Below are 72,089 nucleotides of genomic sequence, written 5' to 3'. Positions count from 1 at the left end.
GGGTCCTAATAAGTCAGACGGGTTATGACCCATGAATGGAATTATGTTCTTTAACTAGTTTACTACCCCAAACAAATTACCAATTCCTAAATTATTACCACTTTCAGTCAAACGTCTGTCCTGACCAAATGGTTTGTTAAATATTTGGCTCAAAAGCCTTGCCCGAGTGACCCTACAATAAGAGGATAACTAGGGACATCAAAAAAAAACTAGTACAGTACCCGGTAGAGAGCATACCCCTGCCAGGTTGAACAATTTACGTTTTACATCCACTGATAGAATCTGGATTGGGACCTGAACCAAAATCTCATCGGCTTGTTCTTGTCACTTACCCAAGTTGTCATAATTCGTCCACACGTTTTTGAAATATCATGTTATTTATCATATCAGGCTGGAGCAAATGAAAACTTTTCCCTTAGAAGGAACTTCAATGCAGGAGGAGGCCATTCGGCCCATCAACGTTTGCGCTATTATTACCAAGTTGTATGGTTGTTTGTCCGTGCTCTATCCTTTTAACTCTGGATAGGTGTACCCCTGGGTATACCCATGCATACAGAATGGGTACACCTGGAGGTACACCTATCCCAGGTTAAATGCTGAGCATTAAGCAAGGAAGCAGCACATACCATTTTTCAAGTCTTTGGTGTGACTGCCAGACTTAGAGGGGATGTTCTAACGATCAGGGTTGTGCATCTCGTGCAAGGTTTAACACAATACTTCTTTTGTAACATACTTCCTATATATGTTTTATATATTACTCACCCAGTACAACGTAATGATGACGCATCAGCATATGAAGATGCATCCCCATAGACCCGCAGTTTCATCTGTATTACTGATATTATGTCATACACACTTTGAAATACAATACATGCACAAACCGAGTACTTGGACACATGATTTCCACTTGACAATTTACCGCACGATACTATTAACACAAACATAGGGGCAACACCCCTGGTGCTCACCTGGTAGAATAAACAGGAAAACTGCACTGACTAAAGGTATTTTAAACCAATTTCAATGGTTGCTAAAAGACAGGGCAACATGTAGAATCATACTATCATAATCATAAGACTTTAAATAAACAAACAAACAAAATACTTATTTTGTGAGGCAATATCCCCCCCCCCCCCCCTCCCCAAAAAAGGGGACCAAAAAAACAACAACTACCACGGTCCCCGAAAAGGCCAACCCCCACTTTGCGGGGAAAAATGGCCTCTAAACGGTGGGTTTTTTTTTTTTTTTCCCCCACCCACCCACCCTCCCACCCCGTGTACCTCTTCAGACCGCAATTTTTGCAATGCCTTGAACAAACTTTGGTACATCACGGGTGATGAAGGTTGTGGTCACGTTTCATCGAAATCGTGTGTGTAGTTTCAGAGCAGAAAGCGAATATCTATTTTGGGGAGGGGGGGGGGGGGTCAAACCTGGATCCACTTTGACCCCCGGTACACCCCCTTACACCACTATTTTCTTAATGCTGTGAACAAACTTTAGTCACAACACAACAAATATAATTTGTGCAAAGTTTGGTCACAATCCCATCAGCGGTTTCGGGGAAGAAGTTGCAAGTGTTTACGGACTGACGGACGGATGACATCGCATAAGCTCCCCGGAACTACGTTTGACAGACACATGAAAGCCCGCTTGGAGTTTGCAAAAAAGCACCTAAAGGTCTCTCAGACTGTGAGAAACAAGCTTCTGTGGCCTTTCATGTGTCTTTCACCGAGGAGAGGCTTCCGTCTGGCCACTCTGCCATAAAGCCCAGATCGGTGGAGTGTTGCAGTGAAGGTTGTCCTTCTGGAAGTTTCTCCCATCTCCACACAGGATCTCTGGAGCTCAGCCAGAGTGACCATCGGGGTCTTGTTCACCTCTCTTACCAAGGTCCTTCTCCCCCGATTGCTCAGTTTGGCCGGGCGCCCAGCTCTCGGAAGAGTCCTGGTTGTTCCAAACTTCTTACATTTAAGAATTATGGAGGCCACTGTGCTCTTGGGAACCTTCAATGCAGCAGAATTTTTTTTGTAGGCTTCCCAAAATCTGTGCCTCGACACAATCCTGTCTCTGAACTCTGCAGGGAGTTCCTTCGACCTCATGGCTTGGTTTTTGCTCTGATATGCATTGTCAGCTGTGAGACCTTATATAGACAGGTGTGTGCCTTTCCAAATCATGTCCAATCAATTGAATTTACCACAGGTGGACTCCAATCAAGGTGTAGAAACATCTCAAAGATGATCAAGAGAAATGGGAGGCATCTGAGCTAAATTTCAAGTGTCATAGCAAAGGGTCTGAATACTTATGTAAATGTGATATTTCAGTTTTTTCTTTTTAATAAATTTGCAAAACTTTCTAAAATTCTGTTTTCTCTTTGTCATTATGGGGTATTGAGTGTAGATTGATGAGGGAAAAAATGAATTTAAACGATTTCAGCATAAGGCTGCAACATAACAAAATGTGAAAAAAGTGAAGGGGTCTGAATACTTTCTGAATAAATAAAAAAACACCTTTAGAGGCCATTTTCCCCGCAAGCGGGGGTTGGCCTTTTTTTTCGGGGACCGTGGTTGTTGTTGTTTTTTTGGTCCCCTTTTTGAAGCAATGTTTTACGGCCGGATGCCCTTCCTGCCGCCAACCCTGTTTGTCGCCTTTTTACGACACACAGGGAATTACCAGTGAACTGGTACTCAATTAGCCGACCTCGGAAGGATGACAGGCTGAGTCAACCCCCCTGGCGTTAATTCAGCGATCGACCGGGATTACGAACCCAGGATGCTAGGATCCTAAGCTGGCACCCTAGCCGCTAGCCCAACACCAGGAATAGGGAATCGCACTGCATATATGTATATATATATATATATATTTATAAACAGGAATCAAATTCGTGTGTGGGGCTAAGTGTGGAAAATTCTGACAATGCGGGACTCGAACCACGGACCGCCATCGCTTTCGCGGCGACAGCCCACTGCGCTATTGAGCCAGCCGTAATCTCCTCAGGATTTTACACACTTAACACTGCGAGCTTTATAATGGGCAATGGCCGATGTCTTACGTTATATTTAGTGCTGTGCCAATTAGGAAATTTGAGTATAACCGATAACCGATGAGAAAAAAAATCTGCCGATTATACTACCGATTCCGATTATAAAATAATTAAATAATGACGTCATTTGGCACATTAAGTGTTTATCGTGCTTGATAGGTATCATGCCCCGATTGATGTATTGACGTTATTGAATGGCTGTGACTCGATACATTTTAAATCCCTTTTCTAATTGATTGGTTCATCGAACAGAACAGCATTCTGTTATTTTAAAAACGAACAATGAGGTACCGTGTGCAGTAATCTTCATTCCGATGAAGCAGCATTCACAAGGAAGGAAGGAAGGAAGGAAGGAAGGAAGGAAGTGTGGTCATTCGATAAGTTATTGACGGATATAAAATGAAGCGTTTCCTGCTGGTCTAATCGTGTGAAAAGCAACTTTAACACAAAATATGAAAATGGAGGAACAGGGAATCCCCGGGTTACAAAGTGAATTCCGTTCCGAGCAATTATTAATAAATTAAATAAATAAATCACCTGTTCACTCAGTGTTATGAATGGTGTTATCAGCGCATGAATGTAGTACTCACCTGGTGATTTCACAAAGTTAGCGTGAGAAGAACCAAAACGAGGAAAATTCGCCATCCATGGAACTTATACCACAGGGTATCCCACCAGCACAGCTACATCTGGGGCTCTTTATGGCTCCGTTTAAATCACGAATGGAGTTGATGAGAGAACCCGTGGAGAAATGCATGTTATGGGCACTAGAATGGGCGCAGACAAGACTATATATATACTGGCAGAAGTACCCGGCATTGCCGGGCGGGGGAGGGGTGGGGGAAGGGGAGGGGAGGGGAACGGGTGGGAGGGGAGGAGAGGGGGGGAGGGGAGAAGAGGGGGGAGGGGGGAGGGGAGGGGGTGGGGGAGGGGAGAAGAGGGGGGAGGGGGGAGGGGGGAAGGGGGAGGGGGGAAGGGGGAGGGGGGGAGGGGGGGGGAAGGGGGAGGGGGAAGGGGGAGGGGGAGGGGGGAAGGGGTAGGGGGAGGGGGAGGGGGAAGGGGTAGGGGGAGGGGGAGGGGGAAAAGGGAGGGGAAAAGGGAGGGGGAGGGGGAAAGGGAGGGGGAGGGGGAAAGGGAGGGGGAGGGGGAAAGGGAGGGGGAGGGGGAAAAGGGAGGGGGAGGGGGAAAGGGAGGGGGAGGGGGAAAAGGGAGGGGGAAAAGGGAGGGGGAGGGGGAAACGGGAGGGGGAGGGGGAAAAGGGAGGGGGAGGGGGAGGGTGAGGGGAGAAGGGGAGGGGGTAGGGTGGAGGGGGAAGGGAGGGGAGGGGGAAGGGGGAGGGAAGGGGAGGGCCAGTCAACAATGACGTTGCAGTTCTCATGGTCGGAGAGCAGCACAACAATCGCGACATCGTCCTGCATCTTCACAACAGCACGAAGTGGATTTTGGAGACTCACCGATCCTGTGACGCCCTCCAGTACCGGCGTTGCCGGGCGGGGGAAGGGAGACCCGTACATTACACACATTACAACATTACACACACACAAACTGTGTTTTATGTTCAATGGCCTGGTGGCGGGGATGGAACATCACGTGATCGCTCTGAGCAAATCAGCGTGCTGCTCTGCCACCAGGTCAGATTCCGTGTATAATATTCCTCGCTGAAATGCGCTGAGGTAAATATGAATAAAAAATATGGATCTCGTCAAATATTTTTAGGTCGGCCATGTCTATGCCAAATATCAAGTACATGAGCCTCTCCGTTTCGGAGTCTATCGGAAACATTACACACACACAAACTGTGTTTTATATATATATATATATATATATATATATATATATATATACATATATATATATATATATATATATATATATATATATATATATATATATATACACATATACATTCAAGAAGACATTCTCTCAGGTCTATCTGAAAGGTTTAAAAAAAAAGAAAAAAAAAAGAAGAAAAAAAACGACATCTGTCAGCAAGTGGAATATTGTGAACACTGTTGGCAGGAATCACTGATGGAATGATGTGAGGCAGCAATCACAACAATTGTGTAAAAGATGGAAATGTTCAACAATGGAAAATATAACAGTGTTCTGCACGGGCTGTGATTATTTAACCCAGGAATGTACTGAGTATTCCGATAATGTTGGATTTTGGCAGCCCCTTGCAAGCTCCTTCTTATACTTAGGCATAAAATTAGCATTCCACAACCGGTCAACTGGTATGGTTTAGGAACTGGAATCCAATTGCAAGGCCGAGTGGATTCCAGGGAGTCGTTAAAAAGCAGAGACTCTCAGATCTAGGAATTCAAGTTGTTTGAGTGTTGAAATAATGACGCAATCTTTTTGGATTACAATGTCACCAGACATCAGATGCGTATGTTTGTTTGAGGGGAAAGCCTTGGGGTTCACACTGAACCACCCTGGCCTCCAAAAATTCGGATCAAATAATATTGATCTGAGTTAGTTAAACCACCACATCAGGACTCATCCACCTCTAGCATCCTCTTCGATGCATTGGACAACCCCTCAGGTAAATGGCAATACCCATACACGGATGTATTTACCATCACGTGATCTCATTGATACTTTAAAAAATATTATCCAGTGATTTTGCGATAAAAGTTTAAAAAGAAATTGATGAGCTAAGCATATCATGCGAATCTTTTGCTTTTTGTTTCTAATAATTTCAATGCCACTGGGAGATACCTTGGGGGTCTTTACAAAGTCACACCTGCCTGTAACTATTCGGAGGAGTCCTGCGATAGTGGGCTCACATTGTATCGTGATGCGTTTGCCAGGTAGTCATTCATTCTCACTTTTAAACACGTGGAATAATGCTGTGTGCAGGGAAGCCACTCGTTCTAATGGAGCCATTGCATGCAGGGGAAGGATATGAGGTCACCGGATGTAGACCTATATTGGATACGCCATGCACGTCTGTCCATGTGTGTAGTTGGAGAGCGTTTCGGCATCATGGGAGTACCAAAGAAAAGCTGCATCAGCACTACAGCTGGTAAGTGTAAATAGAACCACCTTTAGAGGCCATTTTTCCCCGCAGAGCAGGCGTTGGCCTTTTTTGGGCACCTTGGTCCCCCCCCTTTTTTGAAGCAATGTTTTACGGCCGGATGCCATTCCTGCATTAGTCGACTCTTGCGACACACAGGGAATTACCAGCGAACTGGTACTCAATTTGCCGACCTCAGAAGGATGAACAGGTCTGAGTCAACCCCCCTGGTGTTAATTCAGCGATCGACCGGGATTCGAACCCAGGATCATAGCATCCCAAGCCGGCACCCTAACCGCTAAGCCAACACTAGGCTTAGCTGGTAAGTGCAAATGATCAACACTATTATTTTTTTATCACATTCTCTTGACAATAACTTTATATCTTAAAGATCATCATTCGATGATCCAGAGATTGATGACCAATGACCCCACCAAATCCTTGCAATACTGTAATTGCTCTAGCAAGTCCCAATTGGACCTTATCTTTGAACGCAGTTTAAATCCGAAAATATGTTCATGCAATGATCGACAAATTCCTGACAACCTATATCACCTACAAATGAAGATTCCAGAATAATCTGTTGACCATAGACTTTTGATGCAAAAAAGTGAAAGGAGGAATAAGGAAAGAAAAGAAAAACACCTTACTCGTGAGATCTCAGGTGTTCAACCAAATTTCATCATCGAGGATTTTAGTCATGGAAAATCTCATCACATACTGTGTATAATAAGTGCACAATACAATAGTGTACAATTTTTCACCTCCAGATCCACTTTTTTTGAAATACCGACTTCTTTCCTGGAAGTTCTAGCAGTGTCCATGTGTTTTATACCTCTCCCAACTCCCCCCCCCCCCCCCTTTTCCCATGCCTCCTCCCCCCAAGCCCTCTCCCTCCCACAGATCTCCCGATGTCCCTGTTCTCTGCTGTTGTACTTGTGTGCTTCCCTCTCTCTCCCCATCTTGTCTCCCGCTCCCTTTATTGTACGTTTTGTGTGTCGGTTTTTTTTTTTTGTGTGATTAATGTTAGCTCTTACACGAGCCTCGATCTTGCATACAGAAAAACAAAAACAAACAAACATGCGTTCTGCAGAATTGTCTGGACAAATAACATCAGTTGCTACTTAAGAGTATTTCTTCCAGATGACCCACAGGCATTACCGTTCCATTTAACAGCATCACGTTCACCATCTGCAGAACCCTCCGCTTTTGAACTCAACTCATTCAAACTATGGGACCACATGCTCACTGAGTTGTGTTTTCATGTGTGATGGTTTGCTGAAGAGGTCAATTTCAGTAGTACCATACTTTTTAACAGTAGGGGGTAGTGGTGGTGGAGACGATGTTTTCCCATCTGGTCTTTATCGGATAATCAGAGAACTCACGATAAGTCGCAAAAACTTCCGTTGCTAAGAGGAAGCACTACCACCACCACCACCACCACCACCACCATTCCCGCCCTACTGCTAAAATATACAGCAGAGTGCAGAAACATCCACCAAGCAGCCATGGGAATCAAACCCACCAGTGAGGGAAGTGCTACGTGTCTGTTTACCCGCTGCTCAGCAAGGCTTCGAGGGGGTATAACGGAAGGTCGAGGGGTTTGACCCACCATCAATTGGAACCTGGAAGCTGTTAAACCGTTAGGATCATAAGGATATGCAGCGCAGGGAGGCACAGATTGTCTTGAGCCTTTCCGTGCCATGTCTGCTCACCGAGTCCAATTGCATGGCACACGCTACCAGCGCATCGTTGGACCAATCATGGGAAAGATACCAGATGATTGTGGAAACAACTAATGAGGCTAAGGGTTGTGATCGCTTTTGAGTCTCAATGCATCGTCCAGGCGTCATGTTTTTTTCATTCACGTGGGATTGGATCAGTTGTGCCTTTAACGGCAACATTGTAGTGCCATAGGAGGTTGCCATGAGCCATTTAAGTCAAACATGAAGTGTATACTGGCATCACACATCAACAGAGCAGACAGGGCAGAGAGATTACTTCGTCCTATCTGATGGTTCTTAGTGAGCCATCTGGGGTTTTTTTTACTGACAATGGGATCGTGAAATTGTAATTCATCTGACCCGAGGTAATACAGGATACTGCTGCCTTTGGTTGGATTTCAATCCACTTTGGAATGGAATTATATTGTCCTTACTACTTGGTACACTCAAGCATTTTACATTAAAATACGAGAAGGGCACTCAGTAGAGAGCATACCCCCGCCAGGCTGAACAGTCTACATTTTCTATCCACTGATAGGTCATATCTGGATTGGGACCTGAACCAAAATCTAATCGGCTTGTTCTTGTCACTTACCCAACTCATCCACCAAGTTTTGTCATAATCCGTCCACAACTTTTTGTGATATCGTGTTGTTTTGGCCAATATCACTCAATGGTAAAGAATCATTAAAAAAAAAAATTCTCTGATCCGGATCCGGATTCGAATCTTCACGAAAATCTAATCGATTCATCCTTGTCACACACCCAACCAGTCCACCATGTTTCGTCTGAATCCGTCCACAACTTTTTGAGACATCTTGATTTTTTAAAATCGTTTTTGCCCCATGGTGAAGAATCACTCAAAAAATTCTCGGATCCAAATACGGATCTTCACCAAATATATTTATAACAGCACTCAGCCCAAACAATTCTTAACATTGACTTCCGGGTTCGGTTGCGAGAGGACGCTGGCGTTGCATATTCGCCGCTTCTCCGACTGGATGGATGTACAGGGTCTGCTTCTACTTTTCTGACCTGACATCTCACACCTGTCCTGCCTTTTCACACCCGCACGTGCCGCGTGTTCTCCGGCTGGATAACGGAATCTGCTTTTGATGGTACGGAATACGGAATCGAAAGGCCCGCTCCCGTTGTTTGTGGCCGTGGCCTTGTTTGCCGGTGGCCTTGTGGTCTTGGTGGCCTTGTGGCCTTGTTTGCCGCTGTGGTCTTGATTAGCGGCTGCAGTCGTTTGCCGCTGCGTTTGCCGCTGCGTTTGCCGCTGCGTTTGCCGCTTTGCCTCCTCGACCTTGGCCTCGTACTCGTCCCTTCGCTCCTGCCTGGCATGGCTCTGAAGTACTCCGCCGCAAGGCTTCTTCTGCTCAATACCCGCTCCACCCCATCATGCATCTCTGCCATCAAATCAAATGGACTCCTCCGACGACCCAGGTACATTCACCGTGGCTCCGGTCGCAAGTTTGTTTATTTGCAATCAGGTCACTCCATCCCCGTCTTCTGGTCGGCTCAGCGCACTCTCACTCTTCGTCCCAGCGCACCTGGTCACAGCAACCCACACGATCGCACCTCTTGCCTACGAACCCTGGCTAAATCACCTGAATTCATCCCTGCTGTTCAAAACAACATCAAGCTCACCCTGTTCAACACCCGGTCCCTCAACAATAAATGCCTCATCCTGAACGAATACATCCTGGATAACAAACTGGACTTTCTCTGTCTCACCGAAACCTGGCAACAACCTCTGGACTACTACACACTCAACCTCACCACACCCAATGGATATTCCTACGTCAATAAACCACGCTCGGAGGGCCGAGGTGGTGGAATTGCCGTTATCCACCGTCAAGACATCAAGACCAACCTCATCTCCATCTCATCTGCTCCATCATTTGAACACCTGGCTTTAAAACTCTCTGGTCACACGCAGTCAGTCATGGCTGTCGTCTACCGCCCTCCCAAACCACACCCATCATTCCTGTCTGACTTCTCCTACTTTCTGACGCAGCTATGTTCCCTCTCCCCCTCAATCCTCCTCCTTGGTGATTTCAATATCCACATGGACTCCACTGACTCCACAATAACCACTGACTTCACTGATTTACTCACCTGCTTTAACCTCACTCAACATGTCGACTTTCCTACCCATATCCGTGGTCACATTTTGGACCTTGTCTGCTCCACTGGATTAAATTTGCACCATCTCTATGGCTTCGACCTCACCCTCTCTGACCACTTAGCCATCACTCTGACCATCAACATCCCCGCCCCAACACCAAGGCATTATCGCACAATCAACTTCCGTAAGCTAAACGCTCTTTCACCTACCTCATTCTCATCCACCCTCTCTGAAAAAATGTCCACTTCTCCCTTCATTGACCTCCACACCCCTTCCGACCTCACTGACTACTACAACCACACTCTCTCCTCCTGCCTTGACCAGCTTGCGCCTGTAAAAACCAAAACAGTTTCTTTCACCCATTCTGCTCCCTGGTTTACCCCTGAACTCCACCTGATGAAAACTCGTGCTCGCCAACTTGAAAGACTCCGCAATAAAACGGGTCTCACAGTTCACTCCCAAGCCTACAAGGACCACATACAACACTACAAAGATGCCCTCTCCCGCGCCCGCTCTGCCTACTACTCTCAAATTATCCACTCTGGCTCCGGAAACCCAAAAGCACTCTTCTCGACAATAAACAAACTCCTCCGCCCCCTGAACACCACCACCCAGTCATTCACAGTAGACAACTGCATCTCCTTCCTCTCTTTCTTCCAACGCAAAATTGACAACATCTACAACAGCTTGACCACCGCCGCACCCGCTCCCCCTCCAACCACCTGCCCCCCCTTGTCCTGCCATCCCCTGTCTCGGTTCTCCCCAATCTCTCCTACTGACCTCTCTGAACTCCTCATAGGAATGAAAACTGCCACCTGCACTCTTGACCCCATCCCCTCCAGCTTTGTCAAAGCCTCCCTCCCTGCTCTCTCTCCACTTATCATTGCAACAATAAACTCCTCCCTGTCTACAGGCATCGTCCCACCTTCCCTCAAAATTGCTGCTGTTACCCCCATTCTAAAAAAAACCTGGTCTAAACCCTGACACCCTAAACAACTTCAGACCCATCTCCAACCTACCCTTTCTGTCAAAAGTTTTGGAACGCGCTGTAGCCACTCAACTCAAACATCATCTCTCTGCCAATAACTTGTATGAAACATTCCAATCCGGATTCCGCTCCAACCACAGTACTGAAACTGCTCTCCTCAAAATCACCAACGACCTTCTCCTCTCCTCTGACGCTGGCAACCTCAACATTCTCGTCCTCCTCGACCTCAGCGCTGCCTTTGACACCATCGATCACACTATCCTCCTCACCCGACTTGAATCCACCTTTAACGTCACCGGCACTGCCCTCTCTTGGATTAAATCATACCTCTCTGACAGATGCCAGTTCATCTCCATCAATAACTGCAAATCCCCCACTGCTCCCCTCCCCCAAGGTGTCCCCCAAGGTTCAGTTCTTGGCCCCCTCCTCTTCATCCTTTACCTGTCCCCGCTCGGTCACTTAATCCGCCGTCATGGTCTCCAATTCCACTGCTTCGCCGATGACATCCAGCTTTTCATCTCCACCAAGTCCGTCTCCACCGACACCCACTCTATCCTGACAAACTGCATCACTGAAATAAAATCCTGGCTTCAAATCAACTTCCTCAAGCTTAACTGTGATAAATCTGAAATAATCATCATTGGCCCAAAAACGCTCACAAAATCCACCCATAACTTTGCCCTCAACATCGACGGTATCCCAGTATCCACCTCCCCTCACATCCGGAATCTTGGCGTCATCTTTGACCAAACCCTTTCCTTCGACAAATACACTAAACAGATCACAAAGTCAGCCTTCTTTCACCTGAAAAACATTGCCCGTCTCCGCTCATCCCTCTCCTCCACGGCTGCAGAAACCCTCATCCACGCCTTCATCACCTCCCGTCTGGACTACTGCAATAGCCTCCTCTATGGTTCACCCTAAAAAATCACCAATAAACTCCAATACATTCAGAACTCCGCTGCCCGTCTACTCACTCATTCCCGGACCCGTGACCACATCACCCCCGTCCTTTACAAGCTTCACTGGCTCCCCATCCCCCAGAGAATCCAGTACAAAATCCTCCTCTTGACATACAAAGCCCTCCATAACCTGGCCCCATCCTACCTGGCTGACCTCCTCTCCAGACACACTCCCACCCGCAACCTCCGCTCTGCTGGTACCAACCTCCTGACCCCCTCCATCCGGACCAAATTCAGATCCTGGGGGGACAGGGCCTTCTCCATCGCTGCTCCCACCCTCTGGAACTCACTACCTCACACCATCAGAGACTCCTCCTCACTCACCACATTCAAAACATCACTAAAGACCCACCTGTTCAACGCTGCATTCAACATTCAACCCACAGCATTTAACCCCTGACTATCTCTTCTCCTTCTCCCTCCTTTTGCTTTAAATATTTCCCTGTTGATTCTTGTCTTGTCTTTTTGATTCTTGTCTTATATATATGCCGTATATCGCTGCTGTTTGTTTTCTTGATTCTTGTCTTTTTGCAATTGTTGTTTTCATGTATTGTTATGCATTATGTTTTCCACTCTGTCAAAGCGCCTTTGGGCTTCTGGAAAAGCGCTATACAAAATAAATGAATTATTATTATTATTATTATTAACTCCCACATGTACAGTCACGTGAAAAAGTAAGTACACCCCATGTAAAGTTTTGACTTTTTCAAAATATTTCAACATACAGCTATTTGATCTTCATTTCAACAATATTGATAGATAAAGGTGATATAATATAACAAATATCATGAAACATTTACATTTTGTAGTCCATTGTATCATTTAAATAAATGCAAATTTCGCATGTAGAAAAAGTAAGTACACCCTTGGCTCCAATAGGTGGTATTGCCCCCTTTGGCAGAAACAACCTCAAGTAAGCGTTTCTTATAACTGTCTACCAGTCTCAGACATCGACTGGGAGAAATTTTTGCCCACTCCTCCATGCAGAATTCTTTCAGCTGTGCGATATTTGAGGTGTTTCTTGCATGCAAAGCTCGTTTCAAATCCCCCCCCACAACATCTCCATGGGATTTAGATCCAGGCTTTGACTTGGCCATTCCAGAACCCTCCATTTCTTTCTTTACAGCCATTCCTTGGTGGATTTACTGGTATGTTTAGGGTCATTGTCATGTTGCAAAGTCCCCCTTCGGTTGAGCTTCAACTTTCCGACAGATGGCCTCACATTATCCTCAAGCACCCTCTGGTACAATGAAGAATTCATAGTGGATTCTATGATGGTGAGCTGCCCAGGCCCTGATGCAGCAAAGCTGCCCCAAACCATAATATTTCCACCACCATGCTTTACAGTTGGTATCAGGTTCTTGTGGTCAAATGCTGTCTTTGGTTTTCGCCAAACATGTCTTCTGGTACTGTGGCCAAATAGCTCTACCTTTGACTCATCTGTCCAGAGCACATTGTTCCAGAAGTGCTGGTCTTTGCCTCGGTGTTCATTGGCAAACTTTAGTCTTGCCCTGATGTTCTTTCTGGACAGCAAAGGTTTCCTCCTGGCACACCTCCCATGTAGATCAAATTTGTGCAGCCTCTTTCTAATGGTAGACTCGTGCACTTTGACATCAACAGTGGCAAGAGCTACCTGTAGCTCCCGTGATGACATTCTGGGGTTATTGGAGACTTCTTTCAGCATCTTGCGGTCTGCTCTCAGGCTGAACTTGCTGGGGCGGCTTGGCCTGAACAAGTTGGCTGTTGTTTGGAATCTTCTCCACTTGTAGATGATCTTCCGGACAGTCGAATGATTGATTTCAAATTGTTTGGAGATCTTTTTAAATCCCTTCCCAGACTCGTAGGCATCTATAACCTTCTTTCTGAAGGCCTCAGAGAGCTCTTTTGATCTAGGCATGGTGACGCCGCACACTTCAACAACAAAGAGCAAACCAAACTAAATATCTGAGGTTTAAATAAGACAGGTTCCTCCAAGATCCTCTCTAACGATGTTCTAATCATTTGCACCTGAGCTGGTGCACATGATTCTAATTTTAGGTATTTGAAGTAGTGATAAATGTAGGGGTGTACTTACTTTTTCCACATGCGAAATTTGCATTAAGGTTTATTTAAATTATACAATGGACTACAAAATGTAAATGGTTCATGTTATTTGTTATATTATATCACCTTTATCTATCAATATTGTTGAAATGAGGATCAAATAGCTGTATGTTGAAATATGTTGAAAAAGTCAAAACTTTTCTTGGGGTGTACTTACGTTTTCACGTGACTGTATGTGACATTTCACAGCCAATTAGGATGGACCCACAAAGGTAAGACATGGCTGCACTCACATAATTCACTTGGAAATTCAATGAAGTTGCTTTTGTTGCTTCATGGTTCTTTCCTTTTTTTTACGGCGTAGCCCATCGGGCAGAGCCGTCTAGAACAGTGTTTGTCCATCTGTATGTATGTATGTTTGTATGTATGTATGTATGTCCCCTCAAACGTATACCAATCACAGCTGAGAATCTGGTCACATGACACGGTGATGTGATTACGTCTGATGTCATTACGGCCGTCTGATGTCATTACGGCCGTCTGATGTCATTACGGCCGTCTGATGTCATTACGGCGGTGCTGCGGCTGACTCTCCACGCATCGCCATTTTGATTTATATGCCGTTCATGCTGAACATATCGTCGAACCTGTCATATATCACAATCGCCATGCTCTACCTTTACGTTCGTCATTCAGTGTGAAACACAAACAAACCGATTGTTAAAATGACCATCAAATATCGAAAGCATCGACGGCGTTACGTCTCTTCCAACAATATGGTATGTATAGGCCTTAGGCATTATGACTCTCCGTCCGCTTCGGACAAATTACACCCAGGTTTCTTCATACAGTGGTATCGTTTTTGTAATAATAATATGACCCTACTGCAAAGCCGCAATGAGCCGGCGAAGCCAAAGCCTCTATTGAACCTTTTCGCAATTGTTTATGCAAACTTCCGCATCTGCAATATGGCGGCCTCCATGGAGCGATTTGGTGCGTCAAAGCTTCGAAATTCTCAAAGGATCCAGCAAAATCTGGCTTTTCAACATAATACGCGTTCATTCACAACACCGGCTTTGCCGGCTATTATTAAATACTAGCCGAAACCCGTGGAACATCCACGGAAGGGAGGATGTGGTGTATGGATAGAGTGTACCATTATGGATGGCATAGGGGATTTGCTTGTCCGAGTAAGAGTTAGGAAGAAAGATGAGAATGAAGAGTGCATATATGAACAACGATCGCTGACACCGGCACAAATGCATGCTCTGGATTGTCCAATCAGCGGACGGCTTGCTTTCGCCTTCGCCTGTCCAATCAGCGGACGGCTTGCTTCGCCTTCGCCCAGCAGACGCCAATACGATGGCGTCGTAAGATGGCGTCGTATCGGTAGTTAATCGGATGCTTTTGGGCCCCAACGTCGGCTAATTCAGATTTTTCGAGTATGGCTGTACGTGATAAACAAAGAGCGCGGTTCGTAGATCGTAAATCCATTCGTGCCGTGGGCATCGGGTCACTGGGTGCGGCGTAAAAGGGATAACAAAGTCGAGTCCTTACGGTATTATTATATAGATAACCATAACACTTTAATCCCAATGTCGTGAATGGAAAATTGATGGATTGAAGCGGTGTAAAAGCAGAAGTGAGGAATTTACCTCGGCTTTTTTAAACTCATATAATTTTCGTAATAATAACGTAACGTTGTTATAGTAAATCAAATCGTAACACTAATTCCTTTGTAGTGACTGCAACGTTACTGGAGGTTAAATATATATCATTAAAGTAGCGGCAGTTTGTGTCTGGCCGTCAAGCTACGTCATTACGTATATGATGTCATTAAGGCGTAAACACCCGCTCACTTCGAGGGAAGGTTATTCCTCTTTGGGGGTATATAGATTACAGTCTCTCTGTGATCGGGTTTCAAGAACATTGGGTGTGTGTTCATTTACCAAATTTCTTGTGTAGAGATCACCAAGTGGTTTAATGATTCGAGCAAGCACTCCATTCAAAACCATTAAGGAACGGCTGGCTTGGCAAGCGCTAGCTAGCTGCTTGGTAAAGGAGCACACCTCCAACTCTTGTGGGGTATATAGATTACAGTAGATCTTCCCTCAGTTCTGTAAGTAAAACTTATTTCACGGATGTCGGGATTCCTCCAAATTTCTTTGTTTACTGTTATAAACAGCATTAGTGACTGTTTAAAAATCGAATCATCTGTGTTTGTGGTTAATAATATTTTACAAGCCCGGCTACGCCGCTGTTAGACTTTTGGTCTTGTTTTCATAAAAGTGCAAAGTGAAAAATTCGATAATGATTAAATGAAATTATTCTTAATTTTTGAAAAAGGAATTTAGTTTCCCTCTAAATAATAGTATCATCATCATCATCATCATTATCATGTACCATGCTCTATACAGAGCATTCGTTCTGCCATCACAGTTTCTTGGCGAGGGTTACAATCCTGGACGGATCATCACTCACACACAGGATACTCGACTGAGTTGGCAGGAATTTGTGATTTGATCAGGGTGCCGACGACAGCTCGCCTACTTCACGAAATACACCGTGGTATCCACCAACTTTAAATCTTTAACGTCCACCAACTAATGTCGGCAGATGGGATGCCCAGTTTAACGTCTATCTGAGGACACACATTGATGAGTCACCCTGCCTGTACGAAATAGCATGATGAAGCACGCGGTGCTACGCGCGCGACTTGCTACCAAGGAGGAGGCGGACAACGCGGTAAGTTTAATGTTCTTTATTCAAACAGATCACTGTAGCACTGGCGCGCTCCGGGCTGCGCACCCGGTGTATACCCTGAGGCCACGCCTAACCCTCGGGCGTGGCCGCCGCCCACTTGGTGCGCGGAATGATGTCACCACGCCAGTGGGCTTTCGTGTCCGCCCCACGCGCCCCCCCAGAATTCCCGCGCACCTGAAGGGCAAGTTTGCGGGGCAAACGGATGACCCGGCCGAAGCGCCCTCTGGCGACCGGCGGCGTCCGGGGTGCAGGGATGCCAGGTGGGATGCCCCCGGCTGTACCCGGGATGGGTGCCGGACCGGGGGGCGGCGTGCCTGCGGTGCTGGGCGGTGCCGGGGGTCCGCCCGCAGGGGGGCGGCCCTGACGCGGGGGCCGAGCCACCGGCGGTGGGTGGTCCACGTCGAGGTGGGCTGGCTTGAGGCGGTCTATGGAGACCCGGTCAGGAGTGCCGCCAATGTCCAGGGTGAAATGTTTCACCCCGGTCTCCAGCACGCGGAAAGGCCCGTCGTACGGGGGCCGCAGTGGTGTACGGTGGGCGTCGTGCCGGACGAAGACGTACTCCGCGGTGCGAAGCTCCGGGGCGACGTGTGTAGGTGGGTGCCCGTGGTGCGCCGTCGGCACCGGGGCGAACCTCCGGGCGGTCTCCTGCAGCGCAGAACGCTCCTGCCCCGCGGACCAAGGTGCCGTGGGGTCGGGGAGGAACTCGCCCGGCACCCGCAGCGGTTGTCCAAAGACCAACTCCGCCGCGGATGCGCGCAGGTCCTCCTTGGGCGCCGTCCGGAGGCCCAGCAGGACCCAGGGGAGCCTGTCGACCCAGCCGCCGTCGCGGAGGGTGGCCCGGAGCGAGGCCTTCAACGAGCGGTGGAACCGCTCGCAAAGGCTGTTGGCCTGGGGGTGGTGCGTGGTTCGGTGCAGCTGGACCCCGAGCCCCCGCGCGACCACGGCCCAGAGCTCCAAGGTGAACTGGGGGCCGCGGTCGGACAAGATGTCCGAGGGGGCGCCGAACCGGGCGACGCAGGTGGCGATGAACGCCTGCGCGATGTCTGCCGCCGTCGTCGCCACCAAAGGCACGGCCTCCGGCCACCGGGTGGTACGGTCCACCATGGTAAGGACATGGGTGAAACCCCGCGAGGGGGGCAGAGGTTCCACTAGGTCCACGTGCACGTGGTCGAACCTACGTGCCGGCACCGTAAACGGGGCCAATGGGGCCTGGGTATGCCGGTGCACCTTCGCGCGCTGGCACGCGAGGCACGTCCTGGTCCAGCCGCGGACGGCCTTCCGGAGGCCATGCCAGACAAACTTGTCGGCGACCAACCTCTGGGAGGCCTTCGTGCCCGGATGGGACAGGCCGTGGATGGCGTCAAAAACCTGGCACTGCCAGCCTGCGGGCACGATGGGGCGAGGCCGCCCGAGGGAGACGTCGCAAACGAGGGCCGTGCCCGCACCGTCGAAGGGCACCTCGGTGATGTGGAGGCCCGTGACGGCGGTCCGCAAGGCCTGGACCCCGGGGTCGGCGGCCTGGTCCGCCGCCATCCGGGCATAGTCGATGCCAAGGTGGACTGCGTGGGCGACGGCCCGGGAAAGGCAGTCGGCCACCGGGTTGTCCTTTCCCGCGACGTGTCGGATGTCCGTCGTGTACTCGGACACGGCCGCGAGGTGGCGCTGTTGCCGGGCCGACCACGGCTCGGCGACCTTGCCCATCGCGAAAACCAGCGGCTTGTGGTCGACGAAGGCCGTGAACGCACGGCCCTCGAGCAGATGGCGGAAGTGCCTGACCGCCAGGTGAAGCCCAAGCAACTCGCGGTCGAAGGTGCTGTAACGGCGTTCGGGCGGGCGAAGCTGCCGGCTGAAGAACGCCAGCGGTTGCCAAGCACCACGCACCCATTGCTCGTTCACCGCACCCACCGCGTAGTCCGAGGCGTCGGTGGTGAGGGCGATCGGTGCATCGGGCACCGGGTGCGCGAGCATGGTGGCGTTGGCCAAGGCGAGCTTTGCGCCCGAGAACGCCGCGTCCATCTGCTCGGTCCAGGTAACGTCACCTTTGCCCGGCTTCCCTCGAAGGGCCTCGTGTAAGGGGCACAGGAGCTGGGCGATGCGGGGCAGGAACCGATGGTAAAAGTTTACCATGCCCAGGAACTCCTGGAGCCCCTTGATCGTGTGGGGGCGCGGAAACCCCTTCACCGCCTCCACCTTGGCCGGTAGGGGGACGGCCCCGTGCCTGGTGACGCGGTGCCCCAAAAAGTCGATTTCAGCGACACCGAACCGGCACTTGGCGGGGTTCACGATCAGGCCGTGCTGGCCCAGACGTTCGAAGAGCGTGCGGAGGTGACGAAGGTGCTCTTCGCGGGACGCGCTGGCGACGAGGATGTCGTCCAGGTAGACGTATATAAAATCCAAGTCGCGCAAGACGCTGTCCATGAGGCGCTGGAACGCCTGAGCCGCATTTTTCAAACCGAAGGGCATCCGAAGAAATTCGAAAAGCCCGAATGGCGTGATGACAGCCATCTTCGGGATGTCCTCCGGCCGGACAGGGACCTGATGTTAGCCGCGTACGAGGTCCACCTTTGAAAAGAAGGACATCCCCGCCAACCGGGCGGAGAAGTCCTGGATGTGGGGGACGGGGTAGCGGTCGGGGGTGGTGGCGTCGTTGAAGCGCCCGTAGTCCCCACTCGGTCGCCATCCCCCGCCGGGCTTGGGCACGATGTGGAGCGGGGACACCCACGCGCTCTCGGAGCGCCGCACGATGCCGAGCCGCTCCAGCGTAGCGAACTCCGCTTTCGCTACGGCGAGCTTAGTTGGCTCGAGGCGGCGTGTCCGGGCGTAGACCGGTGGCCCGGCGGTGGGGATGTGATGTTCCACCCCGTGCTTCATGGTCCCCACCGAGAAGGTGGGCCGCGTGAGGGCCGGGAAACCCGCGAGGAGGCGGGCGAATTCGTCCGCTGCCGGAAGCGTACAGATGAACCTGGCCGGAACGGAACCGCTCAGCAAGCCGCTCGGCGAGCCGCTCGGTGAGCCGCTCTGTGGGCTGCTCAACGAGGCGGGCAGCGCGCACACGAGCAAGCTGAACGTCTCAGCCTGGACAAGCATTCTGCGCTTTACATCGACCAGTAATCCATTAGCACATAAGAGGTCCGCGCCGAGCAGTGCCGTGGGCACGTCGGCCGTAACGAACGACCAACGGAAAATCTGCCCTCCGAACCGCAGAGAGAGACAGCGTTTTCCGTACGTGCGTATAGACGTACCATTGGCCGCAAGCAGCGCGGGACCTCGGCCCGCGGTGTGCTTGTCGGACGTACCGGCAGGAACGACACTCACCTGCGCCCCCGTGTCGCACAGGTGACGGCGCCCGGACAAAGTGTCCGTTATGGACAGAAGGCTGTTTGAATTGCCGACGGTCACCGTTGCCACCGAGCGCCGGCTCGCCCGTTTCCCGACCTGCCGAATGAGCACGGCGGGCGACACTGCCGAGCCTCGTGGCCGAACTTGGCGTGGAAGAAACACCAGGCGGGCAGCTGCGGCGTCGGAGGCCGCGGTTTTCTTCGCGACGGCGGCAGTGGTGGTGGGCGGGGAGTGGCGGCGGACACGAGGTTCGGTGCATCGGGGAAAGCCTCGGGAGCCTCGGGAGCGGCAACCGCGCCAAGACTCGCCTGCGTGTCCAAAGCCGCGTAGTATTTGTCGGCCTCGGCAGCGAGCGCACGGGGTTCCGTTAACGCGGAACCAGCCAAAGCGAGGCGGACTCGTGCTGCAGCTGGCGTCGAAATAACGCCCGGAATAGAGCGTTCGGGGTTTCGTCGCCCATGAGCGCCAGCATATGGTCCATACGGACCGACGGTCGCGTGTCCCCGATCTCGGGGAGGTCCAAGAGGCGATCGGCCCGTGCGTCCACCGTAAGGCCGAACGTGGCGAGGAGGAGACGCTTGACCGCCTCGTACTTGCCGTTGGCAGGTGGATCCCTTAGGACCGATACGACGCGGGTGGCCGTGCCGGGCCCGAGGGCGGCGACCACGTGGCAGTACATGGTCTCGTCCACCGTGATGCCTCGAAGTCGGAACTGGGCTTCTGCCTGCAGGAACCAAACTTCGGCTTGTGACTCCTAGAATTCGGGGAGCTTGATGGAGACCGCGTTGGTAGCCATTGTTGCGGCGGTTTTGGGTGGTCAGCGACGGCTGACTCGAATGTCGGAGGTCACCAATGAAGCATGCGGTGCTACGCGTGCGACTTGCTACCAAGGAGGAAGCGGACAACGCGGTGAGTTTAATGTTCTTTATTCAAAGAGATCACTGTAGCACTGGCGCGCTCCGGGCTGCGCACCCGGTGTATATCCTGAGGCCACGCCTACCCCTCGGGCGTGGCCGCCGCCCACTTGGTGCGCGGAATGATGTCACCACGCCAGTGGGCTTTCGTGTCCGCCACAATGATATATATATATATAATTTTATTTTTTCCCCTAATTATTTATTTTGCTTAAATGCAAACATAGTGTTTTTTTCGATCATATTGAGAGACCTTAAGGTGAACTGATGCTGTATGTGCGAGTCGAAGGCAGGCCAAGGAGCTTGGGGCCACACACGTAGCATAAAGCTGTGTTAACATTCCGGGTGTACACACTTCCCTGAATCCCTGAATGGCGTTAACTTGACTTCAGCTGCCAGGAGGTTATTCTTTCCAGCGAAACCTGCCAATGTACTGTGTAGATAGCACTGGTGACAGCTGTTTTGCCAACCGTTATTCCCGATATTTCACCTAGAAAGCACGTGCCATGCCCTCAATTTGTATGGCTTTTTGTCCTTTTAAAGTCGGTAAGACAAAGCCATCTTGCTGGAAAATTGTCATTCTTATGTCATGTAATCAACAGCCAGATCACGAAAGCTTTCCAATACCGGTGTTGATATATAAACTCGTGGAAATCCACGATATCATTGCGCACTCTTCATTTTTAGTACGGTACTGGTTCTGGTTGTTGCCCTATGGAAGTCTCTCATGGGATCTGTGATTCATTTTGGTTGAGGTTAATCCCAGGGTGGAACTACCCCCTTCCTTGTGAGTGGTTGGTCCATTCTAAGTGAGCAGCGCTGTACAAGACCGGTGTTGATGCAAACATCTACAGATCCATTTTTGTTGGTGGTTTGTGACGACCATGTCCGATGGAGATCTCCAATTCTGACGCTTCTGAAACACTTTTTCCTTCAACCCTCAACACCTCCCCACCTTTCCTATCTCTCATTCATTTTACATCATATTATGTATGCTTTATTCGTGAAACAGTAGGTAAAGAATTTGGTGAATTCCCCCCTCTGCATTTGCTCATGCATGTGCTCTGCATGTGCTCCAGCTGTTTAAATATGGTAAACTCAGGAAACTTTTCACTTATTCCAAGGGAATAAAAGACAAACTCCACAGGAATCGATTTCAGCATTCCCCTTCGCACACGCACATCCCATTATTGGAACTAGAACGTTATTGTGCTGTAAACACAGAGACTTTCTGTTCTTGCAATACAAGCACAGCGGGCACATGGCATGTTGCAAATTGTGCATTTACATTAACTACATTTTTAGCTCTTACACGAGCCTCGATCTTGTATACAAAAAAATAAAAAATAAACTAGTACACCCGCACACTACGGGAGCTACAGAAAGGGTCATTCCTCTTTGCGTATATATATATATACAGTGCTGTGTCTGTTGGTTTGGGGAACCACGTGATGGGGGGGGGTTAATGGAGGAAGGGTGCGCATGCGCAGGAGAGAGAAAATGCCAAAATAAAGAAAACCTCTTGAATCTCGTTCTTGTTGCTGTTTACTGAATCTACGGACACTACAACTGGCGACGAGGTAAACGTTTCTGGTGAAAATGATGGCGGTAGGCTTATTGGAGACTTTCGAGGGCGATGATTTTGTAGCATACAAATAACGCTTGGAAGCTTATTTCATAGTGAACGACATTGGACAAGTCGAGGTGGGCGCCATTGCTGTCGTGATCCAAACGGCCGACAGGAAGAAGGTGGCTACTATGATCTCATTGATCGGTAAGAGTACTTACACTACTTTGAAAGACTTGTGTCTCCCGGATATACCTTCTGCTAAAACGTACGAGCAGTTGTGTGAAATTCTACGAAATCATTTCAAGCCGAGAGTATAGGCGCCCGCGGAACTACGTAACTTCCGGTTAGTGCACCCTTCACGACAACAGTTACGTGATTGGATACGTTGAAAACAAACCACAAAAGGGCACGTGTTACAGCTTACTTCCGGTAGTCTCGCCCTCACCTATTAGAAGTGGCGGAAACGTATCGTTTTCCCCGGACGAACCAGAGTGAAAACCAGAATGTCACGGACTATGCAAACAAGCTCAAACGTTTGGCCGTCACTTATAATTTCGGAAACTACCTCCCATTTAGTAAATCATTGAGTAGTTTCATAATATTCTATTTTGGGTCCATTTTGAATCATGGATATGATGATGTGGATCAACAGTCATTGGCCATGGCACAGCGAATATTTGGATTTGTCTATTAAAAATCTATTAAATATTTTCTATTATAATAGCAATTTTCTATAAATTTCTATTATAATAAACATTAATCTTTAAAGATTAAGGAAAATCTATTAAAAAGGGGGCCTTAATACCCCATTTGCTTTGTGCCACCAAATTATACATTTATTACTTCCACCACTGAAGATGGACGGAGGTTATTGGTGGACAGGCTTTTCTTTTTCTTTTTAGCCGCGTCGCAGACGCTGCTAATAGAGTGCCCTCTGCTGTTGTTGTTGTTCTTCTTGTTCTTCTTCTTCTTCTTCTTCTTGTTCTTGCAGAGAAGACAAAACCTCAAAGGTCCACCCATTCTGGGAACCATAGCTCCACCCATTTTGGGAGAGGCTTCTTATAAACAAATATCCACCATTTTATTAACTCGCATAGCTTTGAGGCCTGTTTTGTAGGCCCGTGGTGTCTTCCTCTCTCACACAGTTTTATTTCAAATCAAATTCGATAGATCATTTCATTTTTCACAGTCGCTAACATAGTTTTAGACTCGGTTGAAAAAAAACGGGAAGAAAATCCGATGAAAGTTGCCCTTTATAGAACGAAATGAATTCTCAAAGGCCTGTAACTTCAAGTCCATTGAGATTTTTTTTTTTTTAATCGCGGCATGGTCAGTCATACACCGCCCGAAATAACAGACGGGTAAATGCCGAGATATATATATATATTGTTTAAATCGCGGCATGGTCAGTCATACACCGCCCGAAATAACAGACGGGAAAATGCCGAGATATATTAAAAATTCGTCCATTTGATGACAATCGTCACGATGAAATATTTAATTTATACGTCGTCACAATAATGTGGAGAGAGGAGCATAGCTTCGTTCACGTGTCGCCACACACGGGAAATTGCCGAGATTTTTTTTTTTTTAATCGCGGCATGGTCAGTCATACATTGGTCAGTCATGGTCAGTACATGGTCATACATGGTCAGTCAGTCATAAAGCCCTGGTGTTGGGCTAGCGGCTAGGGTGCCGGCTTAGGATAATACCAAGGATCCTGGGTTCGAATCCCGGTCGATCGCTGAATTAATGCCAGGGGGGTTGACTCAGCCTGTCATCCTTCCGAGGTCGGCTAATTGAGTACCAGTTCACTGGTAATTCCCTGTTTGTCGTTAAAGGCGGCAAAAAGGGTTGGCGTCAGGAAGGGCATCCGGCCGTAAAACATTGCTTCAAATAGGGGACCGAAAAACAACAACAACCACGGTTCCCGAAAAAGGCCAACCCCCGCTTTGCGGGGAAAAATGGCCTCTAGAGGTGGTTATTTTTATTTTTTTATGGTCAGTCATACACCGCCTGAAATAACAGACGGGAAAATGCCGAGATATATTTAAAAATTCGTCGCCACACACGGGAAATTGCCGAGATATATTTTCACTTTGCACAAAAATAACATCAAGTAATCGAATCAATAGGAATGTCCTGTGCCTATAACATCGACGTTATAGGCACAGCTGCATCTAGGCATTGTGTAACATCGACGCGGCTTTTGTTTTAATTAAAACTTTTTGTACTTGTTTTTTATACTAAGTCAAGGCTCGTGTAAAAGCTAACACATAGAACATATAATAAAGGAAGCGAGAGACAAGAGGGGGAGAGAGAGAGGAAAGCACAACAAAAGTAGAAAACAAAGACATCGGGAGATCTGTAGAAGAGCCACCATCTGAAGATCTGTGGAAGGCTGGGCAGGGTACACGGTATAAAACAAATGGACACTACTAGGACTTTCAGGAAAGAAATCGAAGATTGAAAGAGGTGGATTTGGGGTGGATTAACGGGGGTATAAAATATCATGGTTTTGGATGGGGGAAGAGAAGAGATGGTGGTGAACAGCTGTTTTAAAGACCTGGAGGGAGGAGTGGGATTGAAGAGGGTGTGGAAGTATGTTCCAGAGGTGGGAAAAAAGAGGAATACAAGAGCGAAGGTGAGCAGAGAGTCTTGATTAGGGGTGTGTGAGGACAAAATTATTAGATTTTGGGGAAGATCCGGATCCGGATATGCAAATATTTAAATTTTAATAAAACGATGATTTGTAACTCCAACCGAACTGGGTGATTTTGAGCTATCCCTGGCTGGGGGGGGGGGGGGGTGGGAGGGCTCCCAGCCCCCCCCTACCCTCCCCAGATCTCGATGCTCGGATAAACCTGAATATGTGTGCCTGCATAGATAATCACGTGATGAGAAAAATAAAATTAATAATACATTAATTTCACCTAATTATTGCCTAATTGATTATACACTGGTCAACAGCCAAATTGGTTCTGACTTATTTTCAACTGTTTCTAACTAATTCGGTGCCCACGAATCCGAATCTGACCTTAAAATTTCGCTATCACGTAACCTTGACGTAGTACATCATAAGTGTGGAAAAAAATCTTTAGAGCATGTGAATTTCTTGATTAAATCTCAATAAGTCTATTTATTGTCACAAAAAATAATATGAACTTAAAGTTTTTATTTACATCACATAAAAAAATGTAAATCTCCAAAAATAATATGAACTTTATAAAATATCACAAAAAAAATATGAACTTTAAGTTTTTATTTACATCACATTAAAAGTGCTTCTGAACTTTACTTTTGCGTTTGTAGGAGCAATCACTTTCACGCTGTAAAGTCCAACAGTAGTCAGTCGCCCATCATGTTTGGATTGAATCGGCCTTGATATCAAGTCTCCATGATGGCAATTTCCACACTGGATGTGCTCGTGAAAATTGGATATCATAATCGAAATCTACAGGTTCATGTTGGTTAGAATCACCTCAAAATATACTAGAACCATAAAACTCTTCAAATTTTGTTGACCAGTGTTATGCAATGTGCTAATTTTATGCAATTTGCATAGAAACGTACAATTCTTGACATTGGATACATGAGATTGCATGAAAAGTGCACAATATCAAAGAATTGTGTTCCTAAAGTTGAAAATCATGTTTACTTATTATTTTGGGTGAATGTCCTAATGCATGTAACTCTTATTCACATGTGTTTGTTGTACATAAACATGTGCAAAAATTGTAGTGTTTTTGGGACATGTGACTACTAATTGTCAGGTGACACCTGAACGCTAAGTCCGATTTGGTTATATCTGGTATCAAAATGCGTGCAAGACCCTAGAGAAAAAGGTCATGAGAGAAGAATTCGAAATTCCCAGCAGTTGCAACAAAATTGCAAAAAATGTCGAGGGGGGAGGCCTAAGGAGATGGGGGCCTTATTGATCGGCATCTTCTTCACTCTGACCCTCTTACATGCCACACCCTCTCATGTTATATATTGATATATCATGATTCTTGGAAGTATTATGAAGGTGATTTGTGTTTTTCAGTGTTCAAGTTTATAACTCAATTTTAAATAAAGGTTTAAATAAGTTTAAAGGTGTATAAAGAAATTAATTCCAGGTTATATTGCCGTTTTCCCCAGTGTCTATTAAATCATCCGATTTAACACGTTACATTAGTTCTTCATGTCTGTTGTTTGTGTCATTTATAACATCCTAAAAAACAGTAAGTTTCCTGTTTGGAATTGTTTTCATATTTTGTTTGACTGGCAGGTAAGCAGACAGAGGAACATATTGTTGCGGTTTTAGAACCCACACTTGTGTAAATATGACATTATTAAATGGTTAAAGGTAGCACCCCTAGTTAGTCCACAAGCAACACGTAGGCCACCATAGGATTCCAGTTATTTCACATTAGTATGTGTTTTAGATAAGGCCGTGTTTCCAATAGTTGAATCTGCGTTGTGTCGATCAAATAAGAAGTAGGCCCATTCCGTCCATTTTGCGACCTCCCTCTCCAAGCGACGCCATTACGCGCCCCTACAGTCGGTGCCTCATGGCTCTCCCAATTTGTTACGCGCCTTTGTTAGCAGCGTTCGCTGCCTTAGCGCTTGCTCAAGCCGCCATAAGCCACGAGGTAAGGCCCGAGAAAGGAGGCGGAGCGCCAAGAAGAAGGTGTGGCCACGTCATCCAGCCGTCAAAGGCGGAGCCGGTAAGCCCTCACCAGCCAACCAGGGCTGAAGTAACATCGCCGACAGGCATGGCTTTGGGCTGGCAGAGTGATCGCTTGGGCGAGTTATATAAGCGCGAACGCAAAGCCCTTTCACAGGACTCTCGCGAAGCACTCGAGTGGAAGGTTGGATCTGAAAGGACTGCGTGAGAGAGCTCGCCTTCAGAGGACTCGTGCGAGAGCGGCGCTATTAACAGGACTGCGCGGGGGACATGCCAGCGAGCACATTTTACTGAGAGAACTGACGGCGGCAGCGTGCATTACAAGAGGACTTGTTGGAGGCACGCTCGTTAAAGAGGACTGATGGGAGAGAGCGCATTGTGAAGCACCTTTATAAAGAGATATACGGCGCGCTGATTAAGAGAACATTGGAGAGGGTGCGTTTGGCACGAGTGTGCATCTATTACGTACGCGTAGGACACCAGCTTCCCCCCACTATATAACTGTCCGTTCGCGTTCAACTATACGCGGAGCTGCCTGCCGGGTTTCGCCGCTGGACCCCACCGCCGGACCCTCTACCTGCACCATCTACAATCCAGCTACAATCCCCGTGTGAGTGTGTACATTTGTCTGGGTTATTAAGAATAAGACTGTTTTAAGACTGCCCTGTGTTCTGCTTCTTCCTCTTCCTATCCTGTACATTCTTTCGTTTCCTCTTCTTCTTTCTTGTATATAATTAATAAACCCATCTTTGTTCTTCCTATACTCTGGTTTCCTCTTGTCCGATCGCATCCGTCCTTTCTTCCATTGGGTAAACGTGGCACGATAGGAACCGCTATAATCGGGTTTAGTCCCATTACCGGTTCGGATTGCGGATTGCTATCCGCTCGACACTTTTCCATCATATCCGTGGTTCGAGCGGGAGTTATTTCCCTGCTTCGCGGTCGGTGTTCGTAATTAGGTATTTGGGACTAAATTGACCAATAACCCTACCTAATACCGACCGGAAGGAGCGTTATAACTTCCAAGGACTCGGGTCGGCCAGACAAAAAGATAAGGGGAGAGCCGACGTCTGAGATCCGTAACAATATTGTTACGTTTGTGGGGGTAGAGATGAAATACCTTAGTGAGGTCAGGAATGTATAGTTAGCATGGACCGTGTGATGCATAGAAAGCCCATCTCGATGTACATAAGCATGGTAAAGGTTAAGAGTGTTTGCGTATCGCCATAAGGGGCGTGGCTTTTGTGATAACTAGTTCTCGGGCATAAGATTAATAAACCCTCGTGTGTAATTGCCCCCCTATGATTTTTCCTTAATGTTCTCACAAAATCTCGGCCAGCCAAGCAATCGGCCCCATTGTTACAACAATGACCATTAAAACAACAAGCCCGACAGAAACCCGCACATTCCATCGGGCAAGTAAACCCCGCCCCATGACCGCCTACATCATCCGAACATTCCCGAACAGAGATTAGACTCCGCCGCCCAATGGCTCGTGACGGGGAGGCCACGCCTCGGCCTTCGTCATTGGGCGTCAAGCAAGGCCGTGAGGCCCCACCCCAAAGACGATGATTGGTCGGGCCATGGACCGATGAAATGGGGTACGTGGATTGGTCGGGGGGGGGGGGGGGGTTGACGTCCGCGAGGGACAAAGGAGGGTGCCTCCCCACCCCTCACTCGCTCACTGTAACACTGGCAGTCGGTCCAGGCAGTCACATTTTCCTCTCGCTCTCTTTGTCGTGGTCGCGCTAGAGAACGGCTGCACTTCGTGCTTTACCCACTGGTTGAGCGAGTTTGGGGTTTTTGTGGAACGTGGAAAGATCGTGCAGACCGAGGGAGGCGCTCTTGCCTGCTTGCCTCGCACCGGCGGCTGGCTGGAGACACGACTTCGTGCCAACTTGTGTTTTCCCGCGCAGTGACTCCAGACCCGTTTGACGACCACCAGGCTTACAAGGGCCGTTTGGGGACACCAGGCTGAGTACCGGCCAATGCACCACACAAACACATTTTCTTTTATTTGTCTTCCCTTATCGTGTCTCTGTGTCCGTATGGAGAGTCCCTCAGTTAGAATTTAGTTTTACCTCACCATTTATTTCATTTTTATTATCCCAAATTATTCATTTTATTAAAACATTTAATTGTTGAATTTCAATTTCTTGTATTGTGAATTTTGCTGTCTCGTATTTGTGTTTGTGGGTCAAGTAATAAACCCAGTGGCGGCCGTCCAATTAGATAAGGCTTCAGGCCTTTCACACGCGCGTGAAAAGAATCCCGCCAAATTTCAAAATACACCTCGGAGTTAAAGCTCGTTTCGGCTATCCATTGTCGGGGATCTTAATCCCCGGAGACGTGACAATATTACCTCACTCATCTCTGCACATGTGCGATCGGGACAAATTCAGAGCTCATGTACGGTAAAACAGTAAACTTGTCTACCGATTGATGATCCGCTATATGTTCAAAATATAACATTCAATTTAAATAAGTTGTTACCCAATCATAAACTGATAAGACAGACAGACGCATGGACAGATGTACATGACCCAACTGCTTAACCCCGTTTTTCGCTTCACGTGCTGTGGGGTAATGAGATGCATCACTAGACCTTGTTGATTAACATGTCGTTTGGTGCAAACAAATGATTTTTGCCTTTTGGTATTGAAAGAACAAAGTACAAGGCTGTTACAAAGAACTTTGATCAATAAGTACATGATTCACATGTGAGTAGAGTACCTTTGAAACTGATATACAGTTAGTCCTGGGGCCAGGAGGACCCACCATGCACCCCCCTCAGCATTCACCGGGACCACTATTTTCTTACTTATTAAGTAGCTGGTGAAATTTTAAAACATGTACCCAATGAATAAAGTGTCATGGTCGACACTGCAAGGTCCAATTATTATTCATTTCAAAGGAACCACAGACCACCAGGACCAAACTTTCACCTTCATTTCAAGTCTCAAAGAGCCACATGTACGATTTGAAGCAATCAAGACAATCTCTAATTTGAGACAGCAGCAGCCCATTGGCTCCAGTAGGAGGATGGATGTCCTTTGCCAGGGAAATAGACATTACTATCCTCTTCGATACAGGTCATGGCAACAAGAAGCGCCTCATTAACATTACACATCTCTCCAAACACTACACAGAGCAAATGTGTGAGGCGATGCTGGCGCTACATGCATTCACCGGTTGTGATTCTGTCAGCTCTTTCAGGAGTATTGGAAAGATTAAACCTCTCAAGTTGTTACTGAAATCTCCTGCACACTGTGATGCTCTGAAGCATTTGGGAGATGACTGGAATGTTGATGATCTTCTGATCGGGTGTGAAAAGTTCACCTGTGCACTGTATGGGAAATCCAAGTTGGAGAGCTTAGATGAGGTGCGGCACTTGATGCTCAAGTCAAAGTGAGATGGGGATATTTCAGTTGACCCTGGTGTTGGGCTAGCGGCTAGGGTGCCGGCTTAGGATCCTAGGATCCTGGGTTCGAATCCCGGTCGATCGCTGAATTAACGCCAGGGGGGTTGACTCAGCCTGTCATCCTTCCGAGGTCGGCTAATTGAGTACCAGTTCACTGGTAATTCCCTGTTTGTCGTTAAAGGCGGCAAAAAGGGTTGGCGTCAGGAAGGGCATCCGGCCGTAAAACATTGCTTCAAAAAGGGGACCAAAAAACAACAACAACCACGGTTCCCGAAAAAGGCCAACCCCCGCTTTGCGCGGAAAAATGGCCTCTAAATGTGGTTATTTTATTATTTATAATCTAACACCCAGTACCATTGACCTGGCCAGATTGCCTCCGAGTAGGGCGTGCTTGAGAGAACATGTTGCTCGATCAAATATCAGGCAAGAATATGGAAAATGGCAAATGTTGCAATATGTGAGATCCCCAAACCCTGGGAAGGACATGGATGGAAAGAGGATGGAGAACCACTCTGGTGTGCAGATGAAATGATCTCATCACAAAAACGAATTGATGTGATGGAGAGAGATGCAACAGAACTGGAGGAATCTGACGATGAAACAGGAGAACAGGAATATGCTGCAGATAGTGATACAGATAGCTCCTCTGATGAGAACTAAAACAGTAAAAGTGAAATTTGTGATAATGGAGTACTGGGACATTATATTTCACTGTGGGCAGGCAGGGAAAGGACATTATCAGCAGATTGGATTGTGTAAATAAGTGTTATCTAAGGCGTTAGAGATTCCCTGTGATATTTGTTCCGACTGAGACTAAAATAAGAAACAGGTGCTTATAAATCTCTTCTAAAAGCTGAAATAGGGTCCAATTAAACTTATTCACCGAAAATATTGACAAAGAAGACATCCAGGAGGGGAAAAAGTGACGTGTTTATATTTTCCGTTCCCCCCGCCCCCCATATCTCGTGCAATTCCTACTGCTTTAAAGCCGGTATTGTTTTTCGCCAAAAAAACGTCGACCGTGAAACTTTATTCATTGGGAACATGTTTTAAAATTTCACCAGCTACTTAATAAGTAAGAAAATAGTGGTCCCGATGAATGCTGAGGGGGGTGCAGGGTGGGTCCTCCTGCCCCCCCCCCCCCCCCCCCATGTAAGTATAGCGCAACAATATTTACAAGTCAACAGCAATTGGAGATGCTTTATATATTTTATAAATATTCTTTTGGGACAGCTTGTTTAGCAGTGATCTGACCCATTGGCTGATGATGCTCAGAACTCGGGTTCTATACAATACACGAGCACTGTCCTTAAAGGGCTAACAGGACAGCATGGAGGTGTGCTCTGGCCTAAGAGTTGTCCACGCTGGGTTTGAATCTCGACACAGCTATAAAACTGCCATCTTTGTGTTTTGCGTGCAGAGCAATGTGTGTGTGCGCTGTCCATCGAAATGACAATAAACCATTGGACTGGTCTGCCATCACTGGTCGTAGGTGGACGTTAAAATCCTACGGTGTCTTTAGAGAATAGATTATTACAAATTCCTGCCTAAACTGCAGGTAGCATGTGGCCTGGTCTTGTTGGACACACCTTCACACCATGTTTCAGTGCTAATTGCTATCTCAAAGTGCGGTTGTTGTCTGGTTCAGTGGCTTGCCTGCAATTTAGACTTCCATAGACCTCCTCTCATGCTTCCTTCTCACCCCACCCCTGTCCTTCTATTAATTTTCTTTCTCAATTCCATCCCGCACACTCCTGCCCCCCCCCCCCCCCTCTCCACCGCCAAACCACACCCCTTCCACATATCTAATATGTGTCAGGTCACATGTTAAAAACCCATCAGACAACAAAAAGCACACACTCAAACTCTTCCTAGAGATGAACGGATGGTGCACCTCGACATTCCCCCCAACCAACAGCCTACTCCCCTCCCTGAACAAGCATGGTGAGTCAGATGGTGGGACTCATTGAATGGGAAGCAGATGCAGGTGGCAGTAGCTTGACCCATACCAACTTCAATTTCCTTTAAATCATGGCAGAATCTCTGCAGGGACTGTAGCGTCATGTCCATAATGCCCACATGCTAGATATTTTGGCATAGTAGCAATTGGTATCAATTGGAAATTCGTTTAGGGTGCCGGTGATAACTCGCCTACTCTTCGCGAAGGACAACATGGGAACTCAAACATCCATCATCGCCCCCAGTGCTGGTAGACGGGTACTCCAAAACATCCATCCGTTGGACGGTGCACACATCAACACCTCAACACTGCATGCAAAACAACAAAGTGACAGTTTACAGTTGGGTCGGGATTCAAACCCAGACAAAAACTGCTGAAAGGCGAGCATACATACCTCTAGGAGTCTCGACCATCCTGCCAGCCCTGGTTGGTCATGGGACTGGAAATCTAAAAACGAACTCTCTGAGGCTTACCTGCAATAACATCTCTTGTCAACCCCACCTGATATTATATGAGTACCAAACTGCAGCTCCAACTATATAATTTGTGAAAAAACAAACAAATCTAAATCACCTTTGATGTTGCATTCCGAGTGAACAAAATTATCTTCGCATTCAGAGCTCGTTCTTGAACAAACAACTGGGATTATTATTTTTCTTGTAAAGAAAACCCAAGTGCCAAAGAATGGCCACAGCAAATAATGTGCGCACAATCTAGACATGGAATCAAAATCCTGGAATTCATCGCGCTATGCACAGCATGTTGCAAATCACATTTACAGCAATGTTTGAACACTCATATAGTTTCCTTGTCTTATCTATACTATAAAAGGAGCAGTGTGTGTGTGTCTGTGCGAGTTCCACCGATTGGTTGGACAGTTCGCCGCCTGACTCCACCTACAATTTATATACTACGGCTGCCAATTTAGGAACCCAATTTAGGAACCTTCACCCCGGACAGCTCTCTCGAACAAGCCTGCGGCACGCAGACAGCCCATCGATCTCTCAAGAGCAACCCTCTTAGGATGGTGTACCCCTTCCCCCCCCCCCCCCCCCCTCGCCCCGCCTTCACGAAGTCAGGGCCACGACAGACAGAGAGAGAGAGAGAGAGAGAGAGATAGAAAGAGAGATAGAAAGAGAGATAGAAAGAGAGATAGAAAGAGAGATAGAAAGAGAGATAGAAAGAGAGATAGAAAGAGAGATAGAAAGAGAGAGCGACAATAGTGAAAGTCCCGGTCCATGGCAACCGATTGGCACTCTGGCCATGACCGCGTTACCCTGACGAATCCGGGCAGCAGGGAAGAATGGGGAAGATTTGGCCCCAGACTTGCGTTGGGGGTACAACCACCACGAAGAGGCACCCTGATAGTTGTTTAGAACCATGTAGAATTACTGTAATGTAACTCGACAGACTCGACAGACAACCATGATTTCATCCATGACCCTGGAGCACAGATTTTCCGGGATCATGACAGGGCAGCACAAGAGTAGGCAACCGTTTTCCATGCTGAGTTCGTTTTTACATGCCTCAAAAGCTGTAAAAGTTGGGTCACCCTCAGGTAGCAAATGTCATCCACGTTGCACAACTTTGGCAGCTTTGGACAGAACAGGGTCTTGTTCAGTATGCATGCGGATCTGGCTGGCATCGACAGGACAATCTGCAAGATGACACATCAGTGCGATCGATAACGGACCCTGGTGGATGCGAATCGACAACCGATTCAGGAAGGGGTAACCGACTCATGAAATCTGCATTTGCGATAGACAAACCCAGGTTATAACATATGGTGTAGTTATAAGCAGCGAGAAACAGGGATCAACAGATGATACTGGGTGGTAGAGTGTAAGACGTCACCTTAGTGTGACCAAACTGACTGATCAGCAGCTTGTGAATAGTGTGAATCATGAAATGCCATCCGAGAAGGTGCTGACGAAATTTGCTGATGCTGAAAACGATTCCCATTACCTCCTTGTCAAGTCGGGAATGGTTCTTCTCCGCCGGGGACAACGTTCTGGAAGCAAATGCAACAGGTCTTTCTGTATCGTCGGGCATCACGCAAGATAACACACGACCCACTTCAATACCGACAGGCATCGCATGTCAGCACGAGATCCTTCTCTGGATGAAAATGAACGAGAATGTTGGACGCTTTGAGCAGATCCTTGGAGGTCTGGAATGCTGATTGTTCTGTGGACCCCCAGCTACAGAAGACTCCTTTCTTCAAGAGACAATGAAGAGGGCCCAACACTTTGGTCACATTCAGGATGTATCGACCATAGAAATGAACCAAACCGAGGTATGACTTCAATTGGGTCACGTCTCATGGAGCAGAAGCATCAAACAGACTCAACAGATGATGATCGATTGTCGTACAAGGTACATTTATTGACTCAGGATACAGGCCTGTTTCACGTCCGCACCATCTGCACTCTGACGTAACTCCCGGAAGCGGAAAAAGACCCTTTGAACACGGGAACGTTTGCAAGTCCATGTATGACAATTACCCTTTATAATTTACCCTTTAGGACTCTCCAGAGTCTAGAACCTTTTCTCTCAAGGGCGCTTTCACTGCGGAGGTTACGCAGGTTTGCTATTATTTCCAACTATTTTCTCTTAAGATTGTGACGGGTTTCTGTGAAGTCCGGTGATAGCATGATAGGGGAGTAGAAAGTGTTACATATTCCACTGTTATGACGTGGGAATGTCCCTTTGCTTTTATGAGCAGGAGAAGTGTGCGAGTAAAGATGGGACAACTTTGGAAGGGAGAGTGAGTGGGGTGAATGACGCAATCACCCTTCAGGTAATGTGCTTGTGACTCATAAAACAAGGGGCCTGGGGAGTTTTTTTTAAAAAAGCAAGCACATCTTTTTAAATTCACAACTCATGGAAGAACGAGGTAATGGGGAGTATGAACTGACAGTCGCCAGTGTGGTGACGGTTGGACTCAACAAACAAGGGAAGGAACAAACAGGAGAAGAGGAGACAAGGGGTGGGGGAGGGTTAGGTAGGGTTAACACAGTTGGGTTAGGTAGGGTTAATAGGGGTAAGTAAGGATTGTGGGTAGAGATGGGGATGGCATTAGATGGTAGTGCACTGTTTGCTTGAAGCCCCAGAGGGATGAGTGTGATTGAACAGCCTTGTGAAGGCAGTTCAACAAACAGGAGAAAAGAGGAGCAATGGATTGAAGGTTAGCGGGAAGCTCGGATATTAGGATTTCAACCAGGAAGGGATTATTGATCCAATATGCTTAACTGATAGACCTTTCGGTGACTGAACCCAAATGCAAATTGGGTCCATTTATAAATCAACACAGGATTAAAATGGACAGATGCCTGATTCCTAACACTGCAGTAATCACATGTAATATAAGCATTGGTCCTACATATGGTCTTGTCCAATGTTCCTCTCAAGCACCACCAGGCCACATTCATTCAGCCAGTAATATATATACATCCATGTCACCCCCATATGTAGACAAACTGCTCACCTCCACTCGATTGCACCTCTATTATCCCGACTGCGGAGTTGTCTCTCTGAATCTCCCCAGTCAAGTTATGCGCTCAAATCCTTTAAGATGGTGAGCTATCACAGTCAGATCATATCCCCACTTCCTGTTCACGATCCCTTCGTTCTCTCATCGACTTTCTTCTCCAACTCACCTGCATCACAATTTTCTTGTCCGTTAGCTGTTCCTGATTGCTCGCATGTTCTTTCTCTACTTATCCCCTCTGTTCCTTTACCATGTCTGTGCTTCCCGGCTTATCATGTTTCCTGTCTCTTTATTCCTTGCGTCAAATCTCCCATCCTTTTCTGCCAGCTCTCTTCTGCTTCACTGTCAATGTATAAGACTCTCACCACTCTATCGTTAACTGTTTTTGATCTCCGTTAAAAAAAAAAGCCCACCCAAAAACATTCCTCACACCAACTTTCCTCTGGCTCAGTACGGGAGTGCTCTGCACTGTCTGCAGTGTATATTTCCAGAAGCAAAAGTTAAGATTGAGGCTTATGGAGCCAAGCAACAAACCTGCAGCAGACAAAATACTACAGACAAAGAAGCTTACCAGGAAGATATCAATCTTCACATCCTCAGCCATGGTAAAAGTATTGGAAAAGACAAAGCATTGGTGGACCTTGGACTGAACAGCTGTTTCCAAGAGGTTATATCAACAAGGAAATCATTCAACTTAAAACTTTTGAAAAAAAACAAACAAACAAGAAAACCTTAATATATACTATAAAACAGATTTTTCTCTGCTGTGTCACCATTTTTAGCAAAGATGGCTAAACGGATCTAAATCAAACTTTCAGAGGTGCATCAAATCCCTTTTACCATGAGTGCCAGGGAGGCATAATAAAAGGCATTGTTTTAGGCATAATAAAAGACATAAAAAAAAAATAGGAAAAAAAAGTTTGAATTTTTGTTTTAATCACTCTGGAGTGTCCAAGCCTTTATACCTATGTGAAAAGTAATATTAAATGATCCCCGGCCCCATTCCTTAGTGGGTGTAGGGAAGTGTTTTAGGCCCTCCACAAAAAATAACGTAAATAAAAAAAGGAATTTTTTTTTTATTCCAACAACATTAGACCAGTAACGGGTAACATTGGGTACCCCTGCTAGTGTGATATAACAAGAACGACACTCGGTAGAGAGCATACCTTTGCCAGGATGAACAGTTTACGTTTTGTATCCCACTGATAGGGTGGAACTGTATCCGTACCTGAACCAAAGTCTAATCAGATTGTTCTTGTCACTTAACCAAGCTTACCAGGACGATATCAATCTTCACATCCTCAGCCATGGTAAAAGTATTGGAAAAGACAAAGCATTGATGGACCTTGGACTGAACAGCTGTTTCCAAGAAGTTGTATCAACAAGGAAATCATTCAACTTAAAACTTTTGAAAAACAAACAAACAAACAAACAAAGAAGAAGATGTCATGCGGAGCACGATACTTGCAAAATCCGCCCGCCAACCCCAAGAAAAAAAATTCCATTGATACAGCATATTGTCCATTTCATCAAGATTAAAATTGACAATCTTGATCAAAGCTCGGGTCAACAGGAAGAATAGTGCCGAGTTTTCAGATGTAAATGATTTTGTAAGGTTGACCTCGAGTTGACCTTTGACCTATTTCCCTATTAGTGACTCAATGTGCAAATGCTGTTCAATTTTGAAGGCAATCGGATGAAAATTGAGGATTTTAAAAACTTGGCCTATGTTGACCTTTTGGCCGATGTTGACCTGAAAAATAGTTGGTGGTTGAATTCAGTGACCATATATGTAAATCCTCTTAGAATTTCAAGTCAATCAAATGAAAATTGGTGATTTTAGAAATTCGGCCTATGTTGACCTTTTGGCCTATGTTGACCTCAAATATAATTTATGGTTGAATTCAGTGACCAGATATGCAAGTCCTCTTCAGATTTCAAGTCAATCGGATGAAAATTGAGGATTTTAGAAATTTGGCAAAGTTGGTGACCTTTGGCCTATGTTGACCTTTTGACCTTTTGACCCCAAAAACAATAGGCTTCTCAATTGGGACGACCTATACAACTTGGTGAAGTTTTGTGACGATCGGTTTAGAATTGTGACCTGTAGGCCGGTGATAAACAGACAAACAAGAAGACGTCATGCAGAACACGATACTTGCAAAATCGGCCCCCCCACCCCCAAGAAAAAAAATTCCATTGACACAGCAAATTGCCCATTTCATGAAGATTAAAATTTACGATCTTGATCAAAGCTCGGGTCAACAGGATGAAAAGTGACGTTTTCTCAGATGAAAAATGATTTTAGAAGTTTGACCTTGGGTTAACCTTTGACCTTTTGACCTCAAAAATAGTTGGTTTTCCTATTTAGTGACAATGTGCAAATGCTGTTCAATTTCCAAGGCAATCGGATGAAAATTGATGGTTTGTCAGATGAAAATTGATGATTTTGGAAGTTTGACCTGCAGTTGGCTTTTTGACCTTTTGACCTCAAAAATAGTTGGATTCCTAATTCGGTGAGGCAATATGCAAATGCTGTTCAATGTCAAGTCAATCGGATGAAAATTGACGGTTTTTTTCAGATGAAAACTGATGATTTTGGAAGTTTGACCTTGACTTGACCTTTTGACCTCAAAAATAGTATGTTTCCCAATGTATTGGCTCTATATGCAAAGGCTGTTCAATTTTCAAGTCAATCGGTTGAGAATTGATGGCTTTTTGGATGAAAATTGATATTTAAAATTTGACCTTGAGTTAACCTTTGACCTATTGACCTCAAAAATAGTATGTTTCCCAATTTAGTGACTTGATATGCAAATGATGTTCAATTTTCAAGTCAATCGGTTGAAAATTGATGGCTTTTCAGATGAAAATTGATGATTTTGAAAATTTTACCTTGAGTTGACCTTTGACCTCAAAAATAGTACATTTCCCAATTTAGTGACTCAATATACAAATGCTGTTCAATTTTCAAGTCAATCGGATTTAAAATGGCGATTTAAGAAATTTGACCTCCAGATTACCTTTGACCTTTGACCCCAAAAACAATAGGCTTCTCAATTGGGACGACCGATACAACTTGGTGAAGTTTCGTGAGGATCTGTTTAGAATTGTGACCTGTAGGCCGGTGACAGACAGACAGACAGACAGACAGAACCACAAACGCAACCGACCAATATACGTACTTGAAAAGTCTTCGATTTCGCAAGTAAGAAACAACCGTAATATATACTATACTAGCAGAAGTACCCGGCATTGCCGGGCGGGGGAGGGGAGGGGGGAGGGGAGGGGAGGGGAATGGGGGGGGAGGGGAGAGGAGGGGGGGAGGGGAGAAGAGGGGGAGGGGGAGGGGGAGAGGGGAGAAGAGGGGGAGGGGGAGAGGGGAGAAGAGGGGGGGATGGGGAGGGTGAGGGATGGGAAGGGGTGGGAGGGGAGAGGGGGAGGGGGAGAGGGGAGGGGTAGGGGGGAGGGGAGGGGAAGGGGGGGAGGGGGAGGGGCAAGGGGGGAGGGGGAGGGGTAAGGGGGGAGGGGGGAGGGTGAGGGATGGGAGGGGGAGAGGGGAGGGGTAGGAGGGGAGGGGTAGGAGGGGAGGGGGAGGGGTAGGGGGGAGGGGGGAGGGGGGAGGTTACATTACACCGATTTACATTGAAAACTGCTGAAATATGTACGCAACTTCAACTTAGCACAGTTTAGTAAATACTCGAGATAAATCCATGCGGTAAAAGATTGCTGAGAGTTGCTAAGACCTACGACTTAGAAATTCCACCTGGACACACTTCAGGGGGCACTTTCAAAGGGGAGATGTGCTTATTCTTTCTAAAAAATATTTTAGGTGTGGTATAGACACGATATTTGCATGCATCGGTTTCAAAAATCGAGCAAATATGGTAAATATTACTCACGTGAAACCAGGATCCATCTCGGTGGTAGCCATGAGTGTGTAGATGTCACATGATCAGTCATTAAGAGTGGTTAAGTCCAAAATATGGCATACCATGGCATAAAAACGATTTGCCCGCAAAGCATTGCACCGCAACGGCGGTCACAGAGTGCCATGCACAGCGTGACGTAAGTAGTGCGCGCAGCGCCCCTGGCGGAATTACCGGTCCCTATCAAAGACATTTAATTCATATCGCACAAAATCGACAAAAATCGACACAAAACACGATCGCTTTTCGCTCTGAATTACGTGCAAACGTGTGACGGAAATCACCATCGCCCAGCATCGAATGCCAACCAAGATGGCGCCCGGTAACTGCATCTCCACCTATGTGGAGTGAATGGCAATGGTCACATCACGTGATCGCTCTGAGCGAATCAGCGATCTGTTCTGACACCGGCTGAGATTAGCGGGTACTTCGCTGAAATGCGCTGAGGTAAATATGAATAAAAAATATGGATCGTCAGATATTTTGAGGTCGGCCATGTTCGTCCCAGGCTCAATGGCCATGTCTATGCCAAATATCAAGCACGTGAGCCTCTCCGTTTCGGAGTCTATCGGTAACACACACACACACACACACACACACACACACACACACACACACACACACACACACACACACACACACACACACACACACACACACACACACACACACACACACACACACACACAAACTGTGTTGTATATATATAGATTTCTGACCTGACTACTGGTTGATTCATTACTTGGTGTGAGGCTAAGCCACTGATGCAATCTTCCCTTTAGATTTGAGGAAGAATTAAAAAAAACAAGTCAGGAGACGACGATGGTTCACGAGCAAACGGTATTCAATGACAAGGGACAGAGTATAACCGAAACAGGCCCGGACAGGCCAGGCCTGGAAATGTCAAAACGAAGGTTACTGACCTTGAAATTAGATAGAAAACAATGTATAATCAGTTATGAGGTTAGTTAGCTACACAATACCAAAAATTCGGTGAAAAATGAAATAAATAAATAATTATAAATAAAAAAAATGAAAAATGAAAAATCGAACTCCGTGAAGACACATGACATTGGCCTAACCAAATATCGAAACCCCTATCAGATTCCATCAAACCCCTCAGAGAAGATGTAGCTTGAACTCGATTACCCCCTAAAAAGACATCTTTTTCAGGCGTGGCTCTGCCCACAATGGGCGCAATACGCCCACTCTAGGCAGGACACAACGAGATCATGATATCAACCTCCCACCCAAGTTTCATCAAGATCGGATGATATCATCGGGTAGTTATGCTGTGGCCATACAGACACACAGACACACAGACACACACACACACACACACACACACACACACACACACACACACACACACACGACGAATATAGTGGTCACTTGATAACTCGTGAACCAATTGTGAATGTTTACAGTGACGACTCAATGACTCTTCATCTAAGCCGAAGGATACTGTAGGATCTTTAACGTCCAATGGCTGGTGCCACCAGATAGGACACCTTGCTTTTATTCATGCATTCAACAGGCACAACACTTTGTGACGCAAGGCCATGCTTGCGAAACACCAATCCAACAGTTCATAGTCGGGTCGAGAATTGAACTCAGACTAAACACCTTAAAAGCGAATGCATGTACGCTATCTGGGCAATCCTAAAAACAGGAAGATGAAAAGGGTCGATTTATTCACATATGGCCAAAGGCTGTCACATCTCATGGATAAAGTGAAGAGAAATCATTATATATATATTATATTATATTATATATGTATATATATATATATATATATATATATATATATATTGTATATATATATATATATATATATATATTGTATATATATATATATATATATATATATATATATATATATTGTATATATATATATATATATATATATATATATTGTAACGATTTTGAGAAGTGTAACGGGTTTTGAGAAGTGTAACGGGTTTTGAGGAGTGTAACAATTTTGGAGGAAGGGTAACGGATGTGAAGAGTATGGTTTTGGTATGGTAACATCCTGGTAATGTAAATAATGGTCGCAGCCGTCCTCCTAATTAATTTCATAGAACATACACGCAGGTCACGATATATCTTTTAAATAGTGTATTTCCTTATTCCATGTAGGCTAAGTATGTGTTTTCCACTAGATTGACTTTGCATTGTATCAAACAAAATAAGCGTAGGCCCTTCCAATTTCCCCAAAACCTCCCTTCCATTTGCCTTCCGCATTTTGGTCGGTTTTTCTCTTCAACCACCATTGGCCACGAGGTAAGGTTGGAGAAGAAAGGCGTGTCTCCACCTCGTCAGAAGAGGGCAGGAGTGAACCGGCCTTAACAGCCAATCAACACCGCGGTGAGTGACCCGGTAGGCGTGCCCTCGGAGCCGGCGGCTTAATTCCGCCGGAGGTGATAAAAGCGAATGTAAGGAACTGCTTGACGGAGAGGCCTTGAGAGATACGCTGGGGGATGACCTGGAAGAGGAGCGCAATCCACCGCAAGCCCTACCTACCTGCCTGCAATATCCCCTGTCGTTGGAGAGACGCGCTGAACGGAGGGAGACGGCTCCACCCCAGGAAGAGGAGCAGGTGTGCCGAGCCAGCGCGTGACGGCCGCGGATACGCGACGGAGGTTTTCCCGCCAAAACCGCGAGGGGTTGAAAGCTGCTGCCTCCGACCTTGCCTTCCTCTCAAGCAATCAACCTCGAGCCATTACCTGCCTGCAATATCCACCGTGTGAGTGTGAACGTCCTGTCCTACTCGTTTGTCTTGGGGATTAAGTAAATGAAATAGAATAAGTTAACAATGCACTGTGTGACTGCTCTTTTCCATCTATTGCTGTAAATAATATTGGTCGCTCTAAAATATTGCTTGTGTGTGTATAATAAATCTGTTCTTCCTCCAAACTCTGTCTTTCTTCTCTCTTCTTCTCTTTCGGTCGCTTTAGAGGTTTCCCAATTGAATATCTGTAGCGCGATTAGTCAACGTTCGGGTGGAATCGGGTTCTAATCGGGGAGTAACTGTTCGGACGCGGTTAAATACACCACCGCTCGGTAAAATAACATCCAAAAACCGTGTCCGTAACAATATATATATATATATATATATATATATATATATATATATATATATATATATATATATATATATATATATATGTATATATATATATATATATTGTTGCGGATATGGCATTTGGCCTCAATATCCGCTTGTAAATACTCCCCTATTTCCCCAATACTCCCCAACTATCCCCAATCCCCCATTCCCTAGTCCCATTGCCTGTAAATAACACTCTGTAGAACCGACCTTCCCCTTTTTCCCCCATTAAATGTCGTGCCCAGGTCCACCGCATCACACGTAGACAACTTTCGGACATCTTGCTAGTTATTCTTAGTCTATGTCAGTTAAGGACTCGTTTCCATTAATTCTGACTCTTCGTTGCACCAGAATGTGATTATATGGCACCAGTAGTGAGTTTAGGACCTTCCCTTACCTCCTCCCATCTTCTTCCCCAAACAACAACAACAACAACAACTACAGCAACAACAACAACTACAGCTACAACAACAACTACAACAACGGCGCGCGGGGGGAGTGTGCGTCCTCACACCGGCTCGGTTAGCCGCCATGACCATGCGCTCCACGGGGTTACCACGAAGGGGCTCCCTGTCAGCCCCTCGTCAAGGGTGGAGCCGGTAACCCCCCCCGCACGCACCCAATGAGAAGCGACGTGCCGATTCCATCTGGGGCGGAGCTAACGAGCCGAGGGCGTGTCACTCCCCGCCGGATATACGCGGCGACTGACCGGATGTGACGTCAGATGCGCCCCGAGCTTGAGAAGACAAGAGAGCCACCTCCGAGCGCTGAGAGACCTCCTGCATCTTTTGGGCCGCGCTATCCTGTCCCTGAGCACAAGGTGCACCTTGTGCTGGCCATCGAATACCCGCTTTCCTTGCCATCAATCCCCGTGTGAGTCAGTTTTTGTCCTGTTTATCTGTCGTCTGTCAGGGCTATTATAAGACCGTAATTAAGTGCCTATCTTACTATGCTGTACCTCTCATCCCTGTAATCTGACCTTCCGCCCTAATATAATCTCCTCCGGAGGTCTTGAGAACCGTATCCCTGGTGTCGTGTCATTTTAATCCAGCAGTTGTGTCCTTTTCCTTCATTGATTTAGCATAGCGCGATTTGGTCAACGTCGGGTGGAATCGGGTGAGTTGGGGAAGAATCGGGGCAACTGTTAGGTCGCGGCAATACCACCGCTCGGTAAATAACATCTAAGCCGCGTCCGTAACAATTGGTGTCAGGAGTGGGATTCGGACCCGGGACTAAATTTATTAGGCCCAAATTTGTAGTAGAATCGATTCGGAGCGCGTTTCCCGCGCGAAATTATAACGGCGAAATTTGAATTTGTTATACGAAAATAAAAACCCGAATTTTGAAAGTCGCGCTATGGCAGACCAAGACAGCTGGGGTCCGGTAGTGGAGAGTGAGGCAGGGTCGGTCCAGGACCAAATTGAGGGACGCGAGGAGAGCGAAGCAGTGAGGGTAGCAGGTTCGCAAAGTAGCGCCGTCACGCACGAAGTAGCGGGCGCGCAAAATGGCGCCTCGCAGATGGCCACGGCGTCCACGCCCGCGACCGTGGCAGCGCCCCTGGTGGATTTGAACCTTTTTTTTATACAAATGAAGGCCCTTATGGCCCAGAATAGCGAGGAAATGAGGGAGGAAATGAGGGCTCAGAGTGAGCGAATGGGAAACCAAATGGGGATAATGGGAAACCAAATGGGGGTAATGGGGAACCGGATGGATGCTCAGGGTGAGCGATTAGAGGGCCAAATGGGGGTAATGAGGGACGAAGCGAGGGGTACTGGTGAGGGATTAGACAATAATTTTAGGGGATTAGACAATAATTTTAGGGGATTAGACAATAATTTTAAGGGATTAGACGAGAAATTTGGGAAATTAGACAATAGATTAGGGGAAATACAGGAGGGGTTAATGGGGGTAGAAAACAGAATGGCCGCTCAAGAGAATCAAATGGAAGGGATGCAAAAAGGGTTAGAGGGGTTAGAAAACACCATGGAAGGCAAATTGAGGGACATGAGGGACCAAGCGGAAAGGGAAGTTAACCAAATGGGGCAGCAGATAGAGGGGGTCAGAATGGGGGTAGAAGCCAAACTGGATGCTCACAGGGAGGAAATGGAGCAGATGAGGGTGGCATCTGGGCAGGAGATGCAAGTGATGGGAGAGGAGATCAGGAGAGGAGTGGGTGAGGAGGTCGGAGGAGTGCGCGAGGAGGTTAGGCACTGTAAGGAGCGCATGGAGAAGGAGGTGAGAAAGGGGACTGTAAAATTGCAAGGTGGTATAGAGGAGTTGACGCTGGGAGTAGAACAACTGACAGTGGGACAAAAGGAGTTGGGGGACCAGGTAAAGAAGAACACAGCGGTAATAGAGGGTTTAAAATCGACACAGAAGGAGATGAAAAAGGACGTAGGGGTAATTAAAAAAGAGTGTCAGACGGTACATGAGGACCTGACGAGGAAAATGGACAAGGTGGTAGAGGTGATGGAGGTTAAAGAGCGGGAGGTGCGGGAGCACATAGAAAAAAATAAAGTGGAGTTAGAGGAAGAACTTAAAGGGGCGCACGAAGAGATGAAGGAGGTGAAGCAGAAATTAGAAGAAGTGGAAGAAGGGGTGAGCGAAATTAAGAAGCGACGGAGAGAGGATAAGAAAGAGATAAAGGAGGAAGTAAAAGAATTGGTCCAAAGTCTGTGTTCGGATCGTGATGATGTGCTCATTAACCGGATGAGGGATTCGCAGGTGATGGAGGAGAAGCGAAGAGAAAGAGGACCCGGTGTAAGTGGTGACCAATATGGTCGTGCGTATGATGCGCCAGGTGATTTAAGAAGCTTGGGGGTCGAGATGGACAAGGTGCTCGTGAGAGGCCGTTGGTGAAGTGCGCGACAGGTCTGGTGTGCGAAAAAGGAGGTGTGCAAGAAAGTCCGACTCTGGGGTGTGTGAGGAAAAAGTGTGTGCCAAGGAGTGAGGGTGCTGGCGAGAATGAGTCGGTCGTAGCGCGTGTGCGAGGGAGCACATGGAAGTGTGGTGTGGTGAGTGTTACAGAGGGTGTGACGGGAGAGTGTGCGCAAGAGTGTGCGCGAGAAAGGTGTGTAACGGACAGGTGCCTGAGGAAAGAGTGCGCTGTCAAAGGCAAGGAAGAATGCACACCTGTGGTGAGTGTTACAGAGGGTGTGACGGGAGAGTGTGCGCAAGAGTGTGCGCGAGAAAGGTGTGTAACGGACAGGTGCCTGAGGAAAGAGTGCGCTGTCGGGAGTAAGGGTGAGTGCGTTGTCAAGAGTGGTGGTGAGAGTAGTACGAGTGACACGGAGCGTGAGTTGGTGGTGACAGGTGAGAAAGGAAGCACACCTGGAATGGTAGAGCGTGAGTGGGAATGCACGCTGGAGTTGGTGGTGAGGCACGTGGTTGGGTGTGCGAATGAGGGCACACCTGTGATTGTCACAGAGGAGGTGACCGAGGAGGGGGCGCGAAGAGGTGTGTTGGTGAGGTGTGCTACCAACGAATGTGTGCCAAAGTGTTCGGTAGTCAGGTGTGTGACCAAGGCTGTGAGTGGAATGGGTGTGCCTGGGTGTGTAAGGAACGGTACAAGGAGCATGGAAACGGCTGGATGTGTGAGCAAGGAACGGGCTGCGGGGTGTAAGCGTCCAGGTGAAGCATCGACGTTAGACGGGGTAGAGTTTAGAACGACTTATAGCCGAATCGGGCCCTCGGTGCGTGCTGGGCCTCGCTTTGAACCGCCGCGTCCGTGCTCCACTAGGCGGAGCGGGCGGCCCGATAGAAAGAGTCGTCATGGCGACCACTTTTTGTTGAGGCATTCCGGCAGGTCGAGATCGGGACATTGGATGGCTCCACGCCGAGATGGTGCGTGGGATCTCGGCCCGGGTAAGCCCCCGTCCCTGCACCGAGTGCCGGACGCATCCAGCCGCTGGCACAGAACAACCCGCATTCATGGCTTGGCTTTACGAAGCCGGGCTTTGGACAGGAATTGGCGCACCGAGAGGCATTAGTGAGTAGACTGGGTGATGAGGTTAGTGTTTTGGACCCAAAATTAGAGAAAAACAAAATTTGATGATTGGCAAGGGATTGGCAGTAGTGATTGGCAGATGATGGGCAGTGATTGGCAAATTTTTGATTTGTTGAAATTTGATGTGCAAAATTGGTAGTGAGCGATGGGCCCGGTGGGTAAGGGTGGCATCCCTGCCACCCTTCCCATGGTGTGGGGCAAAGGAGCAATAGATTATGGGGTGTATGGCAGTGAAAACTAGCCCGGGTGGGTTAGGTTATATTGATAGGGCCCTAGAAGATGACATTAGGTAACGTTAAGTTTAGTTAGTGACTGATACCTGTAGTGGGGACGCAGGTAGATTAGTATGGATGATAATGACGTGGGAGCGCAATAGTTTAAAGGGACGACTGGGAAGCGCAAGTTTCAGAAGGGAGTAGTTAGCTGAGATGATGCCGTGTGGGTGAGAATTGAACAGGTGTGAGAACTGGACAGGTGTGTGGAGCAGTGTATGAGTAGTGATTGTTGTGGATCAGCGCGAATGCGCTTGGGGAGAGAAGGGTGCAGGTGGCACCAGGTGTGAGAGCACAGGTGTGCAAGTACAGGTGTGTGGAGAGAGTTGGAGTAAGTGGTACGGAGTGGTGTGCATGGTGCGAAGGTGTGGATGGGGGAAGAGTGGACCCCTTTCACGAGTACCCGGGGCGGGTAGTGTAAGTGTTAGGTAGAGGGTACAGGTAAATTGTGGTTGGATATTGGCATCTGTGGTGCGGTTGCAGAATGGTATTGTGAATGGGTGCATTAGTGTTGTGGAAATGGCTGGGCGTGTAGCCTGTTAGTGTGTGTAGTTGGTTGGGCACTCCACCACTGTGAGGATGTCGGCCAGGTGAGGCCGCAGGTGGGCTCTGGGAGCCGGTAGCGTTGTGGATGGGGCCCGAGGATCCGGAGGACGGACCCGGGTAGCCCAGTGCCAGAGAGGGCACCGAGTGGGGAGAGCGCCAGAGGGCCTTCCCCAGGTAGTTAGGTTAGGGTAAGGAGCAGGTAAGCTCGGAGGCAACTGCAGTGGTGGAGGTGTGCAGGTGGGTAGACCCGCTGGGAGAGGTACACGTCGCGGCCCAGAAATTGTGCGAGGGCACCAGGAGATGAATCGGGGGAGTGAGACCCCAAATTGAAAAGCACCACAGTTTGGCCAATGGGAATTGGTTTTTAGAACCCATAGTGTAAGAGGGCCAATGGTTTGGCCGGAGAAAGACCCCGGGTAGTGTAAAGTTGTTAAAGTCATTTAGGAAATAGTTAGGATTGATGAACCTGTCGCACCATACGCAGCCACTTACCTGTGGTGATGATGATGACTCCACACCTGTGTTTTCTTTGTTTGTGTTGCAGAAATGAGAATTGCTGTGTGGATTTGTGAGACGCATCACGACGTGGATGAGACATTGGGGTGATTCCATCTCTCCCTCCTTAGGAGGGACTGATGATGAATTGGTAATGGCAAATTGTGATGTTCAGTTGGAGATGGCAAATTTTGATGAAAGTTGAAAATGGCAAATTTGATTGGTTAGGAGGGAGAGAAGACGAATTTGGTTTATGGGAGGAACGGGGAAGACAGTAGGGATGTTGTTGATTTGTAAAATAGATGTTTATGGGTAGTGTTGTGTTTTGTGGATACAGTAAGGGGTAAGGGAGGGGCCATGTAGGTTACCTGGTGGGGGGGGGGGGCGTACGATAGGAACGCACCTGTCTCACCTGGTTCCCATGTGCCCCCAGTGTGCATTACCTTGCATTGCGTGCACTTTTGCGCCCTTACCACCTTACTCACTTGTCTTCTTCTTTTGTCTCCCACCTCCGAGGATCTGGCTTTGGGGCAGAGAGAGAGAGGAGAGAGAGGTGCTGGCTTCGCAGTTGTGGGCCTGCACTCTCGCTGCTTGCTGCTTGGATCGATACACCACATGGACCGCAATGTTTGTGGCCACCCACCATGGACCGCAGTTCTTTTGCGGCCAAGCACCACCCGTGGAAGGACCTATGGGTCAACGTGGCACCTATGCCAAACAGGTGAACCACTCTTAGTTGGCCCCTGACGGCCACAATACAGAAATGGACGCGGTTGGCGCCTTTCTTTATTTTTGAAAGAAGTAAGAAGGCCAAGTGCACCACACGAAGGCAAGACCAGCGGCAGAACATCGGCCGGCTGCGACACCACACAATGATTCATAAACACTTTATTGGTGCACCGAATGGTGCTCACTGTGTGATGGGGTGGTGCTTTTCGTGCTGGGAAAGGGTGCTCTGCACGTTATTAAAGGCCGTAGGCCACAGAGCACTCGTGGGTTGGTGTATCGATGCTGGCATGCGTGCTCTCTCTATGCATAACATCTGCATGTGTCCCTCCAAAGACAGGTCCTGGATCGTAGTGTAAATAGCAGCGTAGTCTTGTAAATAATGCTCCCTACCGGCTGTATGTTTAGTTTGCGAATTCTTTCCGGATTCGGTTATCCTGTGGGTGTGTTTCTGTGAGGAGAAGGGTGCAACGTCGCAGGGGGACATATTTACTCATTTGTGAACATCTGTAAAACTGTCGCACTCAGGGTAGAGTTAATAGTAGAGGGAACTACATCTGAGTGCCGCACTAAAGTAGGTAAAAATTTATCGGGTCGGGACGCCCCGAGGGTAGAGAAGGGTGCAATGTTGCGGATATGGCATTTGGCCTCAATATCCGCTTGTAAATACTCCCCTATTTCCCCAATACTCCCCAACTATCCCCAATCCCCCATTCCCTAGTCCCATTGCCTGTAAATAACACTCTGTAGAACCGACCTTCCCCTTTTTCCCCCATTAAATGTCGTGCCCAGGTCCACCGCATCACACGTAGACAACTTTCGGACATCTTGCTAGTTATTCTTAGTCTATGTCAGTTAAGGACTCGTTTCCATTAATTCTGACTCTTCGTTGCACCAGAATGTGATTATATGGCACCAGTAGTGAGTTTAGGACCTTCCCTTACCTCCTCCCATCTTCTTCCCCAAACAACAACAACAACAACTACAGCAACAACAACAACTACAGCTACAACAACAACTACAACAACGGCGCGCGGGGGGAGTGTGCGTCCTCACACCGGCTCGGTTAGCCGCCATGACCATGCGCTCCACGGGGTTACCACGAAGGGGCTCCCTGTCAGCCCCTCGTCAAGGGTGGAGCCGGTAACCCCCCCGCACGCACCCAATGAGAAGCGACGTGCCGATTCCATCTGGGGCGGAGCTAACGAGCCGAGGGCGTGTCACTCCCCGCCGGATATACGCGGCGACTGACCGGATGTGACGTCAGATGCGCCCCGAGCTTGAGAAGACAAGAGAGCCACCTCCGAGCGCTGAGAGACCTCCTGCATCTTTTGGGCCGCGCTATCCTGTCCCTGAGCACAAGGTGCACCTTGTGCTGGCCATCGAATACCCGCTTTCCTTGCCATCAATCCCCGTGTGAGTCAGTTTTTGTCCTGTTTATCTGTCGTCTGTCGGGGCTATTATAAGACCGTAACTAAGTGCCTATCTTACTATGCTGTACCTCTCATCCCTGTAATCTGACCTTCCGCCCTAATATAATCTCCTCCGGAGGTCTTGAGAACCGTATCCCTGGTGTCGTGTCATTTTAATCCAGCAGTTGTGTCCTTTTCCTTCATTGATTTAGCATAGCGCGATTTGGTCAACGTCGGGTGGAATCGGGTGAGTTGGGGAAGAATCGGGGCAACTGTTAGGTCGCGGCAATACCACCGCTCGGTAAATAACATCTAAGCCGCGTCCGTAACAATATATATATATATATATATATATATATATATATATATATATATATATATATATATATATATATATATATATATAGTAGCGGTTACCTTATTCACATGTCGCGGTTATCTTATCCGCATGTGATGGTTACCAATACCATATGTTTGGACTAACCCACGCGCACGGGCGTTTGGTTGTGTGGTCGTGACGCACGCGCGGCTGTTGGAGCCACGCCCTCCGAAGAGGGTTTTTGGTTTTATATAAGCCGTTACGACTTCCGTTCACGAGCAGTTGCTGGAGATTTCTGTACAATAAACAAGCTTTGTACCCAAAGAAATGGCCTCTTCTTCTCGCCTTTGGCAACTCCTAAACTGGTGACCTCGGTCACACCCGAACGTCTTCGGGGGCTGCAAATGAACACGGCAGTATTGCGACCGCAATTTCTTCCACAAGACCTAAACTCGAACTGCCGGAGTTTTAGTAACGACGAGCGGCCATGTGGTTCGCGCATCGCGCTCGGTTCCTCCTCTACGACTAGAGGGGCGAGCCTGCTCCGGAACCCTCCGAAGGAACGCCGTTACGAGGCGTTGGCGGCACGGCTACTTCGTCGCCTTCGCGCGAACTGCTGCTCGTAACCTTCGCGCACACAGGCCGAGCACTGCTGCTCGTAACCTCCATGCACACAGGCCGCGTACGGCTGCTAGTAACCTCCGCGCACACAGGCCGAGCACTGCTGCTCGTAACCTCCCTGCACACAGGCCGAGCACTGCTGCTCGTAACCTCCGCGCACACAGGCCGAGCACTGCTGCTCGTAACCTCCGCGCACACAGGTCGAGCACTGCTGCTCGTAACCTCCGCGCACACAGGCCGAGCACTGCTGCTCGTAACCTTCGCGCACACAGGCCGAGCACTGCTGCTCGTAACCTTCGCGCACACAGGCCGAGTACTGCTGCTCGTAACCTTCGCGCACACAGGCCGAGTACTGCTGCTCGTAACCTTCGCGCACACAGGCCGAGCACTGCTGCTCGTAACCTCTGCGCACACAGGCCGAGCACTGCTGCTCGTAACCTCCGCGCACTGGAGTCTCGTTACCTTCGCGCGCGCTGGAGCCTCGTTACCTTCGCGCGCACTGCTGCTCGCCACTCCCGCAACTCCTACTGCTGCAACTACAACTGCTACCGCTGCTCGCCACTCCCGCAACTCCTACTGCTGCAACTACAACTGCTACCGCTGCTCGCCACTCGCGCAACTACGACTCCAACTCTACATCCTCGGGAGGCCCGCGAGGAACCTCGGCAGCCTCCCCCGAGGCCTTGACCAGCCCCTCGGTCGGCTCAACCCCACGGCTGCATTTTTTCGCGCGTACCGGGGCCGGGTCCTGCTCGAGCCTTCTCGGCACTGCCGAGCGCACCTGCGAACTATGTACACGCCCGTGGCGTGCCTTCTGGGGGGGCGCATGTAGCGGTTACCTTATTCACATGTCGCGGTTATCTTATCCGCATGTGACGGTTACCAATACCATATGTTTGGTCTAACCCACGCGCACGGGCGTTTGGTTGTGTGGTCGTGACGCACGCGCGGCTGTTGGAGCCACGCCCTCCGAAGAGGGTTTTTGGTTTTATATAAGCCGTTACGACTTCCGTTCGCGAGCAGTTGCTGGAGATTTCTGTACAATAAACAAGCTTTGTACCCAACGAAATGGCCTCTTCTTCTCGCCTTCGGCAACTCCTAAAATATATAAAGGAGGAGTGTCTGTCTGTCTGTCTGGATGTCCGCTTATAACTCGAGAACTACACATCGGAAAAAGGTTTTAGACACAGATTCGGAATCAGCATAAAATTCCGGTGGTTATAGGCTACGTTTTATTTTAATATCAATGGTTTAAAAAATCGGGCCAGCTGCAATTCCATGGTGTAGTTTGTGGTGGCGCTATTGCCCCTTTCCGATCCCATGACGCATTGCGGTTCCGATTCGCGATAAGGTCTATGCGCTATCACCGACACTTTTCCACCTTTTCCATACCTTTTAATCAGATTTAACTTATCGTTCATCGTAACCACATTACGCTTGGAAACACTAGCATTATCGTTCTTCGGACCCATGGCTAACACAGACACAGTAAAGGAATACTGTACGTCGCCTCTGTTTTGAATGAGAATCGGCAGTTGCGCGTATGTACAGTATACTGTACGTACATATTTATATATTTTTAATGTGCTTTTTATTGTATTTTAAATTGTTTTTTAGCTTCTTTTATTTGTTAATTTATGTACTATTTTATTTATTTTAAATATATTTTTAAGGAAAACAAATGTTTTCACGTCCGTAGGAGTGACGTAAAGTCGCACATAATGACAAAATGCGCGCCATTTTTTCACACCAAGAACGAATAAACGGTTTTTTTTTTTAGTTGAGATTTTATTCGAATTCGAATTCCATTAAATTTCAACTGTTGGAAACAATAATTATTTCAACTGTTGGAAATATTTTTTGGGTTAAGCCACTCCTGAGAAAAAGGCACATGACAGCACACCTGGAGTTTGCAAAAAGGCTTATAAAAGACTCTGGGAGCATGAGGCAAATGATTCTGTGGTCTGATGAGACGAAAATTCAATGCTTTGGCCTGAATGCAAAGTGTCACGTCTGACGGAAGCCGAGCACAGCTCAACACCCATCCAACACCATCCCTACTGTCTGCATTGAGGGAATGGCTCAGGAGCTTCTGAGGGAAACAAACTACAACATGGAAGAGCTGACCACATTTGTAGAGCAGAACGTCCCAAGAATGGTTGAGGACCAACAGCAAGCCTTTACTTCTATCCTGAAGAGTGTTGATGATGATGCTGGCAAGATATTCTTCCTCGATGCTCCTGACGGGACAGGAAAAACATTCCTCATTAATATCATCCTGGCCAAGGTTCGTCAAAAGTCGGAAATTGCTCTGGCTGTGGCCTCAAGTGGAATTGCAGCTACACTTCTTGAAGGAGGAAGGACAGCACACTCAACTTTCAAACTGCCTTTGGATTTGACCAAGCAAGACACCCCAACCTGCAACATTAGCAAGAATTCAGCAAAAGCCAAGATCCTTCAACAGTGCAAAATCATTATCTGGGATGAGGCTACTATGAACCACAAGCAGGCATTCGAAGCAGTGAACAGAACACTCCAAGATATTCGCAACAACAAGAAAATCATGGGTGGTGTGACAACTGTTCTGGCTGGAGACTTTCGTCAGACTCTCCCAGTCATCCAACGGGGCACAAGAGCAGATCAAGTCAAGGCCTGTATCAAGTCTTCTTATCTCCTCTGGCCACATGTGCAAAGACTTACCCTGAATACCAACATGAGAGTCCACCTTCTTGGTGACAACACTGCAAGGGCGTTCTCAAGCCAGATTTTGAAAGTTGGCAATGGCCTATACCCTCAAGATGCATCAGAACAAATAATTCTACCATTTGGACAGTTTGTTGAAACAAAAGATGACTTGATCAAAAAGGTCTTTCCCAATATGGAGACCCAGTTCCAGGACTCATCATGGCTTGCCGAAAGAGCCATTTTGGCCCCCAAGAACAATGCTGTTCAAGAGATCAACAATTTGCTCCTCCACCAACTTCCCGGTCATGAAAGACATTATGATTCTCCTGACAAAGTGACAGATGAAGATCAGGCAGTAAACTTCCCAACTGAGTTTCTCAACAGTCTTCAGCCTCAAGGAACTCCCAACACACAGGTTGATTCTCAAGGTGGGAGCACCAATCATGCTTCGAAGGAATCTTCATCCACCAAAGCTGTGTAATGGAACACGATTGACAATCCAGCAAATGATGCCGCATGTCCTAGAGGCAACCATCCTCTCAGGACAATACAGAGGAGAGAAAGTATTCATTCCAAGGATACCACTTATTCCACCTGACCTTCCATTCTCCTTCAAGAGGATTCAGTTCCCCATCAGGCTATGTTTTGCTATGTCCATCAACAAGGCGCAGGGGCAATCAATGAAGGTTGTAGGCCTGAACTTCACAGAACAAGTGTTTGCCCATGGCCAGCTGTACGTGGGCTGCTCGAGGGTTGGAACACCAAGCAATCTTTATGTCTTGGCACCAAGTAAGAAAACCAGAAATGTTGTATACCAAGAGGTTTTGAGAAATTGAAAATTGACAAAACGTCATGTAGGCGATGTACTGTGATATTGCTCTAAAATATACATGTTCTTTTCATCATATATTTGTCTTATTCTTATTCAACCCGGGTGAAGCCGGGTACCCTCAGCTAGTATATATATATATACAGTGCATTCAGAAAGTATTCAGACCCCTTCACTTTTTTCACATTTTGTTATGTTGCAGCCTTATGCTGAAATCGTTTAAATTCATTTTTTTCCCTCATCAATCTACACACAATACCCCATAATGACAAAGAGAAAACAGGATTTTAGAAAGTTTTGCAAATTTATTAAAAAGAAAAAACTGAAATATCACATTTACATAAGTATTCATACCCTTTGCTATGACACTTGAAATTTAGCTCAGGTGCCTCCCATTTCTCTTATTCATCTTGGAGATGTTTCTACACCTTGATTGGAGTCCACCTGTGGTAAATTCAATTGATTTGACATGATTTGGAAAGGCACACACCTGTCTATATAAGGTCTCACAGCTGACAATTGCATATCAGAGCAAAAACCAAGCCATGAGGTTGAAGGAACTGCCTGCAGAGCTCAGAGACAGGATTGTGTCGAGGCACAGATCTGGGGAAGCCTACAAAAAAATCTCTGCTGCATTGAAGGTTCCCAAGAGCACAGTGGCCTCCATAATTCTTAAATGGAAGAAGTTTGGAACAACCAGGACTCTTCCTAGAGCTGGGGGCCCGGCCAAACTGAGCAATCGGGGGAGAAGGGCCTTGGTAAGAGAGGTGACCAAGACCCCGATGGTCACTCTGGCTGAGCTCCAGAGATCCTGTGTGGAGATGGGAGAAACTTCCAGAAGGACAACCATCACTGCAACACTCCACCGATCTGGGCTTTATGGCAGAGTTGCCAGACGGAAGCCTCTCCTCAGTGAAAGACACATGAAATCCCGCTTGGAGTTTGCAAAAAAAGCACCTAAAGGCCTCTCAGAATGTGAGAAACAAGATTCTGTGGTCTGATGAAACCAAGATTGAACTGTTTGGCTTCCGTCTGGCCACTCTGCCATAAAGCCCAGATCGGTGGAGTGTTGCAGTGATGGTTGTCCTTCTGGAAGTTTCTCCCATCTCCACACAGGATCTCTGGAGCTCAGCCAGAGTGACCATCGGGTTATTGGTCACCTCTCTTACCAAGGCCCTTTTCCCCCGATTGCTCACTTTGGCTGGGCCCCTGGCTCTAGGAAGAGTCCTGGTTGTTCCAAACTTCTTCCATTTAAGAATTATGGAGGCCATTGTGCTCTTGGGAACCTTCAATGCTGCAGAAAATATTTCTGTAGGCTTCCCCAGATCTGTGCGTCGACACAATCCTGTCTCTGAGCTCTGCAGGCAGTTCCTTGGACCCCATGGTTTGGTTGTTGCTCTGATATGCATTGTCAGCTGTGAGACCTTATATAGACAGGTGTGTGCCTTTCCAAATCATGTCCAATCAATTGAATTTACCACAGGTGGACTCCAATCAAGGTGTACAAACATCTCAAAGATGATCAAGAGAAATGGGAGGCACCTGAGCTAAATTTCAAGTGTCATAGCAAAGGGTATGAATACTTATGTAAATGTGATATTTCAGTTTTTTCTTTTTAATAAATTTGCAAAACTTTCTAAAATCCTGTTTTCTCTTTGTCATTAAGGGGTACTGAGTGTAGATTGATGAGGGGAAAAATGAATTTAAACGATTTCAGCATAAGGCTGCAACATAAAATAATGTGAAAAAAGTGAAGGGGTCTGAATACTTTCTGAATGCACTGTATGTTGTCTATGGGTGTAACAAATCAGGAAGAAAAACAAACAAACAGACATGAAAACACAGATCAGGAGGTCAGGCGAAGCAACTGATGGTACGTGGTTACAAAATGGGGCCATTCCAGGCCCAAAGAAGAAGAAAAAAATTCACATGGGCTTTTCTGACATTCCCAATATTGTAAAAAGCTATGTTACACAGGTGTCTCAAAATTTGGACGACTACCTGCTCGTCTCCATGTGTTGGTTACGATGGCCGGTTAGTATAAGAGGGGGGTGGAGGGGGAGTACAATCAAACAAAGCCGACATAAACCTGGCTGTGACAGCTATCATTACATTTAATTTGCCTTCTGCCATCTGCAAAAGTTAAAAGTTTAAATAAACAATCCTTTTTTACTAAAAGCATTCGACTTACATTTTAATGGGGAGTTTCATCCACAGTGGACTTACCATTGCTCTTCTTCATCTTGCATCCACTCTTCTCCTTGCACGTGCTGCTCCATTTGTTTGCGTTGGGAAGAATTACGGGAAGGTCAGCGTCATGGGAATCCACCAAGCGATTCCAACATGTCATCGTATCTCTTGCCGTGCACGAGGGCTTTGGCAGTCTTGTTCCAGCAAGTTGCTTCAAGGATTCCTGTAACAACGGAAAAACAAATTGGTTGCAAATGTGTCAACTTGCTTCAGTAGCCAATTGTATTATATTTGTGCTCATTCTTCTTTCCATTAATGGTCCTCTTACACAAAAAAAATTTTTAACACGAATCTGAGGCTCATGGAAGAGCTTTGGTACATGGATAACATTGAGGACCCTGTTTGTCTTTGAGCAGGATATCTCAAAAGGTTATGGGCGGATTCGGACGAAACTTGGTGTACATGTTGGGTGTCTGACAAGGACGAAATGATTAGATTTTGGTGAAGATCTGAATCGGAGAATTTTTAAAGTGATTCTTCATCATTGAGAGATCAGGCCAAAAATGATATTTCAAAACGTTTTGGGCAAGTTATGACAAAACTAGGTGGATGAGTTGGTTCGGTAACAAGAACAAGCCGATTTAAGTTTAGTTCAGGTTTGGATCCAGATCCGACCTATCAGTGGGAGACAACATGTAAACCGTTCTGCCGGGTGGAGGTATCGATCGATGTAATTCTCTATGTAACAATCATGTAGCTTAATCTATTTTATCCATGTAAATGCAACATTTCCCAGCTGGCACAACTACATTGACACAACGTTGGAAACTAGAGCTTCCAAGGGAAGTACAACTCAACTGAACTGACTGGACAACTTTAAAGTAGGTCAGTTGTCTGTACTAGATTTGACTTAAATGAAAAGCCAACAACCTTGTGTAATAATTTTAATAATGTGTAATAATGTGTAATGTAAATAATTAAAAGCCAACAACCTTGTGTAATAATTTTAAGGTCCTTGTATCCTTATACTTGTCCTTGTTTTACAATTGATACAATGTTACACTTTGCAACAATGTTGCAGAAAAATAGTTGTATAGATAAAAGGAAACGTCTTAACGTTGTTTCGGAGCTGAAAACAATATGGCGGCCTATGGGGGCCATTTTGTGACGGATCGGGTTGGAATGCAATAGCAATCTACCTTGTCTGGTAAGGGTTAAACATTCTAAGTTTGATCAAAATCTGTTAATATTTGTGGACGCTAGAGTGTTAACGTCGTTTTCATGACCAAAAACAAAATGGTCGCCTAAGTCCGCCATCTTTCAACGGATCGGGCTGAAATGTAATACCAACCTGGTACTTGGGGTAAGGATGCTGCATGTCAAGTTTAATCAGAATCGGTTGATATTTGTGGACGCTGGAGTGTTAACGTCGAAAAGTTAACGGACGACAGACGACGACGACGACAGACGACGGACGCCGGAGGGTTCAGTATGTGATGAACTCAACTGGACGGCAGTCCAGTTGAGTTAAAAACTTCTAGATGGCTAAAGACTTTGTGGATATACTGCCAAAGTTCAGCAAACACCTGGTGCTAGTCTGCTGAGGTTCAACCGATGATCAAATCGACAGATCGGCCACAGTTGGGTCAACGTAGCTTTGTCAGCAGGGTTCCTTTTCCTAGGACCTCTGGCTGCCATTATACAGAAAACTGGAAGTAAACAACAATAGTAATAAGCCATCCAACTTCCCAAGCAAAATAACAGACCAAGCTTACCCAAGAAGTGGCAAAATCAAACCGGACGACACCTTTATAAGGCATTTAATAGGTGTCAAGTACACTTGGTATCTGTGGGCTTTGCTCCCCACCTCCATCTCCCATTAAAGGTCATGACAAAAACGTTGCTCGTCTTGCAAGCACCTGGCCATGATCCAAACAAACTAAAACTGTCCCAGGAATTCTCACATCCTCCAAGATGAAACATCCTTCCTTTGGCATCTTATTCCTTCCGCCCTTGTTTACAATCTCCGCACACTCTCATTTGCTCCATCAGGCCCAAAGTCATTCAATATGTCAGCAACCTGTCTGTCTCTCCTTGTCTCTTCTCGAAAGAGATGACCACGTGGGTAATAATGTGCGGACACGTACCGTTTGCATCATGGGATAGACATTTGTCGATTTCTAATGAATACGGGAATGCGGTTCGAGCAATTGTTTTATCTGATTTCAAACCCTCGTGATAACTGTTAGACTAAAACATTTAGATAATTTTTGTACACAATGACTTCATCATTTACAATAAGCACAAATAAATATGGAAAATATTTTGTTTCGTGCCGTTGCCAATTATTACAAACCCACGTAAACTCGACGCAATGGAAAACAAACGGAACGAGGAAAATAAATAAACTTGCAAGTCTTTCTGGAGAAAACCCATCATGGCTGCCGTTGTCAAGGAATGCGTCGCCAACAATACAAAGCCTCAACTGAGGGCCTCAAGTTCAGGAAAAGAACTCGCATTGATACGTGTCATTTACCAGTCTGCGAATGCTGTTGAAAAGCACCGCAGCACAAAACCACCACACATTATGTCAAGAAAGAGTTAGGCCTACTCGTGCATGGGTGACACTATTACTATGACTACTACTTAAGTTTTTTGCCCAAAACTTTTCCGAACCGGTTGGCCAGACCTGACATTTCATTAAAGGTGACAGGAATTGGTAATTTGTTCAGGGTGCCGGCTATAACCCACCTAATCTTCGCTAATGCACCGTGGGGTCTTCAACATCCACCAGATAATGCTAACAGACAGGAGATCCAACTTAATGTCCATCTGAGAGATGGCATACTTTGCAATGCAATGCGCTGCCTGCAAAGCAGCAATCCGACAGTTTACTGTTGGGAATGGGACTATGAACTCAGGAATCGGCAGAGATGAAAATCAAGACATGACTAAACTAGATGGTATTCATAGAATACTTACCCTGCGCAGTCAAATTGTTGCGAGCCAACTCTTCTGTTTTTGAACATTTTTTTTCTTTGATCCAATATGGCTGCCAGATCACGTGAGCGATGACATCATATATTTATATTCTCTAATATAATTGTTGCATAGATCACGGTCAATACATTTCAAACTGATCAGACAAAGCATTGTCCCGGTCGAATTATGACATCATAATTATGGTACCAATGACGTCATCGTTAACAACACCTATTCCCCATATGGAGTTCTTTACATTGAGCCATGTGTAAATTTTTTCCATGCAGCGGTTTTGGAGATATAGAGGTGCAACATTTTTCGGTTTTTCCAAGATGGCGCCTGTACCACATGACCTATGACGTCATGATTATCATTAAAATATTCGAAAGGAGCAGGCACTGCTATGGTGAAAATTTCGTGTCGATCAGATCAACAGTTGCTGAAATTTTATTTAATAATGATCGGATAAGTGTTGTACTTGTCCAATTATGACGTCATAACGAAGACACCGATGACATCATTAACATATCTTATTCCCCATGGGGAGTACTTGACAATGAGCCAGGTCTCAATTTTTTCCATGGAGTGGTTTCAGAGATATGGAGGTGGGAAGTTTTTCCAAGCTGGCGCGTGTACCACGTGACCTATGACGTCATAATAATCATTAAAATATTCTACAAGAGGAGGCCCTCCTATGGCGAAAATTTCATGTCAATCGGACCAAGAATTGCAGAGAAAATGAATTTTTTAAATGCAGACACGTATGGCACACGTACGTACGTAACTGAATGCTTAACCCCTCTTTTCGCTTCGCAAGCGCAGGGTAACAACTCAAAGGTAAGTGCTATCTCAACGCTAACCTGATCAACACAATCCTGTCGGAGTTTGCATACTAGTAACAGTCATACCTCAAAAGACTGACTCTCAAAGGTCTCAGAACTCTGGTGAATGAAGAAGACACAAAATTAATGTCTGAGTTATCGGTGACATTTAAAGCCCGAGTTGATGGTGGAAGGATAGCATGCTCACCCTTAATGGTCACAAGTTCACCTCTGAGTTGGCTGCTCATGGGACTGGTCCACTGTGTCGTCAAATTATCCTGAAACTGAAATCTCACGACACCAGAATTTATTTTTACCCTCGCTAGAGGAAGTGGGTATTGCATTTGGGTCTGTTTGTCACTGGCAAAATTGAGGATTTTTCAAGTATTGGTTGGTCTTATGCGGTCTTATGCGTCTGGTGTGTGTCTGTTCGTTTGTCAATCGTCTACAGGTCACAATTTTAAACCAACATTCACGAAACTTCACCAGATGGTAGAGTGGGTTATAAGGAAGAAGCCTATTGATTTTGTGGTCAACGGTAATCTTCAAGTCTAATTTCTAAAATTGTCATTTTCATCTGATTGACTTGAAATTGAATGCTGTGATGAGCCTGTGATGGATGCTGTGAAGAGGAACAGGTTGAGATGGTTTGGTCATGTGTTGAGGAAGGATGAAAGTGACTGGTTGAGAAGAGTGATGGAAATGAATGTAGAAGGAAGTAGACTAGTAGAGGAAGGGGAAGACCGAGAAAGACTTGGCTAAAGATGGTCGAAGAAGAAATGCGGGCAAGGGGGTTAACAAGGGGAGATGCAGAAAATGGGGCAAAATGGAGAAGATTGTCATGGGGCCCACAAGGCTAACCACCGCTCTAGCAGGGAAAATGGCCTTAAAATGCATGTTGTTGTTGTTGTATCTGATTGACTTGAAAATTGAAGAGTATCTGTGGTATCTTTCGAGTATCTGTGTATCTGTGGAAGAGTATCTGTGGTCCTTTGCATATCGAGTCAGCAAATTGGGAAAACAACTATCTTTCAGGTCAAAAGGTCAACTCAAGGTCAAACTTCTAAAATCATCAATTTTCATCCTATTAACTTGGAAATTAAACAGCAATTGCATAGTGCCTCACTCAATTGGGAAACCAACTATTTTTGAGGTCAAAAGGTCAAAGGTCAATTCAAGGTCAAACTTCTAATATCAATTTTTATCTGAAAAATCATCAATTTTAATCTGATTGACCCGAGCATTGATTAAGCTCGTCAATTTTAGTCTTAATGAAATGGACAGTTTGATGTATCCATGGCAACTTTTTTGGGGGGAGGGGTGAATTTTGCAAGTGTCGTGCTCTGCAAGACGTCGCATTTTTACTTGTAATATCGAAGATTTTTCAAGTATATTGGTTGGTCTTGTGGGTTATTATGTCTGTTTGTTACTTGGCCAAAAAAAATTTTTTTTTGACAAGTATGTTGATCACTCTGGTGTGTGTGTGTGTGTGTGTGTGTGTGTGTGTGTGTGTGTGTGTGTGTGTGTGTGTGTGTGTGTGTGTGTGTGTGTGTGTGTGTGTGTGTGTGTGTGTGTGTGCTCACTTATACTTACCTACAGGTCACAATTTTAAACCGATCTTCACAAAACTTCACCAAAAGGTGGAGTTGGTGGTCCGAAAGAATCCTATTTATTTTTAGGTCAAAGGTCAAAAGGTCAACATAGGCCAAAGGTCAACAACCCTTTCAAATTTCTAAAATCCTCAATTTGCCTCATCCTCAAAAATCCTCAATCAGATTGACTTGAAATTTGAATAGGATTTTCATATCACCAAACTGAATTCAACCACCAACTATTTTGAGGTCATCGTAGGCCCAAATATCAACAATGCTGAAGGTCAACAACCTTTTCAAATTTCTAAAATCCTCAATTTTTATCTGATTGACTTGAAATTTGAATAGGATTTTCATATCAGCTTACTTAATTCAACTACCAATTATATTTGAGGTAAACATAGGCCAAAAGGTCAACATAGGCCAGTTTCTAAAATTGTCAATTTTGATCCAATTAACTTAAAATTTGAAGATTATTTGCATATCAGGTCACTGCATTCAACCAATTAATTATTTATCATCAATTTTCATCTGAAAAATGATAAATTTTCATCCCATTGACTCAAGCTTTGATTAAGATCATCAATTTTAGTCTTAATGAAATGGACAATTTGATGTATCCATGGCACCTTTTATTTTGGGGAGGGGTGGATTTTGCAAGTATCATGCTATGCATGACGTCTTCTTCTTTATTTGTCTGTCTGTCTGTCTGTTTGTCTGTTTGTCCACACAGAATGTGAGTATGCTTTTCTCTGCAACCGATTGACACTAAATTTTCACCATAGGAGCACTGCCTCCTGTAGAAATTTTAATGATAATTATGACCTCATAGGCCACATGGTAGCGCACCATCTTGGAAAAACCAAAAAACCTTGCCATTGTTGCCTTCATTATGACGTCATAATTAGACAAGTAGAACGCTTATTCCAATGAGTTTGAAATTTATTGAGTGTGATCTCCACAAAAATTGTATGGGAGAATTAAATTGATGGCATCGGTCAAGTGGTACGGCTGCCATATTGGATTGAACATAAATCTACGTCGTCATTAAATCACACAAGCACAGCAGCTAATAAAAAAACCACACAAAATACACCACATAAACACGTCCAGGCGAGGGTATGCAATCTCTGATTGTTCTTTCGTATTTCCTGTTGCAAACGAAAGATATCTCTGTACTTACCCGGATATTAACCATAACAAAACAACCTCATTGCACATATCTCGCAGCCCAACTGTTAATTTAATTTTAATGAAAAAAACGAGGTCTTCTTAAATGAGAGCACATAGAGTGAAATAGGATCATAAAACCCACAATCAGGAAAATATCCATTCACTGACAAACAGGAAACAATATATAGCTTTTGTGATTACTTTAAAAACCTTTTTATTGAGGAAACCAACTCCATTCCAACCTCCAACCTCCCCCACCCCACCCCCCCCCCTCCCCCCATTCCCCTTTAACTCTCACTCACTGCCCCCTTGGCTTTATGGCACATCTGGACCATAAACCTATAAGTGTGACCTTACGCAACAGCTTGCTTTGACTTGCACAGCCCACTACATGCTGTCATGCCAGTGTCAAAGGGCAAGACCAGAATGGATCCCACGAGGATGATTTTTGTTTTTTTTGCAGTTCAGGGATTCATGTTGAGGAAAAATTGAACAAATTTTCAAATGGTTTTAAACAAAGGAAGGAGGTTGAAGCATAGTTGGAAACATAATAACAAACAAGGACAATAAAATAGATAAAATCAGCGTTTTCACATCATCATCATGGTTGCGCTTTGCAGCCGAATACGGCCGTTCACATGTGGCATGTGAACAACCTGAGAATGCGAGTTTGTTTAAATGTTAGGAGCTGCTAAACCAGACAACAGACACACTCTGAAATAGCAACGGGTGTCACTTGTTATCAAGGGATATCTGGGACTGGCAGGAATGAATGTCCGAGAGTCATGCACACTTACCTCTAAGCTGTCTAGCCTAGGTTTTCATCCTGACTGAGCTATAAACTGTCATCCCAGTGTTTCACAAGCAGGGTGATTCATCAATGGGTGTGCTGTCCCTCAATTGCATTGGTTGATGTTAAACATCCCACAATATATCGTTTGTGAAGAGTAGACGAGCTATCGTCCGCACCTCGTACAAATTACAAATTCCTGCACTGACCTACAGAGGGCATTGCATCAGTGGTGCAGCCACAGCCATATGCTGGAAATGAAAGAACAAGAAGAAGGGATATCCGAGAAGACAAGACACCTTATACTACCCAAAGTTCATGCAGGTATTTGTAATTTGTTCAGGTTGGCAGTGATAACCCGCCTAACTCTTCACAAAAGACAATGGGATTCAATGTCCATTTACAACCAGTGCTGGCGGATGGGATGCACAGATCAACTCCATCGGATGGATGGCACGCACACACTGATAAATTGCTCAGCCTCTGAAACACGAGGATGACCGTTTACAACTTTGCCAAGAATTAAACCCAGAACAGACAGTTATAGTGAATCTAGGCTATCGTACCATCGACACGTCATTGTCGTTTTCCAAAATGCAAAAAATGCAAATGGAATTTTTTATTTATTGCAATGGATGTATGTATGTTGGTATATACGTATACATACATGGGTGTCGATCGCTACTTGAAGGTGGGAGGAAAGGAACATTGGTTTCCTCATTGGTTAATCTTGAAGGCCTTGGTTTCCACGCTGTGAAGCACAGCAATACCTTGGTTGGTGTGAGGCAGGGGCTCCAGCCCAAGGCAGCGAGCAGTATCCCATAAAGCTGTGGATGAAAGCCTTGTAGGTGGAAAGGAGTCCAGGTGTGCCAAGGAAGGACTGTACGGTGGAGGATGCCCTATTGGCGGCTGGCTTTGGAGGCCAACTTTGAAATGTGGTTTGCCCAAGAAAGATAATGGCTGACAGTGAGACGAGGAGTTTGAATGACTGAACTTCCTCAAGAGAATTTTAAGAAAGTGGATAGGAAGGTTTGCCAGACAGTACTTTCTGAGAGAGAGTGAGAGTGTCAACTAGATTTGTCAACATTGAAAGACATATTCCAAATGTTTGACCAGGTTGTGATTTTTTTCAATGTCTGAAGAGAGGGAAGAGTCTGCAGCATGCTTGTCTGGCCCTTCTGAGACAGAGCACATGGCCCTTCTGAGAGACAGGTCAACATGGCCTTTCTTCCAGCAGTGGACTGAAAATAGCTGATGATGATGATGATGAAGTGAATGGGACACTATAAGGACATAATGGAACATCCATGTCGCATCTGCAATCATGAACTGGTGGACTTTAAGATCCCTCGGTGATGTCCTTCACAAAGAGTATGCAAGTTATTACTGCCACACTGAACAAGGTACATTATCTTTCCTGAACAAGCTCTCCAAAGTCCAACCATGAGTCGGAAACTCTGGTACCCACCCACCCTCCATTGGCATGGTTAATCCATGGGAGAGCCTCAAACATAATACATGGTTGGTAAAACTGTTAGGTACACAGTGTCTTGGCTCTTGAGGAATGTTGTTTCCTGAAAACCTCACACTCAAAGTGTTTGTAATATTATTCCATTTTTCAAAATTGTCTTCTGGGCCTTGGTTTATCATACACAAGAAAAGACCCCACCCCCAAACCCTTTCGTTCTGCCACACTACCTCCTGCTACTCTAACATACATCAAGCAGAAATGTTATTATATTCCTAAGCACAATGCTGGCACCTATGGGGTTACATGAGAACACCACATGTAGGTGCTGGATCAAACATTAGCAACAAAAATAAAAAGAGAGAAATATTTGGCTCACACATATTCTTTCCCTATAAACCCTCTACCTCTAAAATATGTGAGTTTTGAAAGAAGGGTTTAAAAGATCAACACATTGGTCTTGCATCTGGTCCGCGAGGATCACCAAACCTGCCAAGCGCCGTGTTTATTTTTGTTTACTGTGCATGAGACAGGGCTCGGTGAATAAGACGTTTCTGTAGATGAGATAACTCTCTTGGCTGGAAAAAGGCAATGAGTGAGGAGTACAAAACAAAAGGCATTAAAGATCCCAAAAGATATCCTTCAAAAAGGGGAGGACAATGTGTGCTGGGAGCATGGCAAAATTCCTTGCTGTTGTTTAGCTGTGTAATTGGCACGACCTGCAATAATTAGGAGTGTTGGGATGTGGATATGCCATGATTACCTAATGAGGTTAAAACCCAGACCCCCACATTCTTCGTCATCAACACAGATGATCATCAGTCTGGGAAACAACCTTCCCGAAGGAATGAGATTGAATGAAACATGAAGAAGGACCACTCCACGTCCACAAGCAATAATGAGCTGCATGGGAAGGCCAGCCTGCTTCTTACGTGTAAAGGCACATCTCGTAATTATGTAAAAATGAAGAGGGGCCCATGGTGATCAAATTAAAATTGAGAAACGGACTATAGGAATGAGAAAGCAGGTGAAGGGAGTATGGACGATTGGGGAAAGAAGGGAAAGAATGTGTGTGGAGCGTTATGGGGGCCATGAAAGATTCCGACGTAATGCATAGGTAACTAGATGGTATTCATTGAATACTTACCCCAGCAGTCTTGAAAAGGACTTGCTGACAGCCAAATCTTCTGCGTTTTCTATCTTTGGCCATTAGGATTTGTTTAATTCGCAATGTATGTTTTGACGGGGTGGGCATCATCCAAGTAATATGGGCTATATCAAATGGTCATGTAACATGTGGTAAAGTTTCAATTTCCTCCGTTGAACGGTTTTCGATGTGCGCTCTTAACAAAATGCATACGCACGTGACCGATTGTTTAACCCTACTTTTTGCTTCACTATCGCAGGGCATAAATCACTCATGGAGCGACGCTTGGCAAAACAGAACAAAGCAGAGCGGCACTTGGTAGAGCACATTCCTCCACCAGGCTGAACAGTTTACTTTTGTATCCCACTGATAGGCTGGATCTGAACCAAAATTGAATTCGCTTGCTCTCGTCTCCGAACTCAAATCCACCTAGTTTTGTCATAACTCGTCCACAACTTTTTTGAGATATCATGACATATATAGTTTTTGGCCCTATCTCTCAATTTAAGAAATTCGGCGTATGTTGACCTTTTGACCTCAAAAATAATTGGTGGTTGAATTCAGTGACCAGATATGCAAATCCTCTTGAAATTTCAAGTCAATCGGATGAAAATTGACAAATTTACACGTTTTGACCTATGTAGTCCTCAAAAATAATTGGTGGTTGAATTCAGTGAGCTGATATGCAAATCCTATTCAAATTTCAAGTCAATCGGATGAAAATTGAGGATTTTAGAAAGTTGGTCTATGTTGACTTTTTGGGCTATGTTGACCTCAAAAATAATCGGTGGTTGAATTCGGTAAGCTGATATGCAAATCCTCTTCAAATTTCAAGTCAATCGGATGAAAATTGAGGATTTTAGATATTTGGCATATATTGACAGTTTGGCCTATACAACAACAACAACAACAACAACAACAACAACAACAACAACAACAACAACAGGCATTTTAAGGCCATTTTCCCTGCAAGAGCGGGGGTTAGCCTTGCGGTCCCCATGACAATCTTCTCCATTTTGCCCTATTTTCTGCATCTCCCCTTGTTAACCCCCTTGCCCGCATTTCTTCTTCGACCATCTTCAACCAAGTCTTTCTCGGTCTTCCCCGTCCTCTACTTCCTTCCACATTCATTTCCATCACTCTTCTCAACCAGTCACTTTCATCCTTCCTCAACACATGACCAAACTATCTCAACCTGTTTCTCTTCACAGCATCAATCACAGGCTCTATTCCCATCATCTTTTGCAATTCATCATTTGTCTTCCTCTCTCTCAACGATACTCCGCACATCCACCGAACCATTCGCATTTCCACCCTTTCCAGCCTTCGTTGCTGCTCTACGTTCATTACCCATACTAGGGCATGCCCGTACTATATCTATATCTAAAATTATATCCCCCCCCTCTATTTACATGAAATGGTTTGGTCCAAAGCGAACGGCTTGCGAGTGGTGACAATCCCCCCCCTCTATTTACATGCAATGGTTTGGTCCAAAGCGAACGGCTTCCGGAGTTTGGTAAAGAAATCGCCATCGCGTGCACAAACGCGCAGGAAAGCGAATGAATCGCAAATTCGTTTTTATTAGTTGTGAAACATAGTTTAACGCCAACATAGTTTGCAAACGTGAAATAAATGAATACGCTCTCAAATGTGCCATCCGAGGCAGAGTGTGCCCGCCACGTTCGGCACACGCGATAGTTCGCTGCTCTCTGATTGGTTGAATCGTTTTTTGGACATAGCTCGGTAAGTAATTGTCCGATTAATATGAAAACTTGAAAAGGCACATCCTCGGGTCCCCAGCAATATACCTGGCAAGTTAAAAGTATATCGGACCCGTGGTTGTCGAGAAACAGCGGTCACAGACAAACGTACAGACAGAGATTACTGGAATTATAGATAGATGTTGGATAATATGTTGACCTCAAAAGGGTGACCGCTATATAAAATGGTAATTTAACATGTGGTAATGTTTAAATTTCTTCCACTGACCGGTTCTCGGTGTACCCTCTTCACAAAATGCAGACACACGTCCGCACGCGCCCGATCGCTTAACCCCACTTTTCGCTTCGCGAGAGCAGGGTAATAAATAGATGGTCTTTTACAATGTCAACTTTGTCACCTTGATAGCCATGTTGATGTCGAGGAATATTAAGGCATCCTTGAGAACGCTTTCTGGCTCTTAAATCTATAGCTTTGCTTCAAGCATCGGCTACACTCGGCTCAGGAAACATGGCCTCTGGGATGTTGTCGGCTTTGGGCTGAAGCTGCTGTTGACGAGGTGCTTCATCCCTCCTATATCTTTGAGACTCTTTAGATCTATGGCAACAAAGCAGAAGCGTACTCTGTATGACATTTGGAAAGGGTTCCAGGATTCACGATACCTTTATTACTTGGGTTTTAGGACAATACATGATTATATGGGAACCTATATCGGCTACCTTGCCAGCTCTTCGATCAGCTATCCTTGTTCGATTACATTATTAATGGGCGTTGATCATAGCATTTTTAAGTACCATGTGTGCAAACTCCCATTTAAGTACCGATCGAAAATCAACTTGTATAATAGCACAGGCCAAGAATAACTGAGCGGTTTCTCCGATACTGCGGACAACATTCGCGGCAGTTGGCATAACACCGGAGCACGGCGTCCTTTGAAGACCGGTCACGTCTGCTCCCTCCAGGAGAAAAGTATGGTGCCAATACCCCCCTACGGCCTTTAGGCAGGGACCAGTGGTTAAACTACTATTCCACATGCACCAGCAAATATTGCAAGTTGTCTCCCCAGTTTGGCCAAACCGTTTTCGACTGTACAACTATAAGATGTACACACATGCATATAGTCTAGGAACACACGTTCCCTTGCGGGGGCGGGGGGGGGGGGGAGTGGGTGGAGGAGTTATGTTTATGCCCACGACCTGACCCTAGGTACCCTCGGCACAGATGCAAAATTTTATGGAGATTGGCCAGGCCGTTTGTTTTATTTAATTTTTTTCTACGATTTTCAGATGAACACACAAAGAATTGCCTTATTACCTCCACCATCGAAGGTGAACTGAGGTGATGTTTTCACTCCTCTCAGTCTGTCAGTTTGTTTGCCTCTCTGGTTGTGGATAGGATATAACAAAGTTGTGGACAGATTTGGAGGAATTTGGTGGAGAGGTTGGGTGTGTGATAAGAACAAATTGATTCGATTTTGGTGAAGATTTTGGTGAAGACTTCCCCCATCCAAAACCTTGATCTTTTCTACCCCCGTTAATTCACCCCCAGATACACTTTTTTTGAAATACCGACTTCTTTCCTGGAAGTTCTCGCAGTGTCCATATGTTTTATACCTCTCCCCCTCTTCGCATGCCCTCTCCCCCCCACACCACCCTCCCATGCCCTCTTCCCCCCACCCCCCTTCCATGCACCCTACCCCCACTCCATGCCCTCTCCCCCCAAGCCCTCTCCCTCCCACAGATCTCCCGATGACCCTGTTCTCTGCTATTGTACTTGTGTGCTTCCCTCTCTCCCCATCTTGTCTCCCGCTCCCTTTATTGTATGTTTTGTGTGTCCATTTTTTTTGTGATTGATGTTAGCTCTTACTAACAGGAATAGGAAGAAGTTTCGGGAACTGAGTGGTGTGCTGACGAGAAGGGGAGTGTCGAGGGGAGTGTCGAAGGGAAAGGTGTATGATGCATGTGTGAGAAGTGTTATGATTTATGGGAGCGAGACATGGGTAATGAACGTAGAGCAGCAACGAAGGCTGGAAAGGGTGGAAATGTGAATGGTTCGGTGGATGTGTGGAGTATCGTTGAGCGAGAGGAAGACAAATGATGAATTGCGAAAGATGATTGGAATAGAGCCTGTGATGGATGCTGTGAAGAGGAACAGTTTGAGATGGTTTGGTCATGTGTTGAGGAAGGATGAAAGTGACTGGTTGAGAAGAGTGATGGAAATGAATGTGGAAGGAAGTAGAGGACAGGGAAGACCGAGAAAGACTTGGCTAAAGATTGTCGAAGAATAAATGCGGGCAAGGGGGTTAACAAGGGGAGATGCAGAAAATAGGGCAAAATGGAGAAGATTGTCATGGTGCCCGCAAGGCTAACCCCCCGCTCCAGCAGGGAAAATGGCCTTGAAATGCATGTTGTTGTTGTATGTTAGCTCTTGCACGAGCCTCGATCTTGTATACTAAAAAAAATAAATTTTTAAAAAGATCCGAATCCAGATACAATGATTTCTTTTAAATCTTTTTTCAGTGATTCTTCACCATTGAGAAATGGGACAAAAAGCGATATCTAACAAGATATTTCAAAAAGTCGTGGATGGATTATGACAAAACTTGGTGGATGAGTTGGTTAGATGACGAGAACAAGCCGATTCGATTTCGGTTCAAGTCAGCAGACCGAGTATATCGGTGGGATACAAAATGTAGAGTATTCAGCGTGGTGGAGGTATATGCGCTCTACCGAGTACCGTTCTAGTTTTATATAGTGGGCCATGTTAAGCCGGCTGTCCACGAATTATTTCACCTGTTTGTGTCTAGTAAAGATTCCACCGTGTCCTAGGGAAGAGTAGGCCTCCAGTCGAGCAACATGGCCAAGTTCCAAATTGCTTCCCCCTTCCTCCCCCCCGCCCTTCCTCCCCCCCCCCTTCCTCCCCCCCCCCCCTTCCTCCCCCGCCCTTCCTCCCCCCCCCTTCCTCCCCCCCTTCCTCCCCCCCTTCCTCCCCCCCTTCCTAACATGCGGCATTGCCTTTACTCTCGTCAGCAGTTGCTGTGCCATCAGGAATTGGCCAGCTCAAGCAAGGATGGTTGTTTGGTTGCAGGAAGATCACGACCCTAAACCTCTACACCCGAAGATTAACTGCTAATATTATGGAGAGATTCTTAATTATCCTCGATTTGCTAACGTTTATAACCACAACATAAAAGATAACCCCTGTCAAAAGGAAAAAACTAATTATCCA

This window comes from Myxine glutinosa, chromosome 13, assembly GCF_964187855.1.
Source record: "Myxine glutinosa chromosome 13, kmMyxGlut1.1, whole genome shotgun sequence".
Taxonomy (NCBI): Eukaryota; Metazoa; Chordata; class Myxini; order Myxiniformes; family Myxinidae; genus Myxine; species Myxine glutinosa.
The sequence above is the reverse complement of the archived record's forward strand: the minus strand, read 5'-3'. Positions refer to the sequence as shown.